Source organism: Heloderma suspectum, chromosome 4 (assembly GCF_057233095.1).
Source record: "Heloderma suspectum isolate Gila_16-S chromosome 4, 16-S_ref, whole genome shotgun sequence".
Taxonomy (NCBI): Eukaryota; Metazoa; Chordata; class Lepidosauria; order Squamata; family Helodermatidae; genus Heloderma; species Heloderma suspectum.
In genome coordinates, this window is record NC_139461.1 from 57,510,668 (window position 1) to 57,582,756 (window position 72,089).

General features: G+C 44.1%; 1 protein-coding gene across 4 annotated transcripts; it reads left to right on the top strand.

Moving 5' to 3' along the window:
* The first annotated feature begins 8,234 nt into the window (after positions 1 to 8,234).
* LOC146346872 (nuclear receptor coactivator 2-like) lies at positions 8,235 to 43,293 on the top strand. 4 transcript variants are annotated; one of them, XM_084849335.1, is made up of 6 exons: positions 8,235 to 8,658; positions 18,984 to 19,084; positions 19,174 to 19,314; positions 33,305 to 33,452; positions 38,352 to 38,467; positions 40,721 to 43,293. In XM_084849335.1, exons 3-6 carry the CDS (start codon positions 19,203 to 19,205, stop codon positions 40,735 to 40,737), a joined length of 393 nt encoding a protein of 130 aa, XP_084705461.1. In that variant the 5' UTR covers positions 8,235 to 8,658; positions 18,984 to 19,084; positions 19,174 to 19,202; the 3' UTR covers positions 40,738 to 43,293. The 4 variants fall into 4 exon arrangements, with proteins under 4 accessions (XP_084705461.1, XP_084705462.1, XP_084705458.1 ...); XM_084849336.1 differs by having other exon boundaries at positions 8,235 to 8,354; XM_084849332.1 differs by lacking the exon at positions 40,721 to 43,293 and having other exon boundaries at positions 38,352 to 39,150.
* The last annotated feature ends 28,796 nt before the right edge of the window (positions 43,294 to 72,089 follow it).

Sequence of the window (72,089 nt, forward strand, 5' to 3'; positions counted from 1 at the left end):
TTTCCTGTACGTTTACCGCCACCACTTCTTACCCAAAGTGCCGATGGGAATTCTTACACCAGTTACCTCTGGCTTTGGTACTTCCTTTGTTGCAGGGTGTGGGGGTGGGCAGAAGACAACTGACCGCATCGGACCAGAAGAATGTAGACAAGAGCACAACATGAATGAGCATTTAGAATAACCACCACATAAATAGACTGTCTACCTCCCTTGTGGCCCACATGCTCTTACATAAAGCACTTAAGACAATACTTTATCACAGCTGGGATTAGGAGCCCATTCTTTGAATGCTTTCTTACCTGGGGTAACTTATGTTTCCTGTAAGCTTAAATCCAAGTGGAGCTTTGTGAAGATCCTGATGTTTTTAACCGGCAGAATGGTTCCAATAAAATGTAATGCCTTACCCTAGTTTACTCCCACAAAAAGTGAAGGTCATGTCAGATTATGCTTATGGAAGGAATTTTCAAGATCTATTGGAAGTAAGTGAGTGTTAAAACTATTGTACCTTTTAAAATCTAAATATGTATTTTAACAGCATGCCTCACTTCTGTTTTGACTAGAAGCGGAACACCCTAGCACTTAGGTGGGGAACATGTGGCCCTCCATATGTTGATGGTCTGCAGCTCCCATCAGTCATAGCCAGCTTTGCCAATGGTGAGGAATTATAGGAGCAGCAGTCCAACAACTTCTGGAAGGCCACACTTTCCCCATCCCTGCCTTAGCACAATCAGCAGAACTTTGCTATTTCCCATCTTTTGCGGGGAGAAACTTGTCAAAGGAGAAGTCGACATTCAATCAGTTTGGTGTTGTAAGTCTTACCTTGTAGTAACCCGTTGCGTGTTTGGATAGCGGGGAGTGGAACTGGTATTAACATCAACCATTGTCACTTCCTTTTCTCTGAATGACAAGCAAAGAGGTGCAGACTCTAGCAGTGTCCTAGAATGCCTCATGTCTTCGGGGAATCTCTGCAGCAAACAATATAAAGAGAGCCTGATTTCACTGCAGGCTTCAAAAAGTTCCAAAACAGATTTAGCCTCCCCTTGGGGAATTGTTCTGTTTCTCTGTCACTTTATGTTGCGGGTTGTGCAAATATTTGCGTGCAAATGAGCAATAACATATGTTTGGAATGTGATGGACCAAAAGGACATGTTTCAGAATTTGAGATGAGCTTTAGCACTTGATTACATACTATAGTCACCAAGTGAAAAGGAGACACATGTTGTCTATCTCAGGTGGCTGAGGAACACACAAGAAACGGGAGCCTCTGGCCAGCCTTCTTTGTTTAGCTCCCTGCTTGATTGCTGTTTCTTTCTGGCAGGGGGAGGACCAAAAAATTAGCTGCTAAGCAGAAATGAACAGAGGAGGAAGGAGGCTGGTGGTTCCTGCTTCCTTGTGTCTTTGCCTATGATAGCCTCCAGGCAGAGCTTGGCTACGCATGGCTACTTTTGATATGACTGTACTATATGACTAGGCTCTTGCACATTGCACACTTGGAGCAGAAATCTCTCTGCAGTAGTAGGTGTTAAACTGATAACAGCTTGCAATTATAGTACAACAACCCTGTGTGGTAAGTTAGGCTGAGCTATTGTGATGTGCCATCCTGCAAACATCGTAGCTTAGAAGGGATGTGAACTTGGATATTCAGACGTAATGCACTAGCCATTATGGTACATTGGAGGAAGCTGATAAGTATCCAGGACATAACTTGGGGGCTGAATCTACAAAGCTGATAGGCAAAAGATGTTGTTTGGAACTATGGCTGAATAAACATTCACCTTCTGTTTTTTCCCTTGCTAGCATCCTAATGCCTCATGTTCAACCATTAGTGTCCCTGACTCTGTTCAAATATCTATTTTTAGGCTGCAAGTAATGGGGATATCTCCCAAATGTAGGCCAAAACATTAGGAGGGCCACCCATTATATTGTCCTTAGCTCCCTATTGAAAAAAGCATATAAGAAAGGGTGAGAGGGTTTCCAGTCTAGGCCGTCACCAATCCAAGACCCACTGTCGCTGTGTGTGACCCTCAGAGTGCAAAAAGGTTGTCCAGTCCTGCTCTACACTGACTGGTAGCAGCTCTCTAGTGTTTGAGACATGGACTTGATGCCAGGTCCTGAACCTTGATGCCAGGTCCTGAACAAAGCCAGTGTTGTACCACCGAGCTACAGCCATTTATAAACAAATGTTGCCATGGCCCAGGACTGTGACTTTTGAGTGCTTGTGAAAATTATGCCTTCAATGGTGCAACAAATCACTTGGTTGTGGGACAGCTGTGTGTTTAAAGTCTGCCCGAGCTAATTGAGAAAGCTTGTTTTCACAGATATGGCTTCTTCCAAATAAACTCTTCCTTCAGACAATTAGGGGTGTCTCTATTTACTCTTTTTCTTTTTTCAGGCTGAGCCTTCCGGTGATGTTTCACTTCTTTACTTTGGGGCACAAAAAGTATCCCTCTTCAGTTGCTTTTTGCCATTTTAACACTATTCCATTTGGAACCTCTGGTCTTGAATATTCAGCATTAAGCTGCTATTTTGGCAGAAAGCAAATGAATCCAGTACAAAGTTAAGCACTTCATAAATAATCAAGTTTAATTTGAGCAGGGCCTTGGAAACATGCAGTATAAGATGAGAATACTCCTGAGCATGCACGAGATACATTTCTTACATTACAATGTGACCTCTGCCTGCCCATGACATGGTTCAAAGCTGGCTTCAGATTCTGGGTTAAGAGGAAGCCCAGTTTAGTCCTAACCAATGGTTAATGCCACCAGTGCAAATGGCTAACTGTAGGCAAGCCTGGCTGGAGCAATTTATGTTCCAGAAGGGAAAGGGGAGGGGGGAGCATGATCTTGTGACTCACACCTTATTGCATATAGGGTCAAGCAACTGGGACAGCTGCATTAGCACTGGCCCCATGAGTGGCCTTGGATAAGTCATTATTGCAACCTTGCAAGGTTGTTGTAAGGCTGAAACATTTAGCATTCTGCCCATTAAAAGTGGTACCTATGTGATAATAGTTACTAGAGCAGACCCACTGAAATCTTGTTAATCATGACTTGTTAATCATGACTAACCTCCCATTCATTTCAATAGGTCAGTTCTAAGTATGATTAAGTCTGGATCCAACCCATTGATCCACATTTGTGTTCTGTCTATTTGCGTGTCATATTTTATGGCATGTTGACATAATGCTGTTACTTTGTTGGATGTTTGAAGACACCTGTGCATGTTACATTGTTTTTACTAAGCGGTACACCACTTGCTGACTGTGTGTGAAGAAACTTATCTATTTGATGCTAGCAGCTATTTCTCATTCAGCACATGGCATTAAAAGTTCATTCTACTACTTACCCAGCATCTTGGAAGACAGAGCAAAATGGACCATGTACAGTTCATTCATTCATTATATCTCCATAGCGCCCCATAGCCAAAAGCTCTCTGGGCGGTTCAGAAAAAGTTCAGGAGCCGAAGTCTGCAGTCATCAGACTTCGGATCATCAGAAATGGATTTTTATGTGTGCGCACATATGGCATGTGAGTAATGAACAGAAGCTCAGTGGAAGTGTGGATAGTTTTACAACAACTGCGGACCTCCACAAGACTGGCCACATCTCTGCTTCGCAACCTGATGAGCTGTGAGTGAGCTGCAGTGGAGGCTGGTGGCTCCGATGTCAGTGGGGCAGCCTGCTTCAGAGCTCGGACTGGTTCCAATGGAAACCCAGTGTGGCTTCACTGCCCCACTGACATCGGAGCCACCAGCCTCCACTGATGAACTGCAAGCATTGTGCCAGAACAGCAACACAGACGGCTGAGATATACGCCAAAAGCTGCTGTACCCCCGCAGGGTGGGTTCAGTACCCACGGCTGCGTCTGACTATTTCCACAGATCTGGCAGCAGGTTCCATACCGGCGTCATAGTTCTGTGTTCAAGCACTAGAGGGGGCTCAAGAGTTTTTTGCCAGGGGGATGCATGCATGCAGCCGGGGAGGAGGTTGTGATGAGGCATGGCGAGGTTTTCTTTTCAGGGTTAAAAGTGTATCCGGAGAGGGTAGGCCGGTTCTCTCTCTTGTGCCAGGAGTCCATAATGCGATGCATGGTGTGACGAAAGTGGGCAGAGAGATTTTTTCGTCGTCTCTCCCGATCCAGGAACGCAGAGTCATCCAGTGAAATTGATTAGCATTCCGAAAAACAACAGCTGGATGCGCCTGATCGCGGAAGACAAGCAGGGCCAGCCCTGGTTAGTACGTGGATGTTAAAATAAAATAGAGTTGCTATGCTTTGGTTCAATGTGTATGTCTCTTTGTTACTGTTTCCCCACAGGGAAACCATGAACGCCCATAGGGAAAGTATGAATGCCCATAGGGAAACATAGGCATCTACTGCCCAGAGGAGGATCTTGAATGCCCATAGGGAAACATAGGATTCTATGTCTATGTTTCCCTACTGGCATTCAGGATCTTCCTATGGGCAGGTAGAAGCCTATGTTTCCCTATGGGCAGGAAGAAGCCTATGTTTCCCTATGGACAAGTACTGTCATTTGTTTTAGTATGTCCCCACCAAAAGTATCCCCTTCATGGATCACTGCCTTGTTGTGGTGAAGCGGCTTGTGTAACTCAGTGAAGCCATAAGCTATGCCGTGCAGGGCCACCCAAGATGGACAGGTCATGGCAGAGAGTTCTGACAAAATGTGGTCCACTGGAGAAGGAAATGGCAACCCACTCCAGTATTCTTGCCAAGAAAACCCCATGGAACGTATCACAAGACTAAAAGATATGACGCCGGAAGATGAGCCCCTCAGGTCGGCAGGTGTCCAATATACTACTGGGGAAGAGCAGAGGGTATTTCCAAGTAGTGCCAGAAAGAGTGAAGCGGCTGGGCCAAAGCCGAAAGGACACTCAGCTGTGGATGTGTCTGGTGGTGAAAAGAAAATCCGATGCTGTAAAGAACAATATTGTTTAGGAACCTGGAATGTAAGATCAGTGAATCAAGGTAAGCTAGAGGTGGTCAAACATGAGATGGCAAGATTGAACATCGACATCTTGGGAATCAGCGAACTAAAATGGACAGGCATGGGCGAATTTAATTCAGGTGACCATCATATCTACTACTGTGGGCAAGAATCCCTTAGCAGAAATGGAGTAGCACTCATAGTCAACAAAAGGGTGGGAAATGTAGTACTGGGGTACAATCTTAAAAACGATAGAATGATCTCAGTACGAACCCAAGGCAAACCATTCAACATCACAGTAATTCAAGTCTATGCCCCAACCACTGATGCCGAAGAAGCTGAGGTTGATCGGTTCTATGAAGACCTACAACACCTTCTAGAACTAACACCAAAAAAAGATGTCCTCTTCATCATAGGGGATTGGAATGCTAAAGTAGGAAGTCAAGAAATCACCGGGATAACAGGCAGGCATGGCCTTGGTGCACAAAATGAAGCAGGACAAAAGCTAATAGAGTTTTGCCAGGAGAACACGCTGATCACAGCAAACACTCTTTTCCAACAGCACAAGAGGCGACTCTACACATGGACATCACCAGATGGTCAATATCGAAATCAGATTGATTATGTCCTTTGCAGCCAAAGATGGAGAAGCTCCATACAGTCAGTAAAAACAAGACCTGGAGCTGACTGTGGCTCAGATCATGAGCTTCTTGTTGCAAAATTTCAGCTTAATTGAAGAACATAGGGAAAACCACTAAACCATTCAGGTATGACCTAAATCATATCCCTTATGAATATACAGTGGAGGTGAGGAATAGATTTCAGGGATTAGACCTGATAGACAGAGTGCCTGAGGAACTATGGACGGAGGTCCGTAACATTGTTCAGGAGGCAGCAACGAAATCCATCCCAAAGAAAAAGAAACGCAAGAAAGCCAAGTGGCTGTCTGATGAGGCTATACAAGTAGCTGACGAAAGAAGGGAAGCGAAAAGCAAGGGAGAAAGGGGAAGATATACCCAACTGAATGCAGAGTTCCAGAGAATAGCAAGGAGAGACAAGAAGGCCTTCTTAAATGAACAATGCAAGGAAATCGAAGAAAACAACAGAATGGGAAAGACTAGAGATCTCTTCAAGAAAATTGGAGATCTCAAGGGAATGTTTTGTGCAAAGACGAGCATGATAAAGGACAAAGAAGGCAGGGACCTAACAGAAGCAGATGAGATTAAGAAGAGGTGGCAAGAATACACAGAAGAACTATACAGGAAAGATCTGAATGTCCCTGATAGCCATGATAGTGCGGCCACTGAACTTGAGCCGGACATCCTCGAGAGTGAAGTCAAGTGGGCCTTAGGAAGCATTAGTAATAACAAAGCTAGCGGAGATGACAGTATTCCAGCTGAGCTATTTAAAATCCTAAAAGATGATGCTGTTAAAGTGCTGCATTCAATATGCCAACAAATTTGGAACACTCAACAATGGCTGCAAGACTGGAAAATATCAGTTTACATTCCAATTCCAAAGAAGGGCAACACCAAAGAGTGTTCAAACTACCGCACAATTGCGCTCATTTCACATGCCAGCAAGGTGATGCTCAAAATCCTACAAGCTAGGCTTCAGCAGTATGCGAACCGAGAACTACCGGAAGTACAAGCTGGGTTTCGAAGAGGCAGAGGAACTAGAGATCAAATCGCCAACATTCGCTGCATCATGGAGAAAGCAAGAGAATTCCAGAAAAACGTCTATTTCTGCTTCATTGACTACACTAAAGACTTTGATTGTGTGGATCACAACAAACTGTGGCAAATTCTTAAAGTGATGGGAGTACCAGACCACCTTACCTGTCTCCTGAGAAACCTGTACGAAAGTCAAGAAGCAACAGTAAGAACCAGACATGGAACAACTGAGTGGTTCAAAATTGGGAAAGGAGTACGACAAGGCTGCATATTGTCACCCTGCTTATTTAACTTATATGCAGAGTACATCATGAGAAACGCCGGGTTGGATGAATCACAGGTCGGAATTAAGATTGCCGGGAGAATTATCAACAACCTCCGATATGCAGATGATACCATCCTAATGGCAGAAAGCGAAGAGGATCTCAAGAGCCTCTTGCTGAGGGTGAAAGAGGAGAGTGCAAAAGCTGGTTTGAAACTCAACTTTAAAATAACAAAGATCATGGCATCTGGCCCCATCACTTCCTGGCATATAGAAGGGGAAGAAATGGAAGCAGTGACAGATTTTACTTTCTTGGGCTCCAAGATCACCGCAGACGGTGACTGTAGCCATGACATTAAAAGATGCTTGCTCCTTGGGAGGAAAGCTATGGTAAACCTAGACAGCATAGTAAGAAGCAGAGACATCACCTTGCTGACAAAGGTCCGTCTAATCAAAGCTATGGTTTTCCCAGTAGTAAAGTATGGCTGTGAGATCTGGACTATAGGGAAGGCTGAGCGCCGAAGAATTGATGCTTTCGAACTGTGGTGCTGGAGAAGACTCTTATGAGTCCCCTGGACTGCAAGGAGGTCAAATCAGTCCATCCTAAAGGAAATCAACCCTGAGTGCTCATTGGAAGGACAGATACTGAAGCTGAAGCTGAAATATTTTGGCCACCTAATGCAAAGAGAAAACTCTCTGGAAAAGACCCTGATGCTGGGAACGACTGAAGGCAAAAGGAGAAGGGGACGACAGAGGATGAGATGGCTAGATAGCATCACCGATGCAATGAATATGAACTTGAGCACGCTCCGCAGCGCAGGACAGGAAGGCCTGGCGTGCTATGGTCCATGGGGTCACGAAGAGTCGGACACAACTGAACGACTGAACAACAACAAAACCAAAAGTAATTTAGGGCACAATCCTTTGCATGTTTAGATGGAGAAAAGGTCCACAACTCTCAGCATTCTCCAGCCAGGATGGCTGCCTGGGGCATGCTGGGAGTTGTAGGCCGTTTTTCTGTCCAAACATGCATAGGATTGTGCCTTCAGAGTAGAATGACTGCGATTCCTTCTCTCTGTGTGTGTTAATGCTACAATAGCATCATTTCCAATCCTGCTTTCCCAACGCCGGCTTAGGGAGAGTGTTTTTGCCCAGGCTTCAAGCTCAGGCTTGGTCCCAGCTCATTTGGCTTCTGCTCTAGAAGCTAGAAGAGCAGCGTTTTGGATGGAGATGTGGCGTATTGGGTCGCTGTTGTTGTGCCTGTAGTTGACTGAGCGTGCCTGTGATCTTTTGTTCTCCTTTTGATCATTTAGGGCTGCCTGCGAACAGAGGCAGGCAAGCCCCTTTTTGGAGTTCTCAGTTCTTCTTGGAGTTTCAATAAAGCAAGGAGGAGGGCGGAAACCCTCACTCCCGAGAGTTCCTAGCCAAAGGACGCAGAGAGCCTCGTTGGTAGTTTCCTCCGCCAACGCACAGCAGCAGTAAGCCGTGTGCGGCTTGTCTCCCTCTCCAGCGAGAGAACGCGCCTCCGAGGCCACTTTTGCGCCTGGCAAAGGCCGGCGGCGGCGCTGCTGCTGCTGCTGCTGCTCCTGCTCTGCGCGCCTCGGCCCTCCCAGGCCCTGCTTTCTCGCTGGGTAGCTTTGCGGAGCAGGAGCGCGGGGAGCTGTGGGAGGGTCTCCACCGCAATAAACAAGCAGCCAGGGATTAAAGCGGGAACTCTTACAAAGCGAAGGTCCGCGCTGGCAGCAGCCTGGGCGACAGGAGCCGGAGACATTAGTGACCTCGGTAAACGAAGGCGCCCGGCCGACCCGTCCTCCCCCGTGCTGGCCCCTGGGCCCCCCGGCGTTACTCCGCGGACAGGACCGGGGGTGGGTGGGAGAGGGGTCCCTCCCCGGCTCTGCGTTGTATAACAACCCGGGTTCGTGTGCGCTGCTGCTGAGGACGGCTGCTTAGTGCCTGCAGCGCCACAGAGGAGAGGAAGATTTTTTTAACCGGGGGGGGGGGGCGACCTGGCAGCGGGACTTCTCTTTGCGCCCCCTCGCCTCCAGCATCCCCCCTCCTTCCCAGGAGGAGGCAAGTTGTGGGGTTTTCTGCACCCGGGAGGGACAACGGGGGCTGGTGTCAGCCCGTCCGCGTGGGTGTCCGCTGCTCCTTTACGAGTGGTGGGCATGTGGTCGCCTGTCTTCCCCCCTCCCCTTCATGGGAAATTAGTGGAAGGGAATAATGATCTGTTGGAAGTTTACACCACCATCACCCCTCCAGTTTTCCTTTTTCAGGGAAGGTGGCGCCTCGCCCGTCTTGGATAAAGGGGTGGGAGACGAGGACAGCCGCCTGAGGGGAGGGGAGAGGGAAAGGGGGCTCGTCTAAAGAGGGGGAGAGAGAAGGGGGGTGCTGCTTGTCGGGAAGAGGAAGGGGTGTTACTGGAGAAGGCTAGTGGGTCCCCCCCCCTCCGGCTCCCTGTCGTTCCTCGGTAGAAGCGACTTCAGGGGTGGCAGCTGCGTGGCTGACAATGGGGGTCGGGGTCGGTAGGGAGAGGGGACGGCGGCGGCCCCAGCGGCGCGTCCGTCGTCGCGAGGGGCTCGCCGCTTGGCCGGGGATGCCGTCCTTTCGGGTCCGGCGGGCTAGCACCAGAGCACTGGATGGCGAGGCGCAGGGTTGCTGCGCGCCTCAGCCTTCGGGGACCCCGTGTTTCAGCCGCCTCTTTCAGCTCTTCGGGGGCTGCCCTGCAAGAGGCATCGATTTCGCTGTGTATGTGTGAGTTGGTGCCGGATATGGAAGTGTGTGTGTACGCGCGCGGAGGGGTTGTGGTGGTGGGAGAGATTGCCCCACCTACCTTCCTTTCAGGATGGGACTCTTTGTTGGGGGCGGGGATGTTGATTCGGATGACTTTTACAGCAACGAATACATTATTCACCCTTAGTGATCCATGAAGGAGAGCTGTGTCTTTAAGTGGGCTCTAATCTACAAAAGATTATGCCATAATAAAATGGGTTAATCTTTAAGGTGCCATAGGACTCTTTATTTTTGCTACAAGAGAGACTAACATAGCTACCTACCTCTCTGATATGTACAGATTTAGGCTGCAGTCGTAGGCACTCTTATTAGGATTCTTGTGATGTTACCCACACTATTACTTTCTTTCAGAGGGGGTCTATAGTGTGAAATAGTTGAATTAAAACTAATAACGATTCTTCTGTTCAGTTGGTCTGAATAGAGATAATGGTATCTTGCCCTCTAAAGGTGTTCATTTACTAGGCAATGCCAAGATGATTGTATTATAACCCGTCTGCAGTTGTGAAGGGTCAGTGTACTTACTTTGCATACACTTAAGCTCTAATTGAATTGTCAGACTATACTTCTTGCATTTCATTACCATCAAAGCCTACCTTTAATCGTTTTTCTTCCTTTATACCCATGTGAATATATGCCAGCCAACTGCACTGCATGCATCTAATAAAATGGACATTTGTCCATGAAAGTTTATGTCAAATTTGCTAGTCTTTAAGGTGCTACAAATCTCATGCAGAGGTTACCCCTCTGGAAGTTACTATGCCTTTGTGTGTTGTTTGCTTTAGAAACTAGCACTCTGTAACCGTAGCAGCATAACAAGCCAAAAGGTTTCAGGTAGGCTTTGATTTTAAATTCCAGAATTTCAGCCCCATAAATATTTTTTGTCATGTGCTATCTTGAAACCCTATTACATGCTTTCCCATTCTACATACTGCATTTAAGAGATTAGATAGTACTTGTGTGGTCGTCATTTTTTTCTGCCATGATCATGCTCCTTGCTAATGCACTATAGAACTTACTATGATCACGACTTGATCATTTAAATTTCAAATACTTTGACACCATGCTTAAAAGTCAAGGATGCTAATCATGCTGGGATAATGATAGGCGCAACATTTTTGGCTAGAAATAATTTGTTAAAGAAGATATCTGATAAGCATACTAAATTGATAAAATAGGTTTATCTTGTACAGTGCTTTATAAATGGAATTTTAAGAGTTTGAGACTTCCTATTATGTGCATTTAATTTAGACTACCCAAGTTGGCTTTCACGGGGTTTCACTTCATAATAAGAGTAACCCTTCTCATCTGCAAAGAAGTACAGGTTACTCTGTAGAAATCAAGTGGTTTAGGAAGACAGCTGCTACTACAATGGTCACTGCCTTTTGCTGTCTCCTGCTGTCTCCTTTTGGCCTGAGATTGCACTTATGAATCTTATTGCATATAGTATTCAAGACACTGGCAACTTAGCATAACAAACAAACTAAAATCTAATTGTATGTTTGGCAAGTTCTTGTGTGCCTTTCTTTGTTCTTGCTCATGTTAAAGGCGATACCAGTAATACCAGGTAAACATGGTGTTTCTTCTTTAGAATTAAAATCTAGATGTGTTTTGTTTCAGGTCACTTTTTTTTTTTTTTTACTGCAGTGATATTAAGCAATGAAGAACCAAAGCACACTTCCTTAATAGTTCCCTCCTTCTGTACAGAAAACACATGTTATTATGTTATTAAAGACTTCCATGACCTATACTATAACATTTTATTACAGACTAGCACATGGATTCGGCTTCTCACGGGCTGGAACAGCCCTTAGTTTGACAAAGCAAAGCCATCAAGCAAACTTACACAGCTAGGCACAGCCCCTGCCATGGTGACCCTGATAACCCCTTGAGGGAGGGGTCTGTCCATTTCATTCCTGGGGGGGGGCTGCCCAGCAGAAGAGGGGAAGGATCAGCCGTGTAACTGTTTCCTCAGACTACTTCTTCCTGGCTTCAAACTTTATGAACTGCAAAACTTGTTGTTGTTGTTGTTGTTCAGTCGTTCAGTCGTGTCCGACTCTTCGTGACCCCATGGACCATAGCACGCCAGGCCTTCCTGTCCTGCGCTCTCTCCCGGAGCGTGCTCAAGTTCATATTCATTGCATCCGTGATGCTATCTAGCCATCTCATCCTCTGCCGTCCCTTCTCCTTTTGCCTTCAGTCTTTCCCAGCATCAGGGTCTTTTCCAGGGAGTTTTCTCTTCGCATTAGGTGGCCAAAATATTGGAGCTTCAGCTTCATTATCTGTCCTTCCAATGAGCACTCAGGGTTGATTTCCTTTAGGATGGACTGATTTGACCTCCTTGCAGTCCAGGGGACTTGTAAGAGTCTTCTCCAGCACCACAGTTCGAAAGCATCAATTCTTCGGCGCTCAGCCTTCCTTATAGTCCAGCTCTCACAGCCATACATTACTACTGGGAAAACCATAGCTTTGATTAGACAGACCTTTGTCGGCAAGGTGATGTCTCTGCTTCTTACTATGCTGTCTAGGTTTGCCATAGCTTTCCTCCCAAGGAGCAAGCGTCTTTTAATATCATGGCTACAGTCACCGTCTGCGGTGATCTTGGAGCCCAAGAAAGTAAAATCTGTCACTGCTTCCGTTTCTTCCCCTTCTATATGCCAGGAAGTGATAGGGCCAGATGACATGATCTTAGTTTTTTTAATGTTGAGTTTCAAACCAGCTTTTGCACTCTCCTCTTTCACCCTCAACAAGAGGCTCTTGAGATCCTCTTCGCTTTCTGCCATTAGGGTGGTATCGTCTGCATATCGGAGGTTGTTGATAATTCTCCCAGCAATCTTAATTCCGACCTCTGATTCATCCAACCCGGCATTTCTCATGATGTACTCTGCATATAAGTTAAATAAGCAGGGTGACAATATGCAGCCTTGTCGTACTCCTTTCCCAATTTTGAACCAATCGGTTGTTCCATCTCTGGTTCTTACTGTTGCTTCTTGACCCTCGTACAGGTTTCTCAGGAGACAGGTAAGGTGGTCTGGTACTCCCATCACTTTAAGAATTTGCCACAGTTTGTTGTGATCCACACAATCAAAGTCTTTAGCGTAGTCAATGAAGCAGAAATAGACATTTTTCTGGAATTCTCTTGCTTTCTCCATGATGCAGCGAATGTTGGCGATTTGATCTCTAGTTCCTCTGCCTCTTCTAAACCCAGCTTGTACTTCCGGTAGTTCTCGGTTCGCATACTGCTGAAGCCTAGCTTTGTAGGATTTTGAGCATCACCTTGCTGGCATGTGAAATGAGCGCAGTGGTGCGGTAGTTTGAACACTCTTTGGCGTTGCCCTTCTTTGGAATTGGAATGTAAACTGACCTTTTCCAGTCTTGTGGCCACTGTTGAGTGTTCCAGATTTGTTGGCATATTGAATGCAGCACTTTAACAGCATCATCTTTTAGGATTTTAAATAGCTCGGCTGGAATACTGTCATCTCTGCTAGCTTTGTTGTTACTAATGCTTCCTAAGGCCCACTTGACTTCACTCTCTAGGATGTCCGGCTCAAGTTCCGTGACCACACTATCATGGCTATCAGGGACATTCAGATCTTTCCTGTATAGTTCTTCTGTGTATTCTTGCCACCTCTTCTTAATGTCATCTGCTTCTGTTAGGTCCCTGCCTTCTTTGTCCTTTATCATGCCCGTCTTTGCACAAAACGTTCTCTTGAGATCTCCAGTTTTCTTGAAGAGATCTCTAGTCTTTCCCATTCTGTTGTTTTCCTCGATTTCTTTGCATTGTTCATTTAAGAAGGCCTTCTTGTCTCTCCTTGCTATTCTCTGGAACTCTGCATTCAGTTGGGTATATCTTCCCCTTTCTCCCTTGCTTTTCGCTTCCCTTCTTTCGTGAGCTACTTGTAAAGCCTCATCAGACAGCCACTTGGCTTTCTTGCATTTCTTTTTCTTTGGGACGGATTTCGTTGCTGCCTCCTGAACAATGTTACGGACCTCCGTCCATAGTTCCTCAGGCACTCTGTCTATCAGGTCTAATCCCTGAAATCTATTCCTCACCTCCACTGTATATTCATCAGGGATATCCTGGTTAAGAAATTCTCCCATGTAGTGACTGAATATGGTACTGCAGGTTTCAACCACACAGACACATTTAAATTAATTCTAATTAATGCATTTTAAAAAATAAATAACTCTGAAGTCCCCTTAGTCTGCATGCCAAGTTTCAGTTGTCTAGGTTTCATGGTCTTAGAGGAGATACAAACACTTCCATTGAAGCAGTAAATCTTTTAAAATTTTGATTGGCTGCCATTTTGTTTTAAGATAGTGGATGACATTTTTACTAAGCCTAAAACTATCCCAGATAGAGGCACAACAAATCCTAAAAGTTTCATAACAATTGGATATATGGATGTAGAGTCCATCCAGCACATATAAACAAACACTTCCTTTTATTTATTTAGATTATCACTGTTGCATGTATCCAGACATTTTTAAATCTACTTAAAAAGGCAGAACACCGCTTTGCTTCAGTCATTCCCTGAAAATGTTGTTTGATTATTTTGGATAGTGGTATGTAGTAATAATGTGAGAGGGTATGTGGTGAGGGTAGGAAAGAACCCCTTGAACATATGGAAATCACCAGAAAGATGTGCATCATAAGCTGTGGTTCTGTTGTGCGCTTTCAGATGGGAACTGAGCTTTCTTTCCTCTTTGGGATGTTGGTCTTACAGAAGAATTTGTTGATTTTTAGATGTAAAGATGATGAATCTTAAGGGTGCAGTCCTATCTGGATAGCCGTCAACCTCGAAATGGGAGGCTGCGGACTATCCCATGCAGGGCGGCTGGGGCATGGAGGGGATCCACTACTCTGTGCTCTGGCCGGCCTGCATTTTTGCTTAGATGGGCAGTTTCAGGGAGAGGGAGGGAAGGGGCCTGGAGACCCAATAGGAAGCTGCGTAAAGTAGCTTCAGCGGTCTCCTCTCCACCCCCGGGACCGTCCCCTTTTCCCTGTCCTCTCTCTTTTTCAATGAATGTGGAGACATGGCCGGTGCAGAGAGAACTGCACTGACTACTAGGGGCCAGGGAGCGCAGTTTCTGGGAACCAAGGTTGGAGCCCTGTCTCTGACTTCAGTTCCCAGAAACCAAACAATCCTGTGGCCCTCTAGGCAGTGTTTAGTGGCCATAGGATTGCTCCCTAAAAGTAGCAAACCAGTAACACATTTACGCTGTTAATTCTGCTAAAACAAATCTCTTAGCAGTTATATTTGAAGTATGTTAACTAAATGGTAAATAGGCTATAATTCATATTGGCTTTGTTTTATCTGTACCTATATTATTTATTGTTTGTTAGAAGTATATCCATTATGCAAACACACCCTGAGCTTAGTGTTTCAAGTCACATGGTGAACTTTGAAATATAAAATTGCATCCTGTCTTTTAAAACTTTGAGAAGTATATTTGAGGGAAAAGAAATTTCTTTGAACTTTTTGTTTTGAATCTTGAAAAGCAAATTAAAATTAGTATTCATTTGCTGAAAATACAAACCCGCAGTCACTGGCTATCACAGTGCTTGCTTGCTTTCCATTGCCAATGTCTCAGAGTGTAACCTGGATGATTTTTTAATATTTATTGCAACCTTTCTAAAGCAGCATCCCCGTTAAAGTAGTGGAATGCATTGTCACTGCGTAGTTTAGGTTATCTTTCAGCTTGTGACAGGTGCCTTTGCCTTCATCTGAAGTTCCATAGAATCGTAGAATAGTAGGGTTGGATGGGGCCTATAAGACCATCGAGTCCAAACCCCTGCTCAATGCAGGAATCCAAGTCAGAGCTTCTTTGACAGATGGCTGTCCAGCCTCATCTTGAATGCCTCCAATGTATAGGGAGACTTTTATTTATCGACGAAGATAAGAATAAAAAGAGACCCCTGCTTTCTTTAGCCATCATAGCTGGAAGACCTTTTCTCCACCATTAATTTGTTTCATCCCCTTTGAAAGCCACCCATGTAGAGACCTTCACCCGCCCACCCACCTGGTTTCTTCCCCATCCTTTCTTATGCACCCTTTCCCCTACTTGACAAACTTTTCTGAAAAAGCTGCTTCTGAAGACCAAACTAAGGGATACATTAAACACATGGACATGGCTTCTTTTTATTTTAAAAAAAGACAAGCCACACAGGAACCCAATCAGGATCAGGACTTCAGAAAGGAGTGACTTCATCCTTTCCCCCTTCACTGTGGTTCTGGTGAAAATCACCCACCCCAAGGTTGCTAATAATTTACCCTGGAAGGGAAACAACTGTTTTGACTAATGACAGCACCCCTCCCAGGGGGAATAGCAGCTTCAGGTAGACAATTTCCACTGGGATGACAGTGCAGAGGGAAAGGGTTAAGTCACCCCTTGGTCCAGTCCTGATCCTCATTGAGCTCCTTTGTGGCTGCTCTTTTTCAATTAAAAGCAAGACACGTTAAATGTGTATATGTATTAATGTGTCATCTAGTTTAGCTTTGAAACTTGGAGACTATTTGGGAGTAACTTCCAAAGCAGCTCAAGGAAAGGCGGATTAGAGTAGGGAAGGGCCCAATGTGTATGCTGTACTAGCACTTGTGCATATCTGAAACCTTCAATCCCAGCCATTAAGCAATAGAAAATTCATTGTTTGCAGTTGCATATACTGCTTAATAGGTTCAGGACTGGGGTGCCAGGAGGATAACTGATACATTGTAAAATGTCAAAATCCGTAATAGCAGCTCTTTGTAATGGTAGCTTTCTTGCATCACTTCTGTTTTTGTCAGAGATGCTTCCAGTGCTTCAAAGAGTGTGCTTGGTTCACACTATTGGTGGGATTGCAGTTTGGTTACAGTTTTAGGCAGAACACTTTGATGATCACTTTTGGTAATAACCTCACTGCAATGCCAGATTCAAAGCCTTTTGACTAAGGTAAGGCCATTACGTGCCATGTATTTAACTTTTCACAGTGTAACGTGGTTGTGTATCATGATAATAGAATGGGCACTATCCTAATTCTGTTGAAGTTGATGGCAAAACTTCAATTAATTTCACTGTCAGGGCACCAAGCTCAACTCAGGGGCTGTGTTTTTTAATGTACTGTCTGCAGTGAGCTAGAGTTTTAGAAAGCAAGTGTCTATAAGCTTTCAGGGATCAATCCTACTTCCCCGAGACAGTGTCTGGGGGACATAGGATTTTTCAGTTTCTGGGCTCCAACCTTGGAAACTGTGCTCCTTGCCCCCTTGGAGCCAGAGCATTTCTCTCTATGCAGGCTATGTCTCCATGCTCAGAAACGGGGAAAAGGGGGAGGTCCCGTGGGAGGAGACCACGGAAGCCATGTTACGCAGCTTCCTATACGCTGTGTGGCCTCCCACTCCAAAACTCCCCAGTTAGACAGGCGAAATCACATGTTGAGCCAAAAACGCTGGGCAGCCAGAGCACAGAGGTGAGGATCACCGCCGTGCTCAAGCCGCCCTGCATTGGATAGTTGTCAGCCTCTTGAGTTTGGAGGCTGATGACTATCTCCATAGGATTGCACCCTCAAGGTTCTACAGGTTGTTTGAGTACTAATTACAAAAATGGTCTTCCTTCAGTTAGCTTTAAAGTATGTTTCTTTTTCAATTTCCACTTTGATGTCATTTGTGCTAGCTAAAAATCAGTGGAATGCAGCTTTACTTCGAGGCAACATTACTGAGCACTTAGCACTTCGAATACCATGAGCACTATAAGCACTACATAAATAATAATAAATTAAAGCCGTAAGCTGTAAGAGGTCAGCTGGATACTTTTATTTATAATTTTTCTTTATAATTTTTAAAGATAAAAATAATGGATATTCTAAAACCAAGAATGCTTACTAAAAGATAGGAACTGCCACCAAAAAAACATTAAGTGGAAAACCTCTGATGGTTCTGCTGTGTTGCATAGTGAACGGCCACTGCTCAGAATGGCGCTTTTTGAACTTTGGCTTGTTCAAACTGAAGCACAGTGGCTGAGAGATCAAGGTTTTGAGCAATATCATTCTGGATGGACATCACACCTGCACCAGACCCCATAAATCCTCTGGCTGGTCCTGCAAAATTGACCACAGGGGTGAGGCACCAAAGGCATTCATCTCCCAGGGCGCTATTTATCCTAGGGCTGGCCCTAAGTATAGACCCTTCTCTACCTATGTCTAGTCTACTTAGGAACCTGTTTAACTTTGGGTGGGGGAGTTGCCTAGGTGTTAGACCCCTTCAGTAACCCCTTCGGAGCCATTCAGGGCTTGTTAGAAGTCTCTACATTTGGCATTAGAGATGTTCTGACATGTCTTCTTTGGAATTCAGGGCTTAAAGAGCATCTTGGTTTGAGATGCATGAAAGCAGTTATTAAGGGTTAGGGTAGGTACTATTGTTCCTCTGTTAATGTAGTTCGAGTGTTAGGGCTTGAAGAAGGAGTCGTTTGAGGATGTTTGTGGTCAGTGGTACACTTAGGCAATGTTAAAGGTGGTTCCATCCTTAAAGGCGACCTAGAAATGCTTAGACAGGCCAACAGACTCTGGACTTAATGGCCTTATGGGAAGCCCTGTACTAGTCTTACAGGGACCCTTCACTTTAGATGCTGATGTGTTGTCCTCATTCTGCTGAGTGTGGCCCTGGACTTCTGCCCCCAAGTCTTGTCCTGAATGGTCTCCATATATGATGCTAAGCATGAATAAGGAAGATGCAAGAGGAGGGAGGAAAAATGCATGAAGGGTTTTTAACTGTTTTGGAGTAGTTAGAGAAAGAGTTGATTGGGAATTGCTGTCTTCCTTCTGTGAGTGAAAGTGCAGGCAAAAGAGGCTGGAAGAGGTTTTGATGCTGCTATATTTGGAATTGATGGAATGTTGAAGACTAAGAAGTTGATTTGGGTAATGCTGTGCCCCATCAGCTTGAGAAGAGATTTGAATTGGGATCCTTGCAGATGTGAGTTAGGTGACCAGGAATGGGTGGAGTGACATAAGGGAAATATGACAAAAAGGAGCAAGTCAAGGCTTTTAACGTTTGCATTTTATTGCTCCAATGTTAAGTTAGATTGTGTTTTGAATGCAGTGTAACTTCTTGGAGCCTCTTGGAATAGACAGGCTAAAAAGCCAAATACATATTCTTTAAAGGTTCCTCAGAGAAAAATTTAGAATTCACACTACAGCAAAGAATAGTCAGTTCTCCATCATTTGTTATTTTTAATGCCTTACAGGCTGCTTTTAAAAAAAACAAAACACCGTTCTGCATTGTTTTGTAATTCTGCATTGTTTCGACAAATATTTTTCTCTGATTAAAAATATTTTTGTTCTATTCAAGATCTACAGTCTTGCTTGATTTGTATGGCAAGAAAATTCCAATGAAGGAAAGTCCACTTCTGCCCTCATCGGAGACGTTTAGCACTTGTCAGGATCTGTAAGGTATGGTGAGAGCGCATGTCAAATCTTTGCTATATAAAAACAACAACAACTGTAGTATCTCTTGTAACAATGGCTTTATATATACTCAGGCAAGATAACTTCACTGGACACCAGTACCATGCGAGCAGCAATGAAGCCTGGCTGGGAAGATGTGGTGAGAAGGTGCATTCAGAGATTCTATGCACGGCATGAGGGAGATATGTCTTTTGCCAAGAGGCAGCATCAAGAGGGTAAGGATCCTCTATAATTCTTCAGCTTGAAATGTTCAAACGGAATGTTTGCAGTAGGAAAGAAGTAACAAATTCTTGACATGTTATAATTCCAACATTTATAGGGGCTCCAATACAACCATGGAGTTCTAGGGAGTGCAAAGGCTTCCCAATTTGCTGCAATATCAGGGAACGAATTCCATGTATGGATGGAGATGGCACTGTATTTTCTTATCTCAGCATTTATATCCTGCTTTCCTTTGATAAAATCACAAGGTGGCTTACAAATGTTTTTTTTAATCTTTTTTTTATTAGTACGTTTATAAACTGCCCCTCAAAAGATATCAGGGGAGTGAACATTAAATATAACCAACATATAGTCGTACAACCATCAAGCCTGTCCGGGGGGGGGGGAGTTTGCCTTGGGCCCCCACACGGGGGGGGGGAGCCTAGACAAGCGTTATTTTATTTTAATAAAATGTGAGCCATTCACATGAGCCAAGGCAAGGAGAGCTTTTTTTTTAATTTCGAAAAGCATGCTTGCACATGCTCAGAACCCTCCTGCTGCTCCAGAGCCTTTCTCTGGACCAGAAAGGCTTTGGAGTCTGCCTGGAGCCCAGCACCAGGCAGTAGCTAGCCCCCCTAATTAAGAGGGGAAGCACCACAAAAAATAGGGTCAGGCTGGCCAATCAAAGATGACCCCTTCCCTCCTCAAGGGAGGGGTACTTTTAGGCGATGGGGGAAGGTTGCACAGAGGAAAGAGGCTGGCTGATTGGCCAGTAATGGAGTAGGTGGCTGGCCAGTCAGTGGCCAATCAGAGCCACTTGTGGGTGTGTTGGGCGGTCCAAGCCCAGTTGAATGGAGTGGATGGAGTGACTGAGGCACAGTATCGGCTTTATTTCCACTCTATCCTTCTTTGTTCCCATCTTGTTTACACCATCTCCCCCACCCCCCATGACTGGGGGAAAAAATCACTATGCGGCCTCTGCTAGAAATTGCTTTCTTGGTTGCTATTCTGGGTAAACTGAGGGGTGGGGTGGTCTGAACTGGTTTTAAATTGGGGCCTTTTTTGTCTTCCATTATACTTGCCTTAAGTAATTAATTGCCCTCCATTTTGTGGTACTATTCTGAGTCTGTTTTTACCTTTTACCTTTTTTTTGGTGGTGCAAAGTAATGCCTTAGAACATAAATTTCTGTCTAAATACCTCCTGTTTTGTATTTGCTGTTTTTAAAAAATATTATTTTAAACCCTGTGATTATGTAACCCATACTGAGCATTGACTTCAATTGCCTGCTGCCTCAGTTTTCCTGTGTGTCAAATGGGTCTCCCCCCTCTTCCAATCATTGATAAATTGCCTTAGAACACATATTCCTGGCTATATTCCTCCTTTTTCTGCTTGCTGGGCCACACTTAAGAAAAAAAGCCTGTGATTATCTATACCAAATATTCAAGGGTAATTTCTCCATCATTTCTTCCTATAAAGGTCACCCATTATAACAGAGCTTCTGGTCATAATTCTTAGTTCACATTGGCTGGTTCTGTGGTATACCTCGTAGGCCTTTCAGTCATATGCATTTTCACTCTGAGGTCACAATTCGTGTAATGGCTGTTGCACTCTTGACAGTGCATAGCATTACAGTAGTACGGGGCATAGTATTTTATTTCTTGTTTTGAAAAGAACTATCAGCTCATGTTGTTTTGTACTAATATTGTATTCTGTTCCAGGCTTCTGACAAAAACAACTTGAGGAAGCAGCTCAGAACTTGGTTCTGGAATACTTCCTAGGCACTGGTGACTACACCTCTGAAAGCTCTGTGTGTATAGTTCTTCTAGAGTAGTGAATGGAGGATAGGGGTGACTGTCAGGGGAGCAGGAGGCCATACACCTTTTCTCCCAGCAATTTTAACTAAATGAAAAATAGTACATTTTTAACAATTTTTTTCACCAACATTTCCTTTAAAAATTGTCAGTTTGTAAGAGATAAACAACATATATTTAAACATGAAAAGACTTGGTCCAGTAATGGAGGGGACGCTGCTCTCCAAACCCACTTTAACATTAGGTCTGAAATATTTTTAATTACCTATTAAAGAAAGATTAAACGTACTAATAATCAGTTATTTGGTACAAATATTTTGATATTTACTTTTTAATTATGTATATATTTATATGTATACTATAGTTATCCGAGAAGCTGGGACATTTTAAAATAAGATTTATGGTCTTTCAGTTATATATAATTTCAAAACAATCGTAATTTTTGTGTGTGATAGGGCTCCACCGAAAATTCCATTGCCCCAGGCCCCCAGATTCCTCTGGGCGGCCCTGGCAACCATAAAATACAATGAAAATGATAAAATACAATCCTAAAACAGCATTAAAAAGCAGTAAAATACAATAGGACAGACTGACCAACTTAAGTATAAATCACAAAACAATTTACAATGCAGTATTGCAATTAATGAGGTTGGAAGAGGAGGAATCCTATGTTAGCTGGGCCTGCCCATGTCCATGAGCTGCAGATTGAGCTGCATGATTCTTTTCAGAATATATCTACTGTTGATTAAAATACTGGAATACTTTAAACAGAACACAAAACTGAGGAGGGAAGGAATTACAGTTGACCAACCCAAATATAAATTTAGAAAGTGTATGCAAACATTGAAGCGCTGAATGATGCATTTCTCCTATCGGAGTCCTATAATCCTGATGAATTATTTGGATTAAGTGACAACACCATTTCCAGTTGGCAATTTTGGATCACATACACACACACACACACACCATGCACTGCACGCGCGCGCGCACATACACACACGCGCACGCACACACATATATTGGTCTAAAAGCATTCTAACCATCAGTCACATGTTGTTTTGAATACTTTTTATTTATTTTGTCTTTATAAATGAAATAATACCAACAACCTGATCAATAAGTACAATTTCCCAGCAAAACAAAATTCTTATGAGGACACAACAATGACAAAAAGAAAAAGAAAGGAAAAGAAAAGAAGAAAAAAGGGGAAAGAAAAGAAATTTATTTTTTCGTTTCTTCTCTTTTCCCCCTCCTCTTTAAAGGGTTAAATTTAAACTCCAATACCCACAGGCCTCAAATGCCATTCTATTTTAAAAACTATACCTAAAACATTAGCAATATTACTGTTTGATCATCAACCGTATATTTCAATCATCAATCTTCTAACAAGGAAACAGGCCTACAATTCATTCCCAGTAACCATATATTGCCCTTAAATTAAAATATAATAGTAGTAATAAATCTTAACAGTTCAACCAACCAAAAATCTTACTAAGTAATCTTATAGTGATGATGATGATAATAATAGTAATAATTATTTTAAAAAGGATGAAATTATGTTATATAATAACAAAGCTTAAAAGCAACCTTACAACAATCAGTAATATATTTTATACTAGATATATAAATGTGTGTGCACAATACACCCTCAAACAATATATTTAAATACAACATACCATATCTATCTATTTTGGAAAATAAGAATTTAAAGAAAAATAAAAAAGAGAAGAAAAATGAAAGAAAATAAATGAATATATGTATAATCAGATATCTTTTGACCTAGCCTGAATCATGTAGACTAAACATAAGCGGTTAACAAAACTTGTTTAAAGATTCCAATTCATGGGGCTGTAACAAAGATCTCATGTATTTTTACATTCAGCCATGCCTCCGCCATTTCATGATTTAGAAACTTCTTCATCTGACCTTCAGACGCAATGCAAAATGTAGCAGGATATTTTAGGTGATATTGTAAGTTCATTTGTTTTGCCATATTTTTCACCTTGATGAATTGCCTTCTTTTATTCGCCACCTCTTTGATGTAATCTGGAAATAACATAACTTTATCTTGTTTCCAAAAAACACTTCCTCCCTCTCTTGCCAAACGCAGGATATAATTATTTGTGGAGACCCTAGCAAATTGGACTATAGAATCATAGAATCATAGAATAGTAGGGTTGGAAGGGGCCTACAAGGCCATCGAGTCCAACCCCCTGCTCAATGCAGGAATCCAAGTCAGAGCATCCCTGACAAATGGCTGTCCAGCCTCGTCTTGAAGGCCTCCAGTGTGGGAGAGCCCACCACCTCCCCAGGTAATTGGTTCCATTGTCGTATTGCTCTGACAGTCAGGAAGTTTTTCCTGATGTTCAGCCGGAAACTGGCTTCCTGTTACTTGAGCCCATTATTCCGTGTCCTGCACTCTGGGATGATCAAGAAGAGATCCTGGCCTTCTTCTCTGTGACAACCTTTCAAGTACTTGAAGAGTGCTATCATATCTCCCCTCAATCTTCTCTTCTCAAGGCTAAACATGCCCAGTTCTTTCAGTCTCTCTTCAAAGGGCTTTGTTTCCAGCCCCCTGATCATCTTTGTTGCCCTCCTCTGAACCCTCTCCAGTTTGTCTGCATCCTTCTTAAAGTGTGGTGCCCAGAACTGGACACAGTACTCCAGATGAGGCCTAACCAGTGCTGAGTAGAGGGGAACTAGTACTTCCCGGGATTTGGAAGCGATGCTTCTATGAATGCAGCCCAAAATAGCATTTGCCTTTTTTGCAGCCACATCACATTGTTGGCTCATATTCAGCTTGTGATCGACAACAATTCCAAGATCCTTCTCGCTTGTAGTGTGGTTGAGCCACGTATCCCCCATCTTGTAACTGTGCATTTGGTTTCTTTTTCCTAGGTGCAGAACTTGGCATTCATCCCTATTAAATGTCATTCTGTTGTTTTCTGCCCAGCGCTCCAGTCTATCCAGATCACTTTGAATTTTGTTTCTGTCTTCCAAAGTATTAGCTATCCCGCCCAATTTTGTGTCATCTGCAAATTTGATCAGCATTCCCTGCACCTCCTCCTCCAAGTCATTCATAAAAATGTTGAAGAGCACTGGGCCCAGGACTGAGCCCTGCGGTACCCCACTCGTTACCTCTCCCCAGTTTGAGGAGGTCCCATTGATAAGCACTCTTTGAGTCTGATTCTGTAGCCAACTGTGGATCCACCAGATCGTTGTTTCATCTAGCCCACTTTGAGCTAGTTTGCTCATCAGGATATCATGGGGCACTTTGTCGAAAGCTTTGCTGAAGTCGAGGTATATGATGTCTACAGCATTCCCACGGTCTACAAGGGAGGTTACTTGATCAAAAAATGAGATCAGATTTGTCTGGCAGGACTTGTTTTTGACAAATCCATGTTGGCTTCGAGTAATCACGGCATTGTTGTCAAGGTGCTTCCAGATGGATTGCTTTATCATCTGCTCCAGAATTTTCCCAGGGATTCATGTCAGACTGACTGGTCTGTAGTTCCCAGCTTCCTCCTTTTTACCCTTTTTGAAGATAGGGACAACGTTAGCCCTCCTCCAGTCATCTGGCACTTCCCCCGTCCTCCATGATTTCTCAAAGAGAATAGACAGCGGTTCTGAGAGTTCTTCTGCCAGTTCCTTTATGACTCTAGGATGCAGTTCATCTGGCCCTGGAGATGTGAACTCATTCAAAGTAATGAGGTGTTCGTTGACCATATGCCTGTCGATCTCAAGCTGCAATCCTGCCCCTTCAGCCTGGACTTCGCCTTTGCCAGGGGGGTCATAGACCCTCTTTTGGGAGAAGACTGAGCCAAAGTAGGAATTGAGCACCTCTGCCTTTTCTTTGTCATCTGTTATCGTTTTGCCATCCTTATTTAATAGCTGAACCACCATTTCTTTCCTCTGCCTTTTACTATGCACGTAGCTGAAGAAAGCCTTTCTGTTGTTTTTAACATCCCTTGCTAACCTCAGCTCATTCTCAGCTTTAGCCTTCCTGACGTCATCCCTGCAATTCTGTGCTATCTGCCTGTACTCTTCCTTTGTTACTTGGCCTTCTTTCCACTTCCTATATGTGTCGTTTTTTGTTTTCAGGTCATCCCTAAGCTTTTTGTGAAGCCACATTGGCTTCTTCTGTTGTCTTCCACCTTTTCTTCTTGTTGGAATTGCTTGTGATTGTGCCTTGAGAATTTCCTTTTTTAAAAGCTCCCACCCATCTTGGACTCCTTTTCTCGCTAGCATCGCTTGCCATGGGACCTTACTGATCATTGTTCTGAGTATATGAAAATCAGCTTTCCTAAAATCCAGGGTATGCATTTGACTACACTCGGCTTTTGCTTCCCTTAGAACCAAGAACTCAAGTACAACATGGTCGCTTTCCCCCAGAGTTCCTGTAACTGCTACTTTATCCACTAAGTCATCTCTGTTGGTTAGGATCAAGTCAAGGATAGCTGATCCTCTAGTTCCTTCCTCTACTTTCTGTAGGAGGAAGTTATCCGCCACACAAGTCAGGAATTTCCTGGAGGGGCCATGTTTTGCAGAATTTGTCTCCCAACAAATATCGGGGAAATTGAAGTCCCCCATTACTACTACATCATGCTTCCTTAAAACATTGGCTATTTGCTTTTCAAAAGTTTCATCCTTGTCTTCTCCTTGATTGGGTGGCCAGTAGTAGACTCCGACCACCAGGTTCCTTTTATTCTTTGCTCCATTTATTTCAACCCAGATGCTCTCGATGGGGCTACCAAGTTCCTCCTCCTGTAGTTCTGTGCAGAGATATGTATTTTTCACATACAGTGCAACCCCACCTCCCTTTCTGTTCCTCCTGTTCTTTTTGAACAAGTGATACCCTTCAATTGCTGTATTCCAGTCATGAGAGTCATCCCACCAAGTCTCAGTTATACCTATCAGGTCATAATTTCCCTCTTGTATTAAGAGTTCAAGTTCGTTCTGTTTGTTTCCCATACTCTGGGCATTAGTATATAGACATCGAAGACCATGTGCTTCATAGTCTGGCTTTCTTCCTACATGTGTCTGAAGACTATTATTGGGCGCTATCAGAGCTGTTCTCTCCATTGCAGTGCATGCGCCTATGTCCATTGTTACCCCCAACATTATATCTCCCTTCCCCGTAGGATTCAGTTTAAAGCCCTCCTGATGAAGTTCTTCATGCTGTGGCCAAACACATTCTTCCCATCCTTTGTGAGGTGCAACCCATCCCTAGCCAACAGCCCATCTTCCAGGAAGTATAGCCCGTGGTCCCAGAATCCAAATCTCTCTCGTCGGCACCACCTTCGTAGCCAGTCATTCACCCGGACTATTTTTCGTTCCCTTTCTATCCCTCTTCTAACTACTGGAAGGATGGATGAGAAAACTATCTGGGCCCCAAAGTTCTTGAGTTTCCTTCCCAAAGCTTCAAAGTCTGACGTGATCTCTTCGTAGCTCCGCTTGGCGGTATCATTTGTTCCCACATGGATGAGAAGAAAGGGATACCTGTCAGTGGGCTTTATGAGTGCAGGCAACCTTTCAGTCACGTCTCTAATCTGTCCTCCCGGGAGACAACATACCTGGCGAGTCCACGGGTCTTCGCGACATACTTGGGTCTTGATCCCACGCAGCAAGGAGTCTCCCACTACTACCACTCTTCTCTTCTTCTTGTAGGCCTGGGTTTCATCGCCTCTGTTTGACTGACCTTTAGCCTCTTGCTCACTCTCATGCAGGTTCCCCTGTGATTCTTCCTCTGCAGGCTGTCCTCCAGTCTCATCCGCAAGTACCTGGAATCGGTTCCACAGCTCCACTGCTTCCACTGGTGCAGAGTGGCATCTAGTTCTTCTTCTCCTAACTGTCACCCTTTTCCAAGGAGTATCCTCTATTCCATTTTTCTTCACCTCAGCATTTCCCACTGCCTCATCTTGCTGTTGCTCTTCAAGCTTCTGGTCTGCCCTTTGCTGCTGTAGTTCCCCCATTCTGTCCAAGAACTCTTCGTGTTCTCTTATTCCCCGGAGGGTCGACAGTCGCCGCTCCAGTCCACTTACTTTTTCCTCCAGCAGCGTGATCAACTTGCACTTGTTGCAGGTGTAGGCCATGTTGTTCTCAGGCAAGAAAACAAACATTGCACACACCTTGCAGGTCACCACCACTGGAGAGTCTTGTCCTTCCATAGCCTCTTTTCCCTTTTTGTGTCTAGCTTTGTGATTGTTCTAGAGTAGCCTGTGCCTGCTCCTCTACTCAGTAGAGGTTAAAAGCAGAGTCCCACTGGTGTGAAAGTGTGTGTTACAAGACAAATAAATGGAAAAAAGTTAGTTAAAATAAAAAATTAAAATAATTTAAAAAAATGTTAGGGGCCTCCCCCTTGACCTCCCCTGCCGAACTCCCCTGGCCAACTCCTGTTTGCTCCCCCTGTCCGCTCGCTCTGTTCACTCGCTTTCTGGGAGCTTGCCTGCTTCTGTAGTCCCTGGACCAGCTGGAGCAGCTTGCTCTGCTCTGCTCTGCTCAGCTGGGAGGCAGGAAACAGCTGGGAGGCAGGAAACTGCTCAGCTGGGAGGCAGGAAAAATCATATATGACTATGATCATATAGTCAGTCCCTTTAGCATTTGGCACACAAAATGCATGCTCAATATCAAGCAAATAATCAGATGGCACAGGGAGTATCTCATGCAAAAGCTTGTCCACAAAAGTAGGCAAATTTACATCACTAGGCAGATTTTTAATCCCAATAATACGTACATTGTAACTGCACGTGAAGGCCTCCAGTTGGGAAATTCTGTCAGAGACATTTTTGAAAAAATCTTGTGTTGTAGTTTCATTCCCTCCCACCCGATTGTTAACCTTCATCTCCATTTTTTGCCAGGAAGCGTTAATTAAGTCCACAGCTCCTTGCAGGGCGGTGATGGAATTTTGGATTAAATCCAACCTTTTGGCTTGCTCCGTAAATTGCAAAGATGAAGTTTTTATCAAAGTAAATAATTCCCCCATATCTTCTGTTTTCGGAGCTTTTGGCAAAGGAGGTATGGGCAGAGTGGGCGGTGATGCAATCCCCTTTCTTCTCCTCACTGTAGCCATGGTTCTCTTCAGACAAATCTTGCAGGTCCTCAGATGTTCTCAAATATTGTTGATATTTCTTAAACCATCCATCAGGTATTGTTGATATTTCTTAATCCATATATTACAATGGAACACGTCAGCCCTGTTTTCTCCTATTATATAGGAGTTTCAGAACAGCTTTTTGCGATGGTTAAGCTCTGGGGAGATAATCTTGGAATCCAGTCCCCCCCCCCCCCCCGCTGCCTCGTGGGGAGTACTTTTCTCCAAGATGGTATCCAGATGCTGCCTTGCCCCCCCCTTTTAATTCCAGGGGGGAGATGAAAAGGTTTTTCAACCTTTTAAAAAGCTTTTGAGATAGCGTCCCATGGAGAGTCCGTGGGATGCTGCGAGGGCGACATTGGTTCCAACCAGAAGGCCCATCAGTCACATGTTGACACGCGTATACTGGATAAACTAGTAACAAGTAACTGTTAATTGCAAAGTGGTGTACTTGCCAAGCTGAAGGATATTGGAATCTTACTTTTTCTTTGCTACTCAAAGTTCAGGTATCTTATGCATGTCTAAGCATGCATGGACAAGAGAGCTGTTCTATATAGTATGTTTAATAAGAAAGTGCTTTGTCTGTTGTGCAGCATCTAATGAAATGACCTGTAACAGTTTTCCCAGAGAGACAGGAAAAGTGCAAGCCTATTTGTTTACCTTAATTGAAGGTCTCTGTAAAGTCTGTCCTTTTCCCTGGCAGGCTATTTTAATTTTTGCGGGTTTCCATGATGAACTGTTTGGGTCATTGTATGAGATATTTGTACTTTAATATAATATATTTTCAGGAATAAAACATGATATTGCTAAATAAGGCACAATTAATATAGATTTTTAAAAGAACAAACTGTCATGTTGATTGTAAAATGTAATAAAGGCTAGAGCTTTGATTCTTTAAAAAATCCTACTTGTTTCTGTAAAACTGCAGGAAGAATGTGTTGAGTATTGTCATCTGTTAGTGCAGCCTTTGTTTTTGGAGGATTAGGGAGTCAGTTGAACATTTAGGCCAGAAAGCATGGGGTAGTGCACTTTCTGAGCTCTTTCTTTCCTGAAGTTAGAGTGACCTTCGTGCCCTGGAGCAACTCCCCAAATTTAAAGGAATTTCAGAAGCTGTGTTTGACACACCACAAGGTGCTGCTGCAGATGGAAGTCCTGGTGTGCACATGTACAGTGGAGTTTTTGAATTGTGGCTTGGGGAAAACCTTTTTCTTCTTCCGCCTTATTGGAACCTTCTCTACTACAGTAGACTACATCCTCCAGAAGGCTAATGTAGCATATATGTTACAGCTCTGTACCAAATGAGGAAGATTTATGCCTCTTCCTGTTTAATGTGGTATGCAAATGAAATTGCAGTGAGCGCCACTGCTGTGAACTCTCAGCTCATCAGGTTTACATTAAACTGAGGGCTGAAGTGTGTATAATTATTAGACATCTAGCTTTGGATGTTTGGACGAGTACGGACGATGACGGGTAGGAAGCAACTAACCTTGGGTCACTGCCAGAAAAAAGAACTTTGAAATGTCCTCTGAAATGTGACTTCTAAATGTGCCAAATGTAAGAAGTGCCAAGTACAGTCCTGGGAATGGAACATAAGTATTTTTTTTTCTTGGTTTTAAATGGATCCTGCAACCCAAATCTCAGGCAGAACAGACTGCTCTGAGACATAAACAGGGCTTCACCACACAACCCCAGATTCTGAACAAATTCTTACACAGATTAAATCTAAATACTTATTTTATTTTTATTGTTTAATATTTATTTATTATTGTTTTACTTTTATTTTATTGGTGTAAATTACTGTAAACATCTGTTTGTTTTAAAACTGGGCAGGCTGTCATTTTAAATAGAAATAATTTGTCACAGTGGCATTTTCTTTAAAAAGTGCACACTAAAAATCCCAAAGCCTGTGCTTGTGGAGTGAAACCCCCTTGGTTGTGAAAATGGCTTAGCTTTAGTGATCTTAGCATCAGTGCTGTTGACAAGGGAGTGTTGGAATTTCCTGCTCTGTACTAAAAGGACTGTTGCTGCAGCGAGTTCTGCCCAAAGGTTAGACTGAAACAATGACATACCTTCAGTGTGAAATTTTACTTTACATTATTCCACAGTTAACACAGACTTTGTTTTTCTTTGCATTCTTATTCTTCATAAACCCTTCTGGGTGTTTAACGTGTGTTTCCTGTTTTCTTCCTGCCGTAATAATAATTTTAAGTGTAGTAGCGTGATAGACAACTCGAAGGCAGGAAGAGAGAAAAAATTCAAAAATTCAAAACATTCAAAAATTCAATACCAGTGTTGCAAGTCTGGAGGAGGGGGTGGGGGGAAGCTTGTCTAGCATTGTCAGCATCCGAATGTCACTTGATATACTACATGATTGATACAGGAACACTGCAAACATATCTTGGGTTAGCAATAAAAATTGGGCTTTTGTGCACCAGAGGAAACGAAGGATGTTATTGAAGATAAATCTATAAAACGTACCTTTTTTTAACTGTACCTGAAACACAAACTTTTTGGCATTGCCTTCAGAATTCAGCAGGTGAGAAGGGGTGAGGCAAAATATACTTTGATAGGATAACCATACAATAAGAAAGCATGAAGATGTTTTGAGCCAGTTCAGGAACATCAAGACTGAAACTCGCTCATCGGATTTCACAGTGAAGAAAGCATTAAAATGAAGATAGAAATCATCAGTTTTAATAGCGGATGATTTCCATTTAAAGATAAGGCATTGCAGAAGTTCCAAATCTGGAAAAGCACATGGTTTTTAATTGGGGCTTTAAAGTTGGATAGTGCTTTTGGTGCTAGCCTCCTAGTGTTTAAATCTTGAAAACTCTGATTTAGCAGAGGTAAATGAATTTTGAGGGAAAATGTAATTGCTGTGGAGCTATTTAAAATTATGTAATAAATGGAAGCAAATCATGAAAATAAAAGGGCTGAGCACTAAGCAACATTTCTTCATGAGGAGACCAGATGGTACCATTTTACAATAGCAGCAAAAACAACGTATGATGTAAAACATGTATCTATAATATATTATTTCTCCAGTTAGTGATATATCAGTTAAGTCAGTTTCTTCCTGAGCGCTGCCTCCTGCCCCTTCAGTCAGATCAGTTATTTTCCCAAACGACTATTATGATCTTTCTAGCCAACTGTAGATGTTGTGGTGTCATTGATTTTGTATGTTTGTGCTGATCCAGATGTAATATTAGCCATGGTTTGACACTGCATGAACAAAATTCAGGTTTCTGCTCCTCCAGGTTTGATTCTGGTGTTTGGGCATGCCAGCAAACCATAGTTTGGACACAGTCACAAACTGTGCTTTGCTGAGTGCCTGCAAGTAAGTTCAGAAAGTGCAACGCCAGAGGGAGGACGGGGAGCTTGCAAGCCCAAGGTCCAGGCCTGTTTGTGCATGTAAAGCCAAAGCATAGTTTGGTATTACATCTGAACAGATTCACCTGATTTGCCTCCTAAGGCTGATGCAGAGAACACTGCCTGTCTCTTAAGCATGACTGGAGAAATGCTATAAGGACTGTGCCCCTTTTCAATCACATCCAGATTCTCCCCAGCCTTTCCCTGCTGCCCTTCACCATTGCTAAAAGTTATGTTTGCACCAACACTAAGCGTGGTTAATGCTAGCCAAGGTTCACCTCTAATACAGGGTTTGTAACCAGCTAAAAAACTGGTTTCAAATCCTGGGCTAGAAATGAACCATGGCTACCTACCATCAGTCTAAATGTAACGCTGGGAAGGATGTTGTGTGCAAGTGAGTGAGGGGGAGTGCTGAGCAGAGGGAAATGTCTTAATATTTATACCAGGGGTGGGCATGTTGTGGCCCCCCAGATGTTTTAGCCTAAAATTCCTATCATGCCTCATCATTGGCTGTTCCTGCTAGGGCTGATGGGGGTTGTATGCCCAAACTTCTGCAGGGCCACAAGTTGCCCACCCCTGATTTTTCCCCCTGTTGTTCATAAATTCTTAAATCACATATGTTGTCTCAGAAGTTACTGTAACCATATTGTAAGATAGCCTTCCCACAGGGGTGGGGTGGGGAGGGGAGGGCAGTGAGGTTCAAAGACAATGACCTGATTCATTAGTTTGTCATTACATGCGAACAGGCCCATAGCTAGTTATGTGTGAACAGGGCCATTGCCTTGACAAAGACAACTCAATGAGTTCATAGTCAATGTGAGATTTGAATGGGGGCAACTTGGCATAGGTCTCATTACCATAACCTACATTACCTCTGTCATTCCAAAGTGAATTTCTACTCTTAGCAGAGGAAGATAGCAGGTGCAAAAAGCCAAAATACAGCTTAATTTTGAAAATACCTATTAGTTTTTGGACATAAGCACAGTTCTTGGATTTCTCTATTCTATACTTAGGGCAAAGGGTGTACCCAGTTCTATATATCTGATTGTAAGCACCTTCAGCTCATATGACCACTATCTCCAGCTAATTGCAGGAATGCCTGATTAAGATTTAGGCAAAGCATTTACCTTTTCCTGGTCGTGTCATGGTTCAGGTTGGCATATGTTCAGGAAGAGTTTCTCATCCCTGGAGTTCCTAATCTGTATATTATATCACTATAAGGTCTGCTCCTAGTTAACCTCTTTCTCTCTTTCGGTGTTCTTCACTAGTTTTGTTTTGTTTTTGGAAGCAGAATAGGTTGCCATGCCTTGTGGTCATCATCGGGAGACTATTAGGAAGCTAGCTATAACTAGCTTTGTCCCAGGTTAATTAGTTTTAATTCTGAATCTCTGTCTCCTATGATTGGGGTGGGTGGAAATCATTCCTGTTGCAGATGATTGTCCAGAGACACTGTCAAAAGAAAATCCACAGGTAAGTGGCGAGTTTTGCCCGTGTTGGCACCATCTCTAACTCTCCCTCTGTTAATACTTTACTGCTCTTGCACTTTGGTCTTAATCTGCAAAACATTAGCTTCTCCTTTAACACAGCCTCGCTGATTTTGCAAAAGGAATTGCAGATTCTTCTTGCTTTCATAGGAAGGCAGTGTTAATGGACAGAGTCCACGTTCTTATGTGGACAGCCCTCCAGCAGTGTGGGTTTCTTACTACTTTTTTCTTCTTTCTGCTTGCTTACAGTGCTGAGGCAGGGACTAGCATTCAGTCCGGTCTATCGATTTTCTTTGTCTGATGGCACTATAGTTGCTGCCCAAACGAAGAGCAAGTTCATCCATTCTCAGACTACTAGTGAACCTCAGCTTGTAATATCCTTGCATATGCTTCACAGGTAATTTATAAGAATTTGTTATCTTGAAAATCTTCAACTCCACTTTCTATGAGCAGCTGCAGCAAGAGTAGACCATCTACGCTACCTTGTATTGTTGTAAGCTGATAGCCCTTTTTAGCTGTGTTGGCTTTAGTGTGACAATAAAATAAACTATAGGTTTTATTTTAACTGTTTCTGTTTTCTAAAGAAACACATATCTTTCAGTCCTCACTTATTTGGAAGTGAATCTTAATTATTTGAATGAAATTCTAACGCAACTAAATTGGGACTGCAGTTGAAGATACAGTTTGGTGTATAAAAGCTGTTGGGTTTTTTTCCACTTTGAGATTTACATCTATCCTGGCCATATGTGTTTTATTATAATGTACTCTGCATAAGATAACAGTAATACTTGATGTAACACCTTTATGGCACAATCTTATCCACGTTTAGACAGAAAAAAGGCCTACAACTACCAGTGCTGGGAATTATAGGCCTTTCTTCTGTCTAAACCTGTATAAGATTGCACCCTAGTATATTATGAGTCTCATCCCATGTCAGAAATTATTTCCATAACAGTTGCATCTTTAACACACACTCAGTCATTCCTATAACTTTGAGGAATGTTATAGAAGGGTCTGCACTGTGGAAATCTGGAACAGTTCTTTTGGATACACTAACAATATCATTTTGCATGATACTTTATAAGCAGTTAAGAGAACTGATCTGACAATACCAGCTTTGTTTCAAAATAGTACATCTTCACTGTAGTTCTAGATCACTGCCTCTTAAATAGTTAGAATGCCTTCACTCTTCCAAAAGAGAGAATCAGTATGTGGGAAAAATGACACACAGCATATGGATAGATTGAAATGACTGATTTCTCCAGAATCTGCCATACCCCTTCAGTTAAAACAAAAAAGTTTGTATTGTATCATTAAAAGCAATTTTATATTTGTGTTTTAAATTAAGAACATAAGAAGAGCCATGCTGGATCAAACCAAGGGTCCATCTAGTCCAGCATTCTGTTCACCCAGTGGCCAACCATCTGTTGACCAGGAACCCACAAGCAGGACATGAGCGCAACAGCACCCTCCCACCTATGATCCCCAGCAACTGGTGTAGATAGGCTCACTGTCTCTGGTACTAGAGGTAGTGCATAGCCCTTAAGACTAGTAGCCATTGGTAGCCTTTTCCTACAGGAATTTGTCCAACCCCCCTTTAAAGCCATCCAAATTGGTGGCCATCAATACATCCTGTGGTAGTGAATTCCATAATTTAACTATTGGGGATTTTTTTTTGCCCCAGCGTGCATCACTTTACACTTGCTTACATTGAACTGCATTTGCCTTCGGATGCCCATTCTCCCAGTTTGGAGAGATCCTTTTGGAGCTCCTCACAATCCTGGTTTGTTTTAACCACCCCAAATAATTTGGTGTCATCAGCAAACTCGGCCACTTCACTGCTCACTCCTAATTCCAGATCATTTATTAACAGGCTGAAAAGCATTGGTCCTAACAAAGATCCCTGTGGGACCCCACTATTTACTTCCCTCCATTGGGAGAATTTACCATTTATTCCTGCTCTCTGGTTTCTGTTAGCCTGTCACTGATCCATAAGAGGACTTGTCCTCTTATTCCAGGACTGCTAAATTTGCTCAGGATTCTTGGGTGAAGGACTTTGTCAAAAGCCTTTTGGAAGCCCAAGTAAACAATGTCTACCGGATAACCCCTGTCTACATGTTTATTGATACTCTCAAAGAGCGCTAAAGTTTAGTGAGGAAGGACTTCCCTTTGCAGAAGCCTTGTTGATTCTTTTTCAGCAGATCTTGTCTTTCTATATGCTTACTAATTTTATCTTTAATAGCCTTCAACCAATTTACCAGAATAGACGTTAAGCTAACTGGCCTGTAATTAAGGGTGTACGGATTCCCCACCATCTGTTCCGGTGAGGAATCTGTGGGCGGGGAGGCGATCCATTCCTCCCCCTCGGAATCCTCCAGAGCGGCTCCACTCCACTCGGATTCCCGGGGGTGGGGGACTGGCTTAGGGGCCGCTTACCTTCCCTCCTGCCAGCCAGAGCCATTCGCTTTCTCCCTGTCCCTGCCACTTGCCATGTCTTTAAGAAAAAAGGGGGGGCAATCAGGAGGATGTGCCCATAGACTTAGACACAAATAGAGTCATGAATCTTGCGTCTAAGTGTCCATAGGCTTATACGCAAGATTCACGGCTGTATTTTTTATTTTTAAAATGCTTATTCATTACCTTCTGACTACTGCAAAAAAGAGTTAGAACTAAAACAGTTCTGCAGCAGTTACTTCCTTTGACTACACCCATCAAACTAAAAGCTGTTGTTTGGCAACTTGAAACTGTTTTTGTTGGAATTAGAAGGCCTTTTTGCTATTTCATGGGTGGCTGCTGAGAAAGCAATTTATACAAGAAATGCCAAGTTATACAAGTTATAGAAAAAATCAAGAAAATTGAGTTTTAACCAGCTACAACACAGTCTGAGAAACAGGACATTAACATGAGTCTGTGTGTGTGTTTGTGTTTTACATAATTTCCCCATTCACCTCACTCATATCTTGCTAACAAGAACTGACTGGATAGTTTCTCTTTCACCTCAGTTTTTCTTCTAGTTTTCATGCCACTAACAGGGCAAAGTTTAAGTGTTTCAGCTGCAGAACCTACCGTGCAAAGGAATGTCTAAACGAGTGCCAAAAATGCTATTAAATGTAGTTCATAAAGTGCTTTTCCTTCAGTATTCAATTTTGAAAACTTTTAATTTCTTCAGAAACTTTGGGGGAGAGGGAAAACCACTGGTAGTCCCCATATTTAAGGCTCAAGAAAGGAACTGACTACAGATGTTTTTAAGTGTTAACTTTACAATAGAACAGAAACCTTGTGTGCCAAAGAAAATCTGCAAAGAGAACTAAATTTGGATACCCTTCAAAGAGATTTCTTGCACACGTCTTCCCTCAGCTTTTGTTGTGAAGATACTATTTTCCCCCCATCAAAAAGCAATATCTTGTTCCTGAAAAATGAGATTCTTCCCCAGTTAGTGCTACTGTGTAAAATGTAGTTCCCACGTTTTACAAACTGCTATTAACTACCGCTTGTGCTATACGTGGTGATGAGAAAGGCTGTGCAGGAAAGCTCTTTTGAAAAGGCACTCAACCCAGGAAAGGGTGGGAAAGCAACTTGCCCTGAGATTTTGGACAGTAAGTCCAGTGAGTCTTAGGGCAAAGCTTCTTTCCCCAGATTCCCACAATAAGCTCTCCTGCATGATCTGCTCAGTCTCTCAGACCAACTGAAAGGCTCAAGTGGTAGAAGACATGGGGTGATGCATTCTCTTCTTTATAAGCTGGCTATGCTGATCCACAGAGAAGAGATCACAGTGTCCAGTCACACAGAATCCAAAAGCTCTGGGCAGTGGGAAGCATAAGCTTGTCCAGTGGTTCCTTGCAGTAGGAAATGGGCTATAGGGGTCTTTCCCAGATGCCTTGCTAATGATTGCTGTATATTTACCTCCCCATGTTCAGTAGTCCCTGGAATAGCCTGCATTCCCCACGCTACAGTGTCTTTGGAAGCTTTGTGCAACCTCTGTTAACTCTGCTGCACACATTAAACAGCTCTTGTTTAAAAGAAAAAAAAAGTCTGAGGGAGGGAGAGGGGTAGCAATACAGCTGTCTCTCTGTAGAATTGTTAGTCTTTCTCCTCCTCTCCTCCAGTCATCTGTTGCATACATATGGAAGGTCATGCTGTTACTTGTGGGATTATCCACAAAGGATAAAATGTGGTCGGGCATACTGGTCACAAAGAAAACCCTCCATCTCGACTCTTCCTTTTCCCCATCCCTGCCTCTAATATACATGCTTCAGCTTGTGTACACACACGATGCGTCTCTAACTAGGCTGATCTCTTTCTGAACTTGTTTGCAGTGGGAGAGGGGAGGGGGCTGGCTCCCATACTTAGAACAGTGTTGTAATTATTATTTTTTGGCTGTTCTTCGAGGTGACTTTAAAAACTTTGCTTTTCACTGTAAGCCTTGTTGTCAAATGCTAGAGCAGTTTTCAGAGCTGTAAAAGATGTGTTAATATGCAGTCAAAATGCCAGCAAACATCTAATCATTTTTTTCAAGCAGGAATGTGGATTTGTCTGATTCTCTCTCTCACTTAAAATGGTAAACATTTCTTCTGCTGTTGAAAGAAACTTGTAATACATTGTTATTGTATGGGAAATATATTGTACATCTATATTGTAGATATCTACCTGGAATGTTCTGTCTTACGTATGCAATATTAAAGTAGCTGTTAAGGTACACATGCAGTATTTATATGAACACAGGAGTCATGGGTTCCATTTTGAGCTGGAGATTCATTGGGGATCCTTGTAAAACTCAGTGTCTTTGTCACAGTGGTGTGGTGGCTCGTGAAATAGCTTGCTGAGGCTACTGCTGAGTACTGCTGCATGGAGAAGGGAACCCAGCACTCCTAACTGGAGGGTGTTTTGAGGAGGCATGGAGCTTGCTAGGTCAGCATGGTGCAAGTGTATGGCTACTGAGTACTTGCTCCCAGCATAGGTACAGGCCATGACATCAGGGCCCTAAATTCCAGCTCCTCCATGTGGTGAAGCTCAGCAACAGATACCAGTAGCTTCCAGTAAACGGTCTTTGTTCCCATCTGTAAAATGGCGATAGCAGTGATTTTTGTCTAAAAAGTAATTGTGTTTTTTTCCTCCCCTTTCATTTGTTTTTTTCTTTCTGACCAATATAAATATTATTACACATCCAAGGCTTAGGAATAGTCAGGATAAAACAAATACGATCCTTACTTTGTGTACCAGGATTGTGTAAATTACATTTTGTTATATCTCCTTTTTTCATTGAGCATATGTGTAAATTATGTTTTTCATATTGCAGGGAACAGAATGTCTGTGGAATGAACCAGGATTTAACTGGACAAGCAATGGGAAAGCCATTGAACCCAATTAGCTCCAGCAGCCCTGCCCATCAGGCCATGTGCGGTGGGAATCCAGGTCAGGATATGACCATCAGTAGCAATATGAATTTTGCCATAAATGGCCCGAAGGAACAAATGGGCATGCCAGCGAGCAGGTTTGGTGGTTCTGGCGGGATGAACCATGTGTCAAGTATACAAGCATCCACTCCTCAGGGTAGTAACTATGCACTAAAAATGAATAGTCCCTCTCAAAACAGCCCTGGCATGACACCAGGTCAGCCAAACTCTATGCTCTCCCCAAGGCATCGTGTGAGTCCTGGAGTGGCAGGAAGCCCTCGGATCCCACCCAGTCAGTTTTCCCCTGCAGGAAGCTTGCATTCACCTGTTGGAGTTTGCAGCAGCACAGGAAATAGCCATAGTTATACCAACAGTTCCCTCAATGCACTTCAGGCTCTCAGCGAGGGGCATGGAGTCTCTCTAGGGTCATCATTGGCTTCACCGGATGTAAAAATGGGTAATTTACAAAATTCCCCTGTGAGCATGAATCCTCCCCAGCTAAGCAAAATGGGAAGCCTGGAGTCTAAAGATGGCCATGGACTTCAATCCTTGCAACAAACATATGAGGTAAGATAGTCTGAGAGACAGCGAGTCGACCTCTGGGTCTTCCCAGTCCGTGACCAGTGCTACATTAATTCTTTCCAACAGCATTCTGTGATGTTTTTCACCTAGCCTGGTATTTTGTTTATTCTAAAAATACCCAAAAAAATAAAAAAATAAAAATTTGTGTAATTTTTGCCCTGCCCTTCTTAAACCCCCCAAAGGGCTCCAAGAGCAACTTGCGTATCAGTAAAGAACAAGACTGTCCCTGTTCTTAAGCTTACAATGACCCAAAAGGGAATGGGGTTGGAAGGGAAGAGGTGGGGGAGACTAAACTCAGGCACTAGTATTTAATGTTACAAAGTTCTTAGAACAACCAGCTGCAATGGAAACCAGGTTCCAGGCAGCGAGGAGGAGCCAAATGCTGCTGGTCTCTCAACAGAGCTCATGGTGGCCCTGCATTCCTTCTCTTCCCCCCTGACTGGAGCCTGATGGAAACGGCTGCTACAAGATGACACTTGATGGAAAGGAGGGGGAGCCTGATACAGCTGGCGTCGCAGCAGAGCTGGTGGCAGTTCTGCTCCTTCTCTCTGCTGCAACGTGCTAGACATGGCTGCTCAGGACACAGTTGTAACCATTTGTCATAAGCCACTTCGGGCGCCATCCAAAACATAGATACACACACACATGCGTGCACACGGTTATAATAGAATTTTTTTCTGTTTGGACATAACTATACCAAGGTTATTCTAAAGCCGCTGTGTGAAATTGCCAATAAGGGTCAGCAACAGGAAAATAGATTTTTCTAATTGGGTAGCGTTAACAAATGAATTTGAGCACACTGACACTCCGGGAGAGAGCGCAGGACAGGAAGGCCTGGCGTGCTATGGTCCATGGGGTCACGAAGAGTCGGACACGACTGAACAACAAAAGCGTTAACGAATCAAGCTGACACGGGCACTTATATAAATAATAAAGCAAATAGTATTTTATTATTCACAAGAAAGTGTATAAAGGTTATTATTTAATCATCTTATTCCTATTCCTAACCTACCCAGCCACCCCTTCTAAACCCATCACCCAAACCAATCTCACTAGATGTACATTATCTGGATCCCCAAACCCTGTCTGGCTGTTAAACTGTCACGCCTCTCTTTTTTAAAAAAACCCTTAAATTCCACTCACTCACAAGCCCCACCCACCTTTCCTTCACACACCGACATTCCATTAACTCTGTCTTACCCAGACAGCATTCTGCAATTCAAACACAAAACATTTCCATTACCATGCATATGTTACAGTGACACTTCATGGAAAGGAGGGGGAGCCTGACGGAGCTGGCGTCGCAGCAGAGCTGGTGGCGGTTCTGCTCCCTCTCCTGCAACGTGCTAGAAATGGCAGCTCAGGGCACAGTTGTAACCATTTGTCATAAGCCACTTCGGGCGCCATCCAAAACATAGATACACACACACATGTGCGCACATGGTTATAATAGATGTTTTTTTCTGTTTGGACATCATTATACCGGGTTTCTTCTAAAGCCGCTGTGTGAAACAGGATGCTGGGCTAGTTAGGCCTTTTGTCTGATCTAGCAGGGCTGATCTTGCGTTCTTAAAGTTTGACTTTCTACCAAATCCTAAAGAAATGTGTGTTAAAAGGTTTTAAACTTGTGCGTTCTAGGTTTTTAACCTAGAAGAAAGAGAGTTAACTACATGTGTTTTCTTATTTTTAGAAAATGGAATAAATTGAACATTAACCTCAAATGGAGCAGACTCACCTCACAGCAGGAAAGAAAAATAATCTTAAAACAGAACTTTATTAAGTTAATTGACTAATATCCCCAAAGAGAACTGCTTTTTACTTTGGAAAATCCTTTAGCACCAGAGTACCTACTGTTAACAAAAAAATAAAACTAATGCTTTTTTTTATTATTGCTACCATGTTTTATGCAACTTTTTAAAATGTTTTAACTGAAAAGGGGGCCCACATTTTTTTGAATATTTTTGAAAATGTTTTGAGTATTAATTGAAATCCTCTTGCCAAAATCAGTGATACAATCTGCCATTTCTTCCAGCTTTACAGTGGTGAATATAGTCCATTCCAAAAATGTTGTGAATTTCCTTATTTAAAGGAGAACTTGGAAATTAAAGTTTAAAAAATCTTATCCTATTTTAGATATTCTCTTAACACATAGGTGTATATTTTGATTTTACAGTTCATAACAATTTGTAAACCACCAAAATAATATTCATTATTTGTAGACTTGGGTTAGATTCCTGAATTTGCCATCTGCTGACATTACCAAGGTAGCATGCAATTAGAAGCAGCTCATGAAATACCAAAGTACATCCTCCAAAGAATAGTTGGATGAGTCAAAGGGTAAAGCTTCTTGAGAGACAATCAAAAGCTCAAGGCAACTTTGGACAGAGGTGGGCAAAGAGTGGTCTTCCTGTGTGTTTACCGCCACCACATCTTATCCAATGTGCCGATGAGGATTCTTATGCCAGGTTACATCTGGCTTTGGTACTTCCTTTGTTGTGAGGGGTGGGCAGAAGACAATTTACTGCATCAGACTAGAAGAATGTAGACAAGAGCATAACATGTGAATGACCATTTAGAATAACCAACACACAAATATGCTGTCTACCTGCCTTGTGGTTCACATGCTCTTACATAAAGCTCTTGAGACAATATTTTATCACATTTGGGATTAGGAGTCTGTTCTTTGAACGCTTTCTTACCTGGCAGGCGTAATGCTTACTTGTATTTCCTATAAGCTTAAATCTAAGTGGAGCTTTGTGAAGTTCCTGAAGTTTTTAGCCTGCAAAATGGTTTCCAGTACGATGTAATGCCTTACCCTATTTTAGTCCCACAAAACAAAATGAAGGTCATGTTAGATCATGCATCTGGAAGGAGTTTTCAAGATGTATTGGAAGTAAGTGGTTGTTATAACTATTGTACCTTTTAAAATCTAAATTTGTAGTTTAAGAGCATTCCCCCTTCTGTTTTGCCTAGAAGTGGAACACCTTAGCACTTAGGAAGGGGACATGTAGGCTTCCATATCTTGATGGTCTGCAGCTCCTGTCAGCCCTAGCCATCTTTGCCGATGGTGTGGGATTATGGGAGTTCCAGTCCAACAACATCTGGAAGGCCACACTTTCCCCATCCCTGCCTTAGCATGATCAGCAGAACTTTGACAAGTTTCCCCCCCATCTTTTGGGGGGAAAACTTGTCAAAGGAGAAGTTGGCATTCTATCAGTTTGGTGTTGCAAGTCTTACCTTGTAGTAACCTGTTGCATGTTCGGATGGCAGGTGCTCATCTGCCAAGGCAGGGGAACATCAACCATTGTCACTTCCTTTTCTCTGAATGACAGGTGAAATGCTGTGGACTCTAGCAGTGTCCTAGAATGCCTCCTGTCTTCAGGGAAACTAAAGCAAGCAATATAAAGAGAGCCTGAAGATTGCAGTCTTCAAAAAAGTGCCAAAACACAGATTTGAGCCTCCCCTCAGGGATGTTCCTTCTCTTTCTCTGTCACTTTGTATTGCGAGTTCTGCAAATATTTGTGTGCAAATGAACAATGACATATATTTGGGATGTAATGGACCAAAAGGACATGTTTCAGAATTTGAGGGGCTTTAGCACTTGGTTGCATACTATATTCACCAAGTGAAAAGGAGAAACATGTCATCTACCTCAGATGGTTGAGAATGTTGAAGATTCCCCAGGAAAAGCTCTTGTCAGGAAACACACAAGAAACGGGAGACTCTGGCCAGCCTTCTTTGTTTAGCTCCCTGCTTGATTGCTGTTTCTTTCTGGCAGGGGGAGGAACCAAAAAATTAGCTGCTAAGCAGAAATGAACAGAGGAGGAAGGAGGCTGGTGGTTCCTGCTTCCTTGTGTCTTTGCCTATGATAGCCTCCAGGCAGAGCTTGGCTACGCATGGCTACTTTTGATGTGACCGTACTATATGACTAGGCTCTTGCACATTGCACACTTGGAGCAGAAATCTCTCTGCAGTAGTAGGTGTTAAACTGATAACAGCTTGCAATTAGTACAACAATCCTGTGTGGTAAGTTAGGCTGAACTATAGTGATGTGCCATCCTGCAAACATCGTAGCTTAGAAGGGATTTGAACTTGGATATTCAGACATAACTCACTAGCCATTATGGTACATTGGAGGAAGCTGATAAGTATCCAGCACATAACTTGGGGGCTGAATCTACAAAGCTGATAGGCAAAAGATGAGGAAGCAAGGTGAGAAACTGGTTGTTTGGAACTATGGCTGAATAAACATTCACCTTCTGTTTTTTCCTTTGCTAGCATCCTAATGCCTCATGTTCAACCATTAGTGTCTCTGACTCTGTTCAAATATTTTTTTTTAGGCTACAATTAATGGGGATATCTCCTAAATGTCATACTAAAGTTGGCATCAATAGCTACAGAAACAACAATTGTTGCTATAGCTGTTTATAGTGTTCATGAAAACATACTTGAAAGCAGGGATCTGCAACTGTTTTGAACCTGTGGGCACATTTGGGAATTGGAGAAAGAGCTGTGGGTGCCATCACAAAATGGATCCCACAGTGGATCTGACTAGTCACATGATTTCCATGGGGGCTGGGCTAATCAATAGTGAGCTAAAGTGGTGGCGAGGGAGAGAATAAGGCTAGAGGCTGAGAGGGAGGGGCAAACAGCAAAGCCAAGGGGAGAGGGGAGAGCCAGAGCAAGGCTAGAGAGGAAAAAAGGTGGGATATAAAGAAATAAGGCTAGAGGTTGGAAAGGGAGAGAAAGAAGACTGCCCTAACATTTTCCAAGGCTTTTCTTAAAACTCCTTTTTTGAAGGAGAGGGGTAAGCTCTGTGGGCACCTAGAGGTGCCACATTGGGGACCCCTAATTTAAAGTTTGGCTGACACCCTCAGCCTTCAAGATAAACTAAAAATGCCTTTCCTCCTGTACTTTCACACTAGTTCTGTAACAGCAGCTGATGGCCTGACAAGTTTTTAGTGTGTTCCGGGTGACAACGGCTATCAATTAGGGTACCAGCAACACTGAAGGCTCAGCTCAATAGCTGTAAACTGGTAAGTCTTAGCTGGAGGAACAGACCAGTGATGTCAAATATGTCATCTGGTGGAATGGCTTTTCAGTCGCTCCAGTTTCCAGGTAAACTTAAGCAGGGTTGGGCAACCAGCAGCCCTGGGCCTAATTTCAAAGCCCTCTGCAGGTGATAAGTTCAGACCTCTGGCATGAGCAAACTGCCTCTCTACCTTCCCCTGGCAGCCTGCTGGGTGAAGAGGGAGGAGAAGAAGGTGTCCAAAAGGGAGAGAAGAAAAGGGTAGCCCTGCCCACTTCTGGCTCTGCTAACAGCTACAGCAATTATTCTCGTTTGTCTATTGAGTGTGTAATTTAAGCAATTATGGGCCCACACTGAAATTTCATACTTAGTAGAAATTCCCATTGGGCCTTCAGATTCACAGTTTCAAAGTGTGACTTTTTTCAACGCACTGTGCTCTGCTTAATTTAAATTTTACTCCAATGTCAGATTAATTTTGCACAAAACTCAGCTGCAATAAGCACAGCCAATAGCAGGATGACTAGCCTCCCAAAAGCAACTGAAGATGTGCCTTGTCTGTCTGTCTGTCTGTTAGGCTCAGAGGACCTCCTGTAGTAAACCAGAGCAGGAGTGTATACCATTTACAGTACGTAAATTCGGTCTTGTTTAACTTCAGAATCTGCACTAAATGGGTCCAAAACACCCTGGTGGGTAACAAAGCCAATCTTAACAGACAAACATCACCACAGACCAAATTGTAAATTGAGAGCTATTTATTTTAGAAATATTACAAAATTAAAAGAAAGTGGTGGCATGGTGGTTATATGAGCGTTAGAAACTTCCTCTGTGATTACAGGGAGAGAGAATGTAACAAAAATAGATTAATTTAAAGAACTGCAATTGCCAAAGCTGGTACTACGAATTATCTGCTAATACTGGCTTGAGCTTCTAACTTTGTTATGACCCTTCCTATTTTCTCTTGTTTACTACTTGCAGTTTTAAAACTAAACTAAAACATAATTGTTAAACCTTTCTTTTCCTACTCCTGCACATTACTTGAACATAAAACTGTGCTAAAGCATTACTAAATTCCTCTAGGCACGTGAAGAAGCTAGAGTGCAAGTAAAAACCCAAGACTTGGAAATAACTCTTAAGGCTGAACTCAGAGCCAACTACCCAATGCAGGGCAGGTAGAGCATGGAGGGGATCTTCTCCTCCGCACTCCAGCTGCCCTGCATTTGTGGCTAGACAGCCAATGTTGGCTATCTAGCTGGGGACATCAGAGCAGGTGTGGGGGGAGGCCAGATGGCACATAGGAAGCATTGTAACGATGCTTCCATGGTCTCCTCCCCTCCCCTGGGAACTCCCCCTTTTTGCCCACTCCATGTTGTGCTTACAAGCACAGAGACGGGGCCGAACCACACTGCCCGTGAGGGGGTAAGGAGTGAGGTTTCTGGGAACTGAGCTCGGAGCCCTGGCTCCAAGCTCAGTTCCCAGAAACCAAAAAATCCTATGGCCATCTAGACGCTGTCTAGTGGCCATAGAATTGCTCCCTAAGTCTCATCTTCAGAAATTACTCCCAAGTCTCAGCCTCAGACATAATTCTAAGTTCTAAACTCAGAAATAACTCGAAGGTCTAACTTTCAGAAATAATTCTAAGTTCTAAAGTCTAGGAGTCTAAAGAGGACCATCATTACTTAAATCCTTGGGTCCAGTGGTCCAGAGAAGATCAGATGCGAAGGAGTAAAGCAATGAAGTGAGCTGCAGCCCTCGCTACTTGTGTTTGTAGACACTTGTTCTGGCTAAAGGTGGGAGGTTTAATGAGTGATGAGACCACTATCTTTTAAGCAGAAATAGGGTGCATAAGTGATTAGACTACCCATTCACTACCCATTCACCAATCAGAAGTGAGTTGTCTCTCTTCAACAATCTCACGTTTTATGCCCACGTGTTTTGGGCATCTCTGGCATTTACCACTAACGGATTAATTTGAAGTTTACTAAAACATGGCTAAAAGTCTGCCATCTAGGCATGTTATCTTGATTGACGTATTTCTCCCTGGTACATCTTCTTTGAACTCAGGTTCATCATTTGTCATATTTGGTCATGTCCGCCTGATACCTCCTCCCAGTTGTCACTCGTGCTCAGTACCATGGCTTCCGCTGCCCAATTGGCGTCGAGTAAGGACATTCTCTTATCAGCAGGTGTACACCACAAGATGTGGAACAGTAGTTTTCCTCCTAGTGGGCGTCTGAGCATGCTCAGTTTTTTCTTCATTTCGCTCATACACTCACATTGGCTTGTCCACTTCCGTGACCATGAGCTTGCTTTGGCGAAGCCGCTCGTAGAGGCAGCTGCATTTTTTTCTTTTTTTTTAAAGCCAATCCTCCAAAATCTTGGAGCCTTACTTAGTTAGATACTATGAATTGGCATAGAATCAAAATGTCAAGGTCTTCTTGCCCAGGGGTCAGTAGTCTGGTATATAAGTATGGGGTCTTCTTAGGAGGTCTTCTTGTAGGTCTCCTCAAAACCCTCATTCATGTAACTCAACTATTCTAGATTAAATTAGCCATTTTCAATTCTTTGTTAGCAATATTATGTAACCCTTTTAGCACCAGATTAACACAGTAAACTATTGCGGAATCTCATGACCACTGCTGAGAAGTCCGTGTTTGTCGTCCTCACAGGTATTGTATGCTGTGTAGCGCAGCCTTCCCCAACATGGCTCCTTCCAGATGGTTTGGACTATAGCTCCCATCATCCCCAACCATTGGCCATGCTGGCTTGGACTGATGGGTGTTGTAGTCCAAACCATCTGGAAGGCACCAGGTGAAAGCTGCTATAGGAACTCTCAGCAGGCTGGAAGTCCACTGAATCCATATTGCCAATGTTATGCCTCTTGGCATATTAATTTGAGGCGCCTTTATGTGAAAAAGAACAACAACAAAAATTACAGGAACTCTGAGGCTGTGATAGTGATTCCTTCAACTGAAAATGAGCCTCCCATTGGTTTAGGACTTTTGGCCAGGTACATGTATACTGTTTGTTGATGTAGCTGTTTGTCTCTCCAGTAGTTATCTGATGTACTCACAATAAGGTAACTGCAAAATATTATAGTATTGATCACCTCCTGCACTGAAAGCCAGTGTTGGCTTTTACTTCCTAATAGGTTATAATTTTCTTCTTTATTCAGGGGCATTATCTCTTTCTCCTTAAGCCCAATAACACGGCAGTACATTCATCTACTGATGTTAAAACAACTTCGAAGAAAAGGCAAAAACAAATGGGACAATGCGGATGAGCAGTGCTGGGAAACGCTATCTTCCTGAATCTGCCAAGATTGTCTTTAAAAAAAATATAGAGGCAATGTAGCCATATAATGCAGAATAGTAATACAGGCTAGCAAAGTGGGCCCAGCAGATTCTTTCACATGCTTCAGTTCCTTTTGAGGCTGCCAAATAGTGATCTGAGGCTGCAGTCCTAAACACACTAGGGAGTAAACTGTTTTGGACAGCGGGATTTATGCCTGAGTAAATGTGCAAAAGATTGCACTGGAAAACCTGCCTTGACGTGTGGTTGGATTTCCTCCATTCTTTAGATGGATGTTTGTGAACGAAGGTGGAATTAATCCACCTGTAAATACAAAACCAAGGGGTGGATTACAATTAATTCTGGATTAAACATGGAACACAGTGGTGTGATTTTGTGGGGGTGGGGTGGGGAAGGGTCACAGTTAATCTAGGTTCTGAAGTGCAGTGGCTGTTGCATGAGCACAATGACACAACTGATGTTATGCCATGCAGACGAGCCAAGGACACTTGACAGCATCCCATGTGATGCAGATGAAGAGAAACAGGGTGCAATGGGCAGGATTGAAGAAGGGCTGTTTACCAGTCATCTTGAAAGAATTTCAGTTACCATGGTGGCTTTTGTTGATGCCGCTCTCCAGCCTAATATTTGGTGGCCAGATATTCACGTCTGCTGGCAGAAATAGTACTGAGACCCTCCATGCGGAGGTGCCATGCTGAACAACAGTGCCAAGCATCACTTGATGCTGCCACTGTGACAAAGGTCTCTGGGACTGGCATGCCTGGGTGCATGTACTTTGAGCAGGGACCATTCTAGTTCTGTAGTCTGTATAGTCAGAGCAGCTTGTGGTGCTCCTGATGTTTTGGCCTACTGCTTCCAGCCCCCCTCACCTTGGCTATGCTGGCAAGGGCTGATAGCCATTGTAGACCAAAACATTTGGAGGGCCACAAATTGCCCACCCCCGCTACAGTCGTTGGCTCCATATCGGGAGGAAAAAACCTTAAAAGGAAGGGTGAGGGGGTTGGCAGCCTAGGCCACACCCATCACCAGCCCAAGACCCACTGTAGATTTCGGCCATGCTTGCCGCCAGCACGTGGCTCCTGACCTGTTGCCACATGTGACCCTCAAAGGGCAAAAGGGTTGTCCAGCCGTGGTCTATGCTGATTGGTAGCAGCTCTCTAGTGTTTGAGACCTGGACTTGATGCCAGGTCCCGAACACATGCAAAGCCAGTGTTCCACCACCGAGCTACAGCCATTTATAAACAGACATTGCTAAGGCCCAGGACTGTGACTTTTGAGTGCTTGTGAAAATTCTGCCTTCAATGGTGCAACAAATCTCTTGGTTGTGGGGCACCTGTGTGCTTCAAGTCTGCCCGAGCTAATTGAGAAAGCTTGTTTTCATAGATAACGGCTTCTTCCAAACAAACTTCCCTCAGACAATTAGGGGTGTTTCTATTTACTTTTTCTCCTTTCAGGCTGAGCCTGCCAGTGACCTTTTACTTACTTCTTTACTTTGGGGCACACAAAAATGTATCCCTTCTCAGTTGCTTGTTTGCCATTTTAGCACTATATATTCCGTTCGAAACCTCTGGTCTTGAATATTCAACACTAAGCTGCTATTTTGGCGGAAAGCAAATAAAGCCAGTACATTAGGCATTTCATAAATAAATGTTACTGATAATCCAGGTTGAATTTGAACAGGGCCTATCCTTGGAAAAATGCAATATAAGATAGGAATACTCCTGAGCATGCACAAAATACGTTCTTCATGGGCTCTGTGCATCACTCATATGGGCTCTTCCCCTGTGCAGAGCCTCGATTAGGGAAACTTCTATAGCTGAGGAGTTTTGGCAGGAACCCTTCCTCCACCATCCCAGTGTGCATGTACCTACTGGGTTCCTATGTATTCCCATGTATTCCCTCAGTTCTCTTTCAACCACCATTGTGGTCATGTCATAAGGAAACTTCTCCTGCATTCAGGTTGTTCTGAAAGTGTTTGTAAAGCTGAGGTTTTTATTCTGTCTTCTTTCTATCATAATATTCTATCTTTACTCTTCTGATTTATTTTTATTTGTTTTTTCACAATCTTGCAATCACCCTTATGGGCATATGGCTCTTAAGGCACCATTTCAAAAGTGTGTCCATTGTGGGGGCAAGTTACCACCAACCGAAGGACATTCTCTTTGCCTCTTTTGCCTTGGAGAAGGCCACACTATCATGGCTTATCCTCACTGCCAAACGTTTTTGAAGCAGGCAAGACAAAATCGTTTGGAAACGAGCATTGGAAACAGTGATATGGTGGAGAAGCCAACCTTGCTTCCTTGCTAACCTTAGACCATCTTTTCCATTCTGAGGCAATGAAGTTGCCAAGGCAACAAATAAATATTCAAGTCGATTGCAACTCCAAAGTCCTTGTCGGTTCCGTTGCCTGTGTTACCATGCCTGGTTGAGATCAGCTGGCCTCCCCCAGGAAGCAAGAGCCTACATTGAAGATCTATGCTTCAATGGTTAGGGTCCATTCAATGCAAAAACTGATGATGTGTTAGATTCGGTATAGAAAGCCCATACCATGGCGTGTCATATGGGATTCATGCCCCAACAGACACCCAGATAATGGTGTTGATTCCATTAATCCACTGCAGGTATCAACCTCAACAACTAGAGTCTTTGCAGCAACAGCGCCCTCAACCAACAGCAGCAAGGAAGTCTTTCTCAACTTCAAGGTTTTGTAGCTATCGCTGCAAAGGTGAGAGCAGAAATAAGCAGCGCCTTTGACTCAAATCCCCTTCTTCTTTGTCCTTCTGCTCATCCTCCCCATCTTCGGAACTCTTCCGTCCTCTTAGCATCTAGCCTGGTGCAACATCACATCGGATTCATGGGTCCTTTCCATTGTCCACAGGGGCTACTGGATTGAGTTCAACGTCCTCTGCTCAGTACTGTGTATGACTGCTCCTTCTCAGGCCCTCCACCTCAAATTTCAGATGCTACTTGAGAGGGGAGTAATTGAACCTGTCCCATATGCCCAACTCTGGGATGGTTTCTATTCGAGGTACTGAAGAAGGATGGGGGACTTCGGTTGATCCTGGATCTATGGGAGCTGAATCTTTACATCTCTCCCAGGAAGTTCTGTATGATCTTCCTAGCATCAATACTCCCTCTTCTCTCCAAAGGAGATTGGTTTACCTCTATCAACCTCAAAGATGCTGACTTTCACATTGCCATAGAAGAGTCGTACCAACATTACCTCTGCTTTGCCATCGGTACTGACGCCTACCAGTTCCAGGTGCTACCTTTCAGCCTCGCTGCTACTCTGAGAAAATTCACCAAATGCATAGCGGTGGTCTGTTCCCATCTTTGGATGTGAGGCATCAAGGTGTACCCATATGTTGACAATTGGCTGCTGGTAGCGTCAACATGGAGCCGTCTTCTTTGCTTGATAGAGGTGACCTGCAATCTCTTTCAGGAACTGGGACTTTGCCTTAATTTCAAAAAGTCTACTCTACAGCCTACCCAAACTTGCAGTTCCTTGGAGCATTTCTGGACTCCTGCTCAGGCAGGGCATTTCTCGGGATTGAATGGAGGTGCTGATCTCATTGGCAGCTGAGCTAAATTGTTGCAGGTCCACTTTGGCACTCAAGATCTAACGTCTACTAGGTCTTATGGCTGCAATGGTGTCTGTAGTAGGGATGGGGGAGAATTTCTCCCCGAAACTTCAGGGGGCCGAGTGCCAATGCATTCGGTCTTCGGAAGGTTCGGGGAGAAATTCTCCCCCACCCCCCCGCCACCCCCCGCCACCCCCCCCCCGGGATGGGACTTACCTTTTACGAATGTCACTCCCGGCGGTGGGTCCCTGCGGCGGTTCGGCAGGTCTTCGTCAGGGGCGTTGCAAATAGCGTTGCCCTTATTTTCGCCGTAGTCTACGTAAATCTTTACGTAGACTACAGGGACCAAATAAGGAGCGCGAATGGCGGCTCCCTATGGGGGCCGCCATTAGCGTACGCGCTTTTTTTTTTTAAGTCACCCGTGATAGGCTACGTGACGATTAATGTAGCCTATCACAGCTGACTTTGCAGATCTAGCCGTGATAGGCTACGTAAATCGTTACGTAGCCTATCACGGGGCTTTTTGTTTTTTACTTTTCTTTTGAAGTTCGCGGCCGGGGAGACGGGGCGCTTCTCCCCGGCCTGAATTTCGGCCGGGCGAGGCAGGAAGCCTCCCCCCCGGCCTGAATTTTGGCCGGGCGAGGTGGGAAGACACCCCCCCTCGCATGAACTTCGGGGGGAGAAGCGAAGCGCCTCCCCCCCACCGCGAAAAAAGCTGCGGGACAAGGTAAGTCCCTTTCGTACATCCCTAGTGTAGTCTATTACGTTCAGTTGAATGTGAGTCTGCTCCAGAATTGGCTCACATGCAACTTTGATACCAAGTGGGACATGCACTGGACCAAGCTGTGGCCTCCGCAAGACATCCAGGACTCATGATGATGGTGGATGATGCCAGCCAATCTGTTGTAGGGCATGTCTTTCCTTCAGCCCTCGCTATCCTGAGTAGTAACTACAGATGCGTCATTCTCGGGATGGAGAGCTCATGGTTTGGGCCTTACAGTCCACAGACAATGGCTGGCCATGGAGGCGAGGGAGCATATCAACCTCCTAAAACTCAGGGCGGTGAAGAAGGTCTTTCAGGTGTTTGAGTGGGACCTAGTGGGCAGACTGGTCCTGGTCAACTTGGACAATATGACAGTCATCACATACCTGAACAAGGAAGGGGGTACGAGATCACTCCCGCTCATCGATCTAACACTGGAGATTTTTCGCTGGTGTTCATCTCATCCGATTGGACTGATCACAATTCATGGACAATGTTCTCACAGAGCAGCTCAGCCAGATCAGGCTTATCTCCCATGAGTGGGAGTAGGACAGATCAGTCCTGAGGACTCTGTTTCAGAGGTGAGGCACGCCACATGTGGACCTATTTGCTGCTTGGGACAATGCTGTGTGTCAGAGTTTCTGCAGCCGAGCAGGTCGCAGTGCAGGTTCATGGGGAGACGCTTTCATTCTCAGATGGACAGGAGTGCTGTTCTACCTCCCCCCTTCCCCCGTTCCCATTGATCACTGGGGTTCATGCGAAAACTGGGACAGACAGCACCAAATGCATCCTCATAACTCCTTGGTGGCCCCACCAACTGTTGTTTGCCCCACTGCTCAGGATGGCGCAATGTTGGTACTGCCATCTTCCATCACATCCATCCCTTCTCACCAGGGAGAACAGCTGAATCCAACACCCAGGTCTAGTGACTGTCTGCCTGATGGCATGGAAGATTGGGTGACAAAGACTGAACTGGTTCCTGCATCGATACAGATATTTTCTGTATTGATGCCAGGACTGTTTCAGTCTCTGTCACCCAATGCCACTCGTAAGCCCTTGATGCTGCTTGTGAGCCTCCACACAGTGCTCATACATACGGAAATGGGCCACTTTTTCTGCCTTTGCTCACGCTCAAGGTTTTCCTCTGCACTGGTGCTCCCTGCACCAAATACTGCAATTTCTCTTCTCTCTCTTTAAAAAGGGACTCAAATGGTAATCTCTAAGAGTTTATTTGTCTGCTGTTTCTGCTTTTCACCTGCCTATTGAGTGTTCCTCTGTCTTCTCACAGAGGGTGTGGTGGATGAGGATGAACAAGCTGAAACTTAATCCAGACAAGACAGAGGTTCTGTGGGCTGGGAAACCAACTACTTCAGATGGAGGTTTACAACTGGTCTTAGATGGAGTTGCACTCCCCCTGAAAGACCAAGTGCGCAGTCTGGGAGTCCTCCTGGACTCTGAGCTAACTGGGGAAGCCCAGGTGGCTGTGGTGTCCAGGAGTGCTTTGTACCAGCTTAGGCTGGTATGCCAACTGCGGCCCTATCTGGAGACAATGGACCTTGCCTCAGTTATCCACACACTAGTCAAGTCCAGGCTGGACTACTGTAATGTGCTATATGTGGGGCTGCCTTTGAAGATGGTTCAGAAACTCCAGCTTGTGCAGAATGTGGTTGCCTGAGTATTGGTGGGGGCGATTCAATTTGATCATAGAATGCCTACACTGCACCAGCTGCACTGGTTACCAGTGCGTTTCGGAGCCCAATTCAGAGTGCTGGTCTTGACCTTTAAAGCCTTAAATGGTTTGGGACCAAGTTACTTGAAGGATCACCTTCACCCAGGAACGCAGAGTCATCCAGTGAAATTGATTAGCATTCCGAACAACAACGGCTGGATGCGCCTGATCGCGGAAGACAAGCAGGGCCAGCCCTGGTTAGAACATGGATGGGAGACCACCTGGGAATCAGGCTTCCTGCACTGAGCAGGGGGGTTGGACTCGATGGTCTTGCAGGCCCCTTCCAACCCTATGATGATTCTGTGATTCAGACACCAGCCCACCCCAAATGCCCTTCTTCACACAAAGCATAATTCATGTTTGGATTTCACTGCCAGAAGATGTGGTGGTGGCCACTTCTATAAACAGCTTTTAAAGGGGAGGTTAAGTCTAGGAAAGCTATTGGCCCATGGCTTCCACAGCTATCCTGGAGGTTAGGTCTGTCAGTGGGTATTATTTTATTTTTTTTATTATTTATTACATTTATATCCCACCTTTTTTCCTCCTTAAGGAACCCAAGGCAGCATACATAATCTTCCTCCTCCTCCTCCTCCTCCATTTTATCCTCACAACAACAACCCTGTGAGGTGGGTTAGGCTGAGAGTCTGTGACTGGCCCAGCATCACCCAGTGAGCTTCCATGGCCGAGTGGGGACTAGAACCTGGATCTCCTGACTCCTTACTCTAGCCACTAAGCAATGTGCCACTGAATACTGGGGTTCAGCGGGGCAGCAGTAGCGCAGCAGGGCTGTTACCTTCATGTCCTGCTTGTGAGACAGGCATCTGGTTGGCCACTGTGGGAAACAGGATGCTGGTCGAGATGGACCTTTGGCCTGATCCAGCAGAGTTCTGCTGATGTTCTTATGTGACCCCTTTTGCACAGAGTATTGGGACAGGAGGATATTTTGCTGTTGGCATTATTGGGGAACTGCAGTTGGGAATGTTTATTGAGAAGATGATCACAGAGATGGGAGAGCACTAAACCCAGAAGTTGGAGTTCATGATAGTAATTGGTTAGAGAAGCTACAGATCACAGTATTCAAAGGAATCGCTGAGTTAACCTACAGCAGCAAAAGCAACAGAGTCTTCTGGAAACTTGAAAGCTAAATACATTATGATGGCACAAGCTTTTGTGGTTCAGATCCCACTTTACAAGATGCATGATAGAAATATATCAGAGTACATAGCAAGATATGTTTTTCTTTCCTTTTTTTACAAAGTGAGACTAAAAGGCCAAGCAATGCAAGGAATAGCAGGAGGCGTGTCCCATCGTACAGCAGAATTGCTGTAAGACCCAATCAAATGCAAATAACATCCAATCAATGTAGGTGTAATCCAGTCCCAGCAAGATGCTGCTAATTAGCAAAGCAAGATGAATAATTAAAAATAAACATTTGGCGAGGGCAACTACTTTCTGTAGTGACTTAGACACTCCCAGTCTTGATTGAGTCCAAGTTTCAAATTTGCTAATGACTTTCAACATAGCAGCTTCTGTCTCGAATCTTTCTCGGAAACCTTCTTGTGGGTGTTACATGAATTTAAAGTCTGCTACAGAATCTCCCATGACATGAGAGCACTCCTTACACTGGGTGTTAGTTTCTGGGTGTTAATTTCATTATAAATGTCCGGTGTCCATTTATTGATTATCTTGTATACACAAACATTCTTTGCTCAGTTTACATGACAGAAGAGCATTGATGGCAGATGATGGCATATGTCATATTAGAAGATGTGCAAGTGAAGGGCTGTAGCTGAGTGGTGGGACACCTACTTTGCATGCAAAAGTTCCTGGGGTCAATCCCTGGCATCTCCAGGGAGGCCTGGGAACGATCCCTTTTTGCAAACCTGGACAGCTGCTGCCTGCCCGTGTAGACCAGCCTTCCCCAACCTGGTGCCTTCCAAATGTTTTGGACTCAGTTCCCATCATTCCTGACCATTGGCCATGCTGCCAGGGGCTGATGGGAGTTGTAGCCCAAAAAATCTGGAGGGCACCAGGTTGGTGTAGGTAATACTGAACCAGATGCAACGATGCTCTGATTCACAATAAGGCAGCTTCCTACGTTTCTATGTTGATGGCATAGCTGATGGCCAGGCTGTTTGGCGCCATGGTAGCATTGCTCGAGTAGATATGGGAACAGAACAGGCACCAGGGTGTATTGGAGGTGCTGGCTTGTGGTTTTGCCTCTCTACTCGGTGGCTCACTGCTGCTGATGAGTACTCACTTCAGGATAGGGAGCAGTTTGTGAGCAAGGACAAGTGAGAGGGAAGGATGATCTACCAGGATGGGCTGTGGATCTTTGATGATGCACTGAGAGGATTTGGCTAAAATAAATCTTATCTTTAATTTATTACTTATTTATTGCATTCTTATCCCACCCTTTAGCCAAAAAGGCTCCCAAGGTGGCTTACAAAGATATTTCTTAAGACAGTCCCTGCCCACAGGCTTACAGTCTCAAAAACATGACACAAAAGGAACGGTGATTGGGAGGGAGGAGGAAAAAAGCACATTCAGGCACTAGATTCTTAGGGCTCCATCACACGGGTGGAGAATTCCACATTAATGCCGCTCCTTTCCCATCCAGTTTCATCGCAGGACTGGGTCGTGCTCTTTAGATGGCTATCCCTGCCATGGTATCTTTCGATTCTTCTCATGGAGGTGGTGATGCCACTCAGAGGCATCACCACCTTCCTGCAAAAAGGCATTGCATGCATTTGGGGTATAGCTACAGCTGCTCCCTGGTTCCTGCCCCTTTCCCTCCCCTTGCACATTACTGTGGATTGGGACTGACACACAGACAGCCCCTCCACTGATCTCCCCGGATCCCCGCCTCCCCATTCCGTGTTTTTGATCATCTCTGCCATTTACTCAGCAATTTATTCACTGGGAATGCACAGCAGGGGGGCGTCCTGGCAGGCCGGAAGGCTGGCACACTGCTCTGCCAACATGCTGCTCTGCCAGCCTGCTGCCTTGTTCAGAACACTGTAGGCCGAAAATGGCAAGGACCCGAAGTGGTGCAGGCACAGGAAAGCGACACGCCCCACAGCTCGTTGTCACCGTCTTCGCCATCATGACCGCAGCCCCAACTACCCAAAACAACCGCCCACAGTCGCCAACACACTGCAATTCATTCACACTAGGGGAGAAATACGTGGGGAGGTCATTTGCGCATATTTGGAAAAATACCACATTTTTTCCGTTTGAGGAAAACACGGGATAGGTGGGCGGAAATGGTGGGATAATGACTGGATGATGACGACGTCGTGTAATGGACCCGCACAATTCAGTGAGTGGACAGTCATGAATGTGTAATAAACTGGAGGTGTACAGATGCCCTTAGTTTCAAAGTTCAGGAAGTCATGGGTATAGGGGAAGTGTTGCTGCTTCCTCTCCCTCTGATGGTCTGAATAGTGACAGTTGCTAGCACTCTTCTACCAAGAAACTCAGGGAAGGATACATGGTTCTCTTCCCTGCCTTTTTTCCCTATCTCAAAAGAACCCTATGAAGTATGTTAGGCTGGGGGGCAGGGGCTGGAGCCACCCAGCGAGCATCAAGACCGAGTGGGATTTTGAACCTTGGTCTCCCCAGACCTAATCCAATTCTCTCACCACTGCACCATGATGGAGTTGAAATATGGACTTACAGGAGGAAAATCAATAAAATGTGGTTTTTAAATAATAAATCGGAAGCAAAATGGTTAATTTTAAAGAGTGACATGGAATTTATTCCCTTATGTTTTGATGGAAGATGTGGCTGGATATTAAGCTAATATGGCCATTTTGAGAAGCAAAGTCCTTTACTTTTTGGAAACACAACCTAGTCCAGTTTGTGGAGGGACAATAATATTTATTCTGAAGATTTATAAGACACACACACACACACACCCCTGAATGATAATCAAGGTGGCTTATCACAAATTGTGATAACGTGCAACAGAACAAAAAGCAGCCCACATGTACACATACCCCAGCAGCACTTACATTTCTGGCCAACGAATGGGCCCAGAGTATCCTGCCCTGCAGCTCTGCGGTCCTAGATCTCACTATAAAGTAAGGTTGTTAATTTAAAATAGCTGCCCAACTGACCCAGGAGGTGCTAGTGAGCAATAAGTAAAGATCCCCCAGGCAAGGAAGCATGGTCGCCATGCTTCCCTCCCTGCTGACTTGCATCCATTCTCGGTGCTTCAAGGCACCCAGCCTTGTTCTGCGACATAGATGGTGGTTGTTCTTGTTCTTAACACCAGAGGAACAGCAGCATCTGTGGACAATAAAATCATGGCCAGTCCTTTAACACTGTAGAGTACAGCTCAGAATAGGATGCCTGTTTCCCTGGTAAGTTCTATCTCCTACAATAGTTCTGCAGACGAGGGGATTTCTGCGAGCGCAGCTTGTCATGTGTGGGTGAGAAATGTTCCAGAGGGCAGCAAGGTTGGCCATTTGCCAGGGCCCCAAGTGCCTTGAGTTGTCAGGCCCCTCCAGTTCTCAGTTCGCATGGCACACCCAAGGAAGCCGGAGGGAATGTAAGGGAACACCACACCTCCCTCGGGTTAAGGGCCCCCCATTATTCTAGAATCACGAGGGACTTGTGGGGGTCAGCCCGACACGGAAAGGCTCAAATGTACCTGCTCAAATGTCCTCTCCTGCATAACTATTAAAGGGACAGAAGCTCTGACCTGCTTTGTATTTGACAGCCGTATTTGACACGGAGCAAGTTTTCCCTGTATGATGTTTGTTATACTTTTAGTGATTATAACTTGTGCGTATTTAGAGATGTTTGTAATCTGCCTCGTTTTACTGAAAGCTTGTTATTCTCTTAGACCGTTTGAGCAATAAAAATATATTCTTTAATACTATATTTGTGTTGTCTGGCTTGAAAGAGATTTCAGGGACCACTACCCATCCCTTAATTCTTGAAGCCCTAAACACTTCGTAAAAATCTGCAGATCTGTCACTGAGTGGGGTCTGTCCTGAAAGATGTTGTATTCTCTCTTGATTTGGTGAATCTCAGATACACTTGTTCAAGTTCAAAAAACAAGCTAGGCAGATGGAGCAAGAAAAAGTGACTCATCTCACCTGAAGAACTGCTCCAGGCAGAGTAGACCAGGAGCAGGCAACTTGGTGACATACAGATGTTTTGGACTATATCCCGCCCCCCCAATCCCTGGCCATTGGCCATAGTGGCTGGGGCTGAGGGCAGTTGTACCAGGTTGCCTACCCTTGCAGTATATAATACCAGGCTAGAAGGACCAGGTCAAACCACTTGGCTCAGTATTGTGCCCATGGTGACCCCCAGTGATTCTAAGGGGTTCAGGTCAGAATCTTTCCCAGCCCTTCCTGGAGATGCCAGACATTGAGCCTGGAACCATTTGCCTGCCCAGCACATGCTCTGCTGCTACAGAACTAAGACTCTTCCCCGATGGACAATCTGACCTGGTAGAAAGCAGTTTCCTATGAAACGGGAAATGGTTTTACCACTTTATGGAGAGCCCTGCCTCAGCGCATGAGGTTGAAGAACTATGGCCAAGTTGCTGCAAGCAACAGATGAGATGGTAAACCTGTGTCTAGACTGCACCAGACTACAGCTGGGGGCTGCAGGACTGAACAGTCCCCTGTACAAAAACGACCCTGCACGCCAGCCCTGTTTGAGGCATTCAAGGTCTGTGTACAATGAATATGCAAGAGGGGAGAGTGAGGACGAGCATGCTAGCTCGCACCCCTGCTGCATCGCCCTCCGCATACTGAAGGGTGACCTCTGCAGCAGGACACCTTTTCTATCCATGTAGGCTTGCCACATGATTTAGACTCAGTTCTACATTTTGCTGGCAGCCAACAGGAATAGAAAAATCTCCCCAGTGTATAGAGTACTAGAAAGCCTGAACAGCAGCTATAGAAGAAGTCCAGACAAGAACATTTCTTGTGGGTGTCCAGGGGGCATATAGAGCATATTGTAGACATACCTTCAAACAGAACTTGCTGAGTTGTTCTCTCTCTCTCTCTCTCTCTCTCTGAGCTGCAGAAAGCTCAGCTTCCTCTGCCATTGCACTAGACTGGGCAGATGTACTTGCCAGCACTGTTTCTATTGTCAATCTGTCACTCTTCACACACCCTGCCCCGCCCGATATGCTTCAAGCTGGCTTTCTCCCTATTTTTCAAAGTGCCATTTGTATGTTTAAACCATCAAAGTTAAATTGTTGCATTGTTGCTGTTGTTATTTATTGAAAACTGTTTTTAAAACACTTCAATACTGCTTCAGTATTGGTGAGGGGGTTCATCATGTCACACGTGCCAGCCAATCAGTGCTGTATACAGCCCACTCTGGTTGTTTCATACTAGTAGAACTGGTTTTTCTTGGGCTCAGCCCTGCAGAAGATTAGATAGATATGTGTGATAAGAATGTGGTGGAGGCACTTCCAGAGTGCAACCAACAGCTCCTCTTTTTGTATGCCTCCCATGCACATCCATATTTTACTCTGTGTAGAGGTGTGGTTGTTTTGTGTAGAGGAGTATTTCAGTTGCATGAGCCCTAGTCTGAAGTGGTATAGTCCTGAAATGGTTTTACCACCTGTGACAAAATGAACAGTACGTTGTTTATCTGTGTATTATAAGGTTGTGTACAGGTGTATCATTGGTTGGGATTGGGAACAGAGGTTTTGTGGTCATCTGGGGAATAACTTTGAGACTTGAACTTGAGTGACAGGGAGGTGGCCCTGCATTCAGTGAGGGAAAGTTTAACCCTTTTTAGTATATTTGAAGGGGGGGGGGAGGGAAGCAGTTGTTGACAGTTAGACGAGACAGTTGGCATATGACAGTTGACCATTGAGGGAGGTTGTGATAGAGAGCAGGATGACGGTTTTAGGCATAAAGGCATGTTTATGTTAAAGGAAAGGTTGTAATAGTCACAATAGTAGCAGTTAAGATATTTGAAATTATGTAACAAACACTGCTACAGTTGAATATTTCAGAACAGAAAAGATATATTTTAACTAGTGACTTCAACCCCAAACTCATGATGCCAAGATTGATTTTGCATTTAGATGTCTAGATTTTTATTTCTTTTTCTTCATAATAACAAATCCTTTCTTTTAAAATAAACTCAAACATATCGTCAGTGATATACAGCCCATCCTGCAGGGTGACACTTCCTTCTCACAGGCCTCGGGTGGTACACCTGTATTTCCTTACAGACAGCCACTGAACCTAAAAATAATACTCACCAGTGTGTGTTTTTACCACACCTCGTAACAGAGATATGAACACAGGATTCAGACCCCATGGAAGATCCAGATGCCAACTCTGTGCCCATGTCTACTCTGGCAACACTATTATAGGACCTAATAATGTCATTCACAGCATCAGAGGTTCATGTTCCTGCTCATCTTCCAGTGAGATATATGCCATCATTTGCCAGCAATCCCATTGATTGATTGATTGATTGATTGACTGATTGATCACTTTTTAAAAAGACTTTCCCCTCCTGTTTTCATGTCAGAATTCTCCCCCCACCCCCGCCGCCACCCATATGTGTGTGTGGTGGGAGGAGAAAAAAAATGATATTGCTTTTTTAACCTCCCCCATGAGGGGGGGATAATTTTGATTTGAAAACAGGAAGCTTAAATCTCCCCCCTCCCAAAGCCCCATGGTCCTTAATTGGGGGTGCACACACTTACCCAGTTCAAGTCAATCACACATACCTGCATAGCTGTGCTAATTCAGCTTACAAGTCTGAAGTCAGGTATGTGGTCACTGTCAAATGTAGTGCCAAGCTGCAGGAGGGGGAGGGGCAGAGGACACTGCAAGGAGTGGTTGGGTTTTTAGCTACCCTTTCCACACATCTCTGTAGCCTTTCAAACAAGCCAGGCACAAGCCATCATGCCAGGTTTACATGTCACAACAAGCCACTCTGAAAACAAGCCACTCTGAACAACCAACAACAAGCCATGGGTTCTCAGGGTGGCTTGTGCATGATTAACAACCCACATTTAAGCCATTGTGCTGGGTTCGGATCACGTGACAAGCCACTCTGAAACAAACAAGAGTGACAACCCAATATGGGTTGTCTCATTCGCACAACCACTACAGCCCATTGTGGCTAAGAAGACAGGCACTAGGTTGTGAATCCTTGCCTCTCGTGCCAAGGCTTCTCCTGTTGTGTGAACTCAGCAGGGGTGGCTTGCTGAGGCTTAACAAACCACCCCACAACCCTAAAACAGGCCATGGGTTGTGGATGGTTTGTTAACCACCCCGGATGACACAAGGAGCTATGCCCGAGGAGGGTAATTATGCAAATCAGCCAGCATGTGACTCCCACGTGCAGAGTGATTAACAAGCCACTGTGGCTCATGAAACACCCTGTGATCGTGTGAATTGGACCAATGAGAAACATTCATCAAGAGGTCCAACTCTATCTCCTGTGGTTTTGAACAGGGACAAAAGGTGTGTGTGTGTGTGTGTGTTTTAAATCACATCAGATGCATTAATCAACTCACCAGTGCAAGGATGTCTGTGTTATCATCCAGCAACTGTTCTGTGAATGGCCATGATTAATAAAGTAATTATCATGTCTGTACTGTCTACATTTCATTTTCCTCTGACCTCTCTCTTTACCATTTCCGAACACTGTGTATATATACTTGTAATGCAGCATAACATTCATGCATCTAATGAAGAGGACTTTCACCCACAAAAGCTCATGACACAACTTCTTTCAGTCTGAGGGCCAAGTTCAGTTTTGGAGAAGCTTTGGGGGGCCAACATTCCAGTGGTGGGTGGGGCTGAAGGCAAAAGGGGCAGGGCCAGAAGCAAAGGCAGGTTGGGCCAAAACACAAAAAAATACCAGCATAGTTTAGCTTCAGACTCTAACTGCCAGTAACGAAGCCTTAGGGGAAGCATTTCAACTTTTTAGAATGGGAGAAAAACTGCACAAAAGCCGCCAAACAGTCAGTGGCTGGGGGAAAGGGGGTGAGGCCAGGGGAGGGGTGTAGCCATCTGGGGAACCCAAGACTGGGAGCCCAAGCATGCTGGATTTGGCCCCCAAGCAAGCCAGACTTGACCCTGGGGTCGGAGGTTCTGCACCCTTGAGTTACGCCATCATGAATTTGTTCATCTTAAAGATGCCACAAGACTCTCGGTTGTTTTGCTGCACCAAATTAGCACCGCTACACCTCTGGACATTCTTCCACCTGGTCACCCTTTATCGAAGAGGTGAGAGAAACTGAGGAGTAAGCAAGAATGTCACTAAAGGCACTGGTGACATTGAAATTGTATTCTCAGTTAAAAGGAAGACTTTGAGTGGTGGCAGAAAAACAGATGAGAGGTCATTAGCAGGGTCAGGGAAGCACCCCAGCTGGATCTAGCACCCTACCAGGTAAACTAAGCAATAGAGAAGGGTTGCTGACTATTTCACCACACCACTTCATTGCAGTTTGTCAGGCCCACGTGACCTTCTGGTTCTTCTCATCTTTGTAATTCCGTGTTTCTTTGTGCTGTTCATGGGCATTGAGAGTGCTGTCATGGCAGGGTGCTTCATGGCATTTTGTGGCCAAGAGGATTTCAGAGGTGGGGAACCAGTGGCCTGCCCCCCAGATGTTGGTGGACTACATAACCTATCATCCCTGACCACTAGCCTCCTGGCTGGGGCTGATGGGAGTTGGAGTCAAACAACATTTGGAGGGCCGCACAAGTTCCCCACTCCTGTCTCATTTTGATCTTGTGCAATCCTGAACAGACAAATTTCTATTAGGGGGTGAGGGGGATAAAAACCGTCTCATAAAGGAAAATATGGTTACGCATTCCCTTTTCAGTGCATTTCAGTGAAGGCTGAATGGAAGGGAGAAATCCCCTTTTTCTGGAAAAACCAGGCTTGGTTTCCTGTGAGTTTTGTACATCTTAATTCCTATTGTTCCACATTCCACACTTTCCCAAGCCATAGGAAGTTCTGGAGGAGAGAACAATGGAGATTTATAGAGCTTGTGTAATATCGGCTTGTTTACAGTTATGCAGGCTGAGCTGGTACAAGCAACTAGGGACACAAGCAGGTGGCACTAGTCCCAAAGGAACAACAGCACCTGGGGCCCAGGACAAGGCCTGTTGCCTTTGCTGTCTTTCGTGCACATCCACTTTTTTCTCTCAGACCAAAGTCCAGACTGGTCTTTTGCAGTTCCTACATCAGCAGATGGGCATGATGTCCCATGTTAGCTTTTTAGAGAAAAAGCAACTTTAATGGCCTGCCTAATTACCTGCTGAACTTCTCCCGCTGAAACAATTAGTGATGGGTGAACTCCACCTTGGCTTGATTTGGAATTGTTTTAGTATTTACAAGCTTCCTTGGCAAGCATTCAGAAAAAGCTTCTCTGTTTTCCCTGGGTTCTCTCCTGGCTCATAATGTCAGTGTATGCACGCTAATGGTGCAGCACACATGCACCTTATTGTATTCACACACACACACACACACACACACCCCGCTGAAATCGTAGCTCTTGGAACCAGACAGAGTTGAGGACTGCCTGGAAATCTAACTCAGCCCCCACCCCTTCCCCAAAGAAACACACCTGAGAACAAGAGAGGGTCTGGGATTTGGATGTGGGACAAATATTGTGGGACAATGTTTGTAAGAAACAATCAAGAGAACTGATTTTACAAGAGTTTACAAGCAGATTTTCCCTACCAAAGTCTGCTTGGTCAGGTGGTCCGCTCACATAGTACACACTACAGCAGTGAATGAGAGTTTCATCAAGACAAAGGGGTTAGCATCAAAGCACTTCTGTGCACACACCTACAGAGCACCTGGCCTTGCTCACCTGGTCTAGTGAATGCTGACAAGACGTGTGTTCTGTAACATTATTAAAATCAGTAAGCTTAAAAATGAATAAACTTTGGCTGGATCATGCCCTATTTTGCTTCTGGCAAGGTACTGAGCAGGATTGAAATACTAACCTTGGGCATGATGCAGCCACTTTAAATAGCACTGATTAAAATCTCTCCCATTGAAATCAGGAATTGATGTGCAGCTTGATCATAAATACGTTTATTTCCAAAGTCCTATATAGTTTAATGAAACTGACTTCCTGGTAAGTGTGCTTAGCACTATAGCAGGGGTGCAAAACCTCTTTCAGCCTAAGGGCCAAATTCCATTTCAGAGAAGATTTTGGGGGCTGCATTCCGGGGGAGGGGGGGCTAAAGGCAAAACATGTGGGCCCAAAATATCAGAAATACCAGCCTATTTTAGCTTAAAGCTCTTACTTCCAGTAAGGAAGCCTTAGGAGAGGCATTTCAACCTTTGGAATGGGGAAAGCATCTGTGCAAAAGCCAGGATGGAGGAAAGTGGGTGGGACCAGGACAAGGGATCTCAGGAGGGCCAAATTTCCCACCCCCAGGTTCTTCACCCCTGGATTATGGTCTTAACAGCCCAATCCTAGGCAGATCTACTCAGAAGTAGGTTTCACTGAGTTCAGTGGGACTTACTCCCAGGTAATCTTATGCAAGTCTACTCAGATTAAAGTCCCATTGAGTTCATGGGACTTACTCCCAGGTAAATGCATATAAGATTGCAGCCTCAGACTATACTCATTTATCATGAACCCAATGGGACGTCCCATCTGAGTAGACAAGCATAGGATTGTGCTGTAGAGGACTTAACTTTGACTAGATTGTACATTCCAATTATTGCGTTAACTTCTTTCTATAGCCACCGGCCTCTTTCTTCCTTAGTTCCTCTTTCTCTCTTCTAGGAAGTGCAGTCATCAGAATCAGACAACAGGAACTCTCAAGAGAAAAACACAGCAACGCAAGCAAGAAACAATCACCTGTCTCTATTAGAATACAAGAACGACTCATCCTGACTCTTAACAGTGGTTGGGGGCCAGTACACAAAGCAGTGTAAAGGCAAAGATGTTTATGGATGTATGAAGGGTTCTTTTTAGACTGTTTTCATTAGCTAATTATTTTCCTAGAGGTGCAACAGCATAGCATTTAGCTAGTTAAGCCCTTGTTCACAAATTGCTGATGATTTAGCTATGCATTTGCAACATGGCATTCATTTCTTTGGTGGCATACAGGAAATGAGTTTTGTTTTTTATTCTAGTAGGTGAATCATTCTACACTAGCATGGTCACTTGTTCAGTTCTTAAATTGACCTAACCATGTTTTCGCTTTTGCAGTCGTCTAGACAATGGTAGGCAGTGGACTATTTTACACTACTATATTCAAATGAATGGTGCCTGTTCTTATCTCTGCCCTCTCCCGGAAGAGGTGACAACTAAATTCAGTATTTACATCTAGATATTCAGACCTGGATCACTGGCTTAAAGCTAACACATCATTTGCATGTAACAACCAGTCACAATTCCAAACATTCACTGTCTTGATATGATCTTCATCAACGTCCTAGCTCTTACTGCCAGAAACAAAACTTTAGGAGAGGCATTTCAGCCTTTTAGAATGGTAAAAAAAATCTGTGCAAAAGCCAGGATGGAGGAAAGGGAGTGGGGCCAGGAAAAGAGACCCGTGGAGGTAACCCTTCCATGTTTAACACAGCTTTCACCATCTTTTTTCTTACTGCAGAAAATCCATTAAGAAAGAAAAGATGGAATAGCTGTACAACGCTTTCCGATGTTTTTATTTTTTATTTATTAGTACATGTACAGCCCGCCTTTCTTCCTCTTGCAAGGAACCCAAGGTGGTTTTCATGGTCCTCTCCATTTTATCCTCACAAGAAACCTGCCAGGTATTTTGGCTGAAAGTCAGTGACTGGCTCCAAGTCACCCCGTGAGCTTCATGGCTGAGTGGAGACTGAACCTGGATCCCCCAAGTCCCAGTCCAACACCCTAGCCACTAACCACACTGGTCAGCAATGATATCTCTCCATCTGCAAGCAGTCAAAGGCAAATCAAGATCTGCATGTCCCAAGCAACATGTCCTGCTGTTCACCTGGGATGTGCCATGCCAGAGGTGCGGGAAGTGACCAGAAAGCTGTGAACAGTTGAAATAACAAATACCGAAAAAAAAACCCAACCCCAATTTGGGGTGGGGGAGGAACGGAGTCCACTTGCTAGGAGCGCATCCTGTCACTGTAACCACGGGATTTAAAGCCAATGTTATCCAAACGTATTACTACTGCGGACCTGTTTTTGTAGAATTTCCTGTATTCCCTCAAGGAAACCTGATCAGCTTCACATCTGAAGCTCTTCCTTATTACTCAACCTTGTATACCTAGCAATGACTCCTTGCATAGACAACTCCCCGTGTGTCAGAAGAAAGCAAGCACCCAGAGCTTGCATTATACAACAGTTTCAGTGAAGCTGGCTGCTCCCTGCCAGTGACATCTCCCCACCCCCACCCCCACCCCACCTGCTGCTCTTGGATTTGCACTGATAAACCTCTATTCAGCACTCAGCTGAGACTGTGAACAAAAGCTTTGCTTGTGCACAGTATTTACTTAAACTTTTCATCTTGGCATACCTATCGTTTCAACCCTATTATGCAATGTGGTTTCCTAGATTTAAATTTAGCCGACATACAACATATTTGTTACTGACTAGGGAGATGAGCAAGTCTTGTTTTGATAAAGTTATAGAGAGACAGCAGAGGCATTGGCACTTCAGGCCACATTCACAGGAATGGCTATTATTATTATCATTATTACTTCTATTTAACACACCTTTAGGGTGCAATCCCATGCATGTTTAGACAGAAAAAGATCCCACAACCCCCAGCATGCCTCCAGCCAGCTGTGCTGGAGGCATGCTGGGAATTGTAGGACTTTTTATGTTTAAGTGTGCAGAGGATTGTGCCTTTGATGTATTTTAATTCCCCTAACACTGTCACAAAGGGCTAGGTTTCTCTCTGACATGGTTTCTAGATCTATGATTTTGACAAGTAGCCTTGTCAAAACAAGGTGAAATCCTTAACTGGAGGATTTTGACAGTTTGAGGAGAGTGAAAATTATCTGTCCTGGTGGGATGGAACATAAGAAGTGTTCTGCTGGATCAGACCAAAGGCCTATCTGGTGCAGCACTGTGTTCCCACAGTGGTCAATCCGAAACTTATGGGAAGGCCACAAGTAGGACATGTGTGCAATAGCACCCTCCCACTCATGTTTCCCAGCAACTGCCTCTGACGGAGGTAATATATAACCATCATGAGTAGCAGCCATTGATAGACTCATCCTCCATGGATTTATCTAATCCCCTTTTCAAGCCATCCAAGTTGGTGGCCATCACTCAGTGGAGGCAGGTGGCTCTGATGTCACTGGGGCGGTGAATCTGCTCCAGGCTTTGCACCTTGGATAGCTCCTTTAGAGTTCTGACTGGTTCTGACTGAAACCTCAAGCAGATTCACCACTGCACTGACATTACAGCTACCAGCCTCCACTGTCATCTTGTGGTAGCAAATTTCATAGTTTTACTATGTGGTTGGTGAAGTACTTCCTTTTGTCTGTCCTAAACCTTTCTCCGTTCTGTTTCATTGGATGACCCCAGGTTCTAGTATTATTAGCTATTAAAACTTCTCCCTCTCCACTTTCTCTGCACCATGGATAATCATATACACCTCTGTCATGTCCCCTCTTAGATGCCAAGCTTTGGGAGAAACTAGAGAAACAGACATTTTTCTCCCTTTCGCATAGAACTGGGGAACAGCTGGGCAGCCTTACCTTGTTTGTGGGGTTCCTAAAAGCATCTGGCTTGCCTATATGGCAGGGGTGCAGAACCTGAGCCCTGGGGACAAATCCAGTCCACCTGGGGTCCCAATCTGGCCTTCTGAGGTTACCCAGAAAACCCCATCTCTTTCCCCTGGTCCCACCCCTTTCCCACAACCAACCATCATCAGGTGCTTTTCTGGCTTTTGTACAGGTTTTTCCCCATTCTAAAAGATTGAAATGCCTCTCCTAAGGTTCAGTTACTGGCAGGAAGAGCTTTGAGTTTAATGCGCTGGTATTTTGGCCCCACCCCTTTTGCCTTTGGCCCTGCCCACCACTGGAATGCAGCCCCCAAGAGCTTCTCTGAAATGGAATGTGGCCCTCTAGCTGAAAGAGGTTCTGCAGCCCTGCTCTGTGGGAACCAGGATGGATGTGGCCTTCCTCTGATTCATCAGGATTGTTCTTATGCTCATCTGGTGCTATGACACGGTGACTGAGGGTGCAGCAGTGGGAGGGGGACTGAGGTGGAAGAGATACGGCTAATCCTGGCAATTTGCACAAATTCATCCTCACATGAAACTGAGGCAGTGCTATTTTGTGCATAAATTTATCCAGAAGGAAGAATGTAAAATGAGAATGGATCAAGTATATCTATGTGGACTTTTTTTGAACATCCAGCATATTCCTCTATTACTGGACAGTTCATTCATGTGAATGTTAGTAGAGGACCATACTCCCCATGTTTTCACAGGATGCCTCTGGCTAGAATAAAACCGAGGTCAATAGCTTTCTAGAAAGCAAAGCAGAAGAGAACCCAGGGGTGGTACCCAATGTGTCCACTCCTCCACCGCCAGTGGGGATGCACTCCTCTGTGTGAACAGTACAGAAACAAGGCACACATTCCAGGATATTCTGACTTTGTGCCAAAGCAGCTCAGGTGGAACTGGTGATTGAAATTAGGTTACTAGTGACATTGACACACTGTAGTAGAGATTATATCTGTGCCACTACTGAATTAATGCACTAGCACAACACAACAGATAGTGTGAAGTGATGCTGCCACAGTGGTGTTTATGGCTAATTATGAGCATCTATGTGCTGACAGACTGGGTCTTCGGCTTGGGTTGTAAGACACTTGCCTGCTTTAGGGGGAGGGATGGTTGTACAGTTTGTAAGCACTTTGTATGTAAAAGTCATGTATAAGTAATAATTGTAGATCTTGAATTATAATTCTACTCCATTACCTACTTATTTAGGACACCTTGGTATTTGTGATTCATGGATGAGACATCTAAAAGCAAGATTGAAACTTAAAAAAAAAAAAAAAAACACCTTGTGTTTGTAGAGTACTTGAGATCACCTCCCAAAGGCACTATGCAGTATTAAAAGACAGTCTTTATATGATCTGCCTTTGATTTTGAATCAAACGTTTCCCTACATTGTGAGTCTTGTTGGCTGACGAAGCCTTCTCTGTCATGGCCCCCATCTGTGGAATGGCCTTCCCAAGGAGATCCACCTGGCATCTTCACTGTATACTGTACACATTTGCCAGTTGGGCAATATACAAATTTAATAAATACATAAAAAGTAATTAAAATGCTTAAAAATAAGTAACAAATTAATGACAACATATTTACAATAATTTAATAAATAATAATAAAAACAGTAATATTAATCCTAATATGCCTTTTAGAGTGCTAGTTAGGAGTTGCCTGTCTTGGACAATGGCTTTCCAAGAAAGTTGGAAGAGTTGAGGGGTTAATTAAAGTAGGGTGTGAGAGAGAAAATGAGAACATACAGATTTCTCACTAGTTTGTCTCAGCATTTATTCTTAGTTATTATTAACTTGCTATAGGCATTATTTAATAGTAATAACAACAACAATACCAACAATTCCTCAACTTTACCTGCAGCAGCAGATGAAGATCTCTTCATTTGCCCAGGTTTTAGATCTCTATTTTCTGCATTGGTTGCTGGCTTTTATCCTTCTCTGCTGCTCCTGCTTTGTTTTATTGATTATGGTTGTATTGTTCATTATTTTAAATATTAGATTAGACAGAGCATCTAATCTAACTATTGTGTGAAGATTAATGTGTGAATTCTCAAATAAGTAAATGAATATGTTTATTATTTCATTTTGCATAATTATTTACAAGCTCTCTGACCACACCAGGCTCTGCTTCTTCCATATGTCTAAAGAAGAATCACTTTTATATCTTTTTGGTGGATTTGACCACTTGCATGGAGAACCCAATGCAATGAATATGAACCTGAGCACACTCCGGGAGAGTGCGCATGACAGGAAGGGCTGGCGTGCTATGGTCCATGGGGTCACGAAGAGTCGGACACGACTGAACGACTGAACAACAACATGAAGAACCCAAAGAATCAGAGATCTGCTGGGGTGCAAATGATGTTTACAGGTAATGCTAATTTCATGTCATGTAATTTATTATATTTCTATACTGCACCATAGCTAAAGCTCTCTGGGCAGTTCACAGAGATTAAAACCATTAAAAAGACATTATACAAAGTGCAAACTCATTGACATAAAAACATATAAACAGACAGCACACATAGAGACAACATATATCTAAAAAAAATTAAATAAGATGGCATATGATACATTTGGATTTGTATCTGTGTGAGGGAAACAAGCTTTTTGCAAGGGAGCTATGTGGATAAGGAGGAGTGCAAGAACAAGCTCACAGGAAATAGTGTGCAGGAAAGGGCAACACCTTGGGGAAAAGGAGGTGTGGGTTCAAGTCCCACAAGGGGGAAACACAACATCTTTGGAGGGGGACGGTCCTGCCGGCAATCAAAATTTGGGAACAAGTGGAAGAGGAGGCAGAGCTACAGCCCAAGTCTCTCTTGTGCCACAGAGCAACACTCTAACCACACCACCACAGGAGTAGACAAAACTGCACTGTTGACTCCAGGGCAATCTCCACAGGGGTGGTAACTCCCAGCACAGTTCACTGCTTCAAAGCCCCATTCCCCCTCTCGGACCACTTCCTGCCAGTGATGTGCCATGCCAACATGGCCCTGTTGAGCATCCTCCTGTAGAAGCACCCACATTGCGTAGCAGGGCCTAGGCTGGTGATGGCTCTTGGGACTGTCACAGGTCAGCATCTATTCCAACATGGCCCTCCAGCCAGGCGACCTCATCCACCTGCAGTCCTCCTGTACCAGGCACCCCTGCCAACCAACCTGCTACACCAACACCAGTCTCTACCACCCACACCACACTTATTAACGTTGCCATGGCCACCATTGCAGCTCCTCAACATTTAGCCCATGCAGTCAATACCATTCAGGCCCAGAAGGCATACTGTAAGCATCATATCCTGAAAAAACTCTTCCAGAAATCAAATTGGCATTTTAGGTATAAACCAACCCCTCCCCACACTTTTTATTGTACTGATACTTCTATAGCTTGTCCAAAACTTGCACAGTATTTGGGGACTTTTGAGTTGGCCTAATAAAGTATTATGGTGATAAGGATTCTGGAAATTTTCTTTTGGAATTTTTTTTTGGCCAACACAACCACCTTTGCTTTTTCTGAGGCGTAGTTTGTTTGTGGACAAACTACTTGTGTGGCCCTCAGGAAGCACCTTATTTGTCCATCTAGCCCAGTATTGTCTGTCCTGACTGGCACCTGTACAGGGTCCCAGACAGAGAAAGGTTTTTCCCAACACCTGCCACATGATAGTTTTAACTAGAGATGCCAGGGATTGAAACTTGTACCTTCTGCATGCAAAGCAGGTGTTCTCTCTCTGATCTATGCTCCCAACTCTCCTCAATGATTTCCCATTCCAATTTCAAGATGGGAGTTACAAGTTACCTTGAGAACCAGTTAAGGGTCCTAAACTTGTGTTTCTCAGTATCATGCACTACCTGGAGGAGGATTCACCTGAGGAAGAAGAGGAGGGGGAGAGCCAGCACAATGGGCCCCAGCCAAGAGCTAAACAAGGAACAGGA

What these genes read in the sequence shown, in the direction of transcription:
- LOC146346872 (XM_084849332.1), top strand. Translation starts at nt 19,203, where the DNA reads ATGCGAGCAGCAATGAAGCCTGGCTGGGAAGATGTGGTGAGAAGGTGC. An exon ending in CAAGAGGCAGCATCAAGAGG is followed by an intron (nt 19,315 to 33,304) that starts GTAAGGATCCTC and finishes GCTTGCTTACAG; the next exon opens with TGCTGAGGCAGGGACTAGCA. An exon ending in TCCTTGCATATGCTTCACAG is followed by an intron (nt 33,453 to 38,351) that starts GTAATTTATAAG and finishes TTCATATTGCAG; the next exon opens with GGAACAGAATGTCTGTGGAA.